This window comes from Sminthopsis crassicaudata, chromosome 4 (assembly GCF_048593235.1).
Source record: "Sminthopsis crassicaudata isolate SCR6 chromosome 4, ASM4859323v1, whole genome shotgun sequence".
NCBI classification, from domain to species: Eukaryota; Metazoa; Chordata; class Mammalia; order Dasyuromorphia; family Dasyuridae; genus Sminthopsis; species Sminthopsis crassicaudata.
The window spans coordinates 131,516,045-131,588,133 of NC_133620.1; the positions used below are offsets into that span (position 1 = coordinate 131,516,045).

The following is a 72,089-nucleotide window of genomic DNA, read 5'->3' on the forward strand; positions in this document are numbered from 1 at the left end:
TCCTCACTTTGGGGTAAGATGAAGAAAAAGGCATTTATTTAATCTACTATATAATGTATTTTCCACTGGCTATTGATTTCAGGTATCAGATATATGCTCTACACTTACAAAATCTTTCAAGAGATATAGAAAATATCACTGATGGAAACTTCTTTTCAACTACTAGGATATCAGGTAATAGTCAATAGTATGAAAATGTATAAGAAATAACAGCAAGGGACTATTGAATGTGGCAATTTATAATTTATTTACATTCACTATGCTTGGCTGTCTATATGTAGAATACTTGAAACTAAAGACACATTTATCACTCATCATTTTATCACTTAAAATAGTAATTCTTAGCATGGGATCTATAAACTTTGAAATTCTTTTGATAATTGTAATTTCAGTATAACTCTGTCCTTTGTAATCTCATGTATTTTATATTATGCATTTAAACATTCTGAATCAACATTTATAGATTTCACCAGACTGCTAAACAATAACAACAAAAAAAGCAAGCATGAATCCATGTTTAGAGAAAAAATCCTCTAGCTATAGAAAGAAATATTAAGAGGGCATTAATGTGAGTTCTTCATGAAATGGGAAGAGGCAAAATCCAAGAAACTAACTTACACTGTTAAGCATTTGTCTTAAATGTCTGACTTGCCTCAATAATGTAATTATTGGCTTAAAATGGGAAATTATTCATTTTCACTGAACCCTTTCCTCCAGAGGCAAAGGAATTTTTTTTAAAGAAAAGAATAAGGGAAAAAAGAAAATTGAGCAGCTACCTTATCTTCATCCCTCTGAGTTCAGGCCTTCACACTTTTAATCAGAATTGCAGCTGATCACATTCTTGTGTAAATATTTATTTTATATTATGAATGAACCCAAATAAATGGTTGATAAATATTTTCTATATTAATTAGGATGAATTACCAGATTATTTGGATGAATAACCACCTGGATCAGATTAGGAAACTAGTAATGCTTTTGTATTTATAAGCATGTCTCTTAACTAACCTTAAAATTTACTGAGGCTAATATCTAAATAAGATATCTTGTTTCCTTCAGGGATAATTTTGCTTTCCTTCTAGTTCACCTTACTTCTAACTATTCCTTACCTGTATATATGGCAAGAAAATGATATATCACCATATATCCAAATAAAATCTGATGGGCTACAATGGGATAGAGTACATCAATACTGTCGTGAGAATCTTGAAATACTGACCAAGATAATCTTATATATAACATATATATAATGACAAAGCAGTGATAGTGTACCCCCTTAAAGGCTCCCTAGAGATATCTTTGCCCCAATATTATAGGAGCTATTTCCCCAATAGTGATTTTAACTTCTGTATTAGCTATAGTTTACATTAAACTACTGGAGGAATATAATGTAATTAAAGTTTACATTAAACTACTTAACAAGCATACTACCAACAAGAATATTTTAAATACAAAACCAATCTGATAATTTATCTTTAATTTATTATGATTTGTGACTTATCATTTACTGTGATTGGTTTCCAATGCATTTCAACACCATTTTTGCTTGACAAAATGTATCTTTATATGTTTTACACTATTATATATGTATGTGTGTGTATGTAGGTATATACATATCTCTTCTATGAAGTGGCTAGAAACTAGACTCAGGGACTAGAAGACATGGACTCAAATTCTATCATATATGTATGTATGTGTGTATATATATGTATACATGTATACATTTTATATATATAAGAGCTGTGTAACTCTTGTTTAACCTCAAGGTACCTCTGTTATTGTTATTGCATTTGTTTGGTTATATCCAACTCTTTGTGTCTCCATTTCTCTTTGCCAGAGAAAGGAAAAACCCTGGTACAGAGGTCCCAGGAAAAATTTCTAAGAGTGGAAAGTCCCTAGCTCCTCAAGTAGTTCGCCCAAGAAATCTCCTTCCCTCTTCCCATCAATGATTCCATCCTTCTTACCAGATTCTGACTTGGAACACTAAAGGTCAAGAATAGAAGAAAATATAATATGGGAATATAATGTGGGAAGGAGGAAGGGGAAAAGGATGCCCTACCCTTTCTCTGGAAATGTTTGTAGATTAATATAGATCCAATTTCTAATGCTAAGCATTTTTTTCCTTCCTAACTATTTTGTGTTTACACTTCAGCTTTTCTCTGAGGGTAAACAGGTCAATACTCCCATACATACTCACTCTATATTTCATTCTTCCTTCATCAAACTCTATGATCGCTTATATATAAAGACAAGGCAATGATACTGTAGCCCTGAAAGGCTCCCTATATCTTATTCCAATATTATAGGAGTTATTTCCCCAGTAGTCACTTTAATCCCTGGATTAGCTACAATTTACATTAAACTACCTCAGGAATGTAATGTAGTTACAATTTACATTAAACTACTTACCAAGCAGGCAACCAACAGGAGAAAGGAGACAGATGAATACTTGAAATATAAGGTAAATATATAATAAGAAATTCATAAGAGGCTGTTGTAATTAAGAAAATAGAAAAATCATTTCTTCCAGGAGAAATTAGGAAAAACTTCTTGGAAGAGATAGCATTCAAGCTGAGTCTTAAAGGTAGTTGTGAATTACACTGAACTTCTATGAGGTTTTAGTGTGTGTGGAGGGGAAAAGTGGAATCATACCAGGCAAATGAGTGACCATGAAGAAAAGCAGAGAAGTAGATATGGTTAAGGGCAGTAGAACTAACATGGGATCCAGTTTGATGGAAGGGATATATTATTTGACCCTGAACAAGGACCACTTTTTGTGCTTTAAACCAGTGGTTCTCAAAGTGTAGTCTAGAGACCCTTTCAGAGAGTCTGCCAATTCAAAATCAGTTTTTATTTCCAATATGATAAATATCTATAAATGTAACCCACATAAACAAAAAAACTCTTTGGACAGATCCTCAATAATTATTAATAGTATAAAGATACAAAGAACAAAAATTTGAGACTATAACTAAGACTATAAGTTATAAAAAATAAAGTTCCTTACCCAGGAATTCCCCATACTAGTTAAATCAAAGAACCATTGTCTATCCTATGACTGCCTTCAGGATTTGAAACATCCCACCATCTCATGGAATTTAGCACAGAAGTCCCAGAACATGACACTGCTAAAACAATCCCATTGGTCAGTTCCTCTGTGATGCTGCCCTGTGTATCAGAAGGTCTCTCTGCTGCTGGCATCCTTTTCATTCATCTCTAAATAAGAAATAAACCACTCAACATAAGATTTTTTTTCTTGCAAAGAAAGGGAAACTGAAAATTTCACTCAGCAAAGGAATTAATGATCTCATTTATGGTTCAGATTTGAATCTGGACAGCAAAATGAAAAAGAAATCTTTTCTCTTCAGTGATTCCCGTTATTATTGACTATAAGTCAAATGGACATTGGAGGACTCAGGTCTGAAATGACTTAAATCAGGATAATTCTAGTGGGTAACTAGATCAGGATAGCTCGTAACCAACATTGAAGAAATTAGTTGAGTAGTTCCATATTGGTGGTTTCAATATGTTTTCATAGGCATTCTGCTACAAACCACACATACAGATTAACCTTAAAGCAGTGAAAAGCCAACAGAGTGGGCCTTTAAAACAACTGGATGGGTCTTCCAAGGATGGCTCATTCTTCAAGTTCATCATCAACAGAAAAGAATCTTTTCACAATAACTCAACTGGGGAAGTTTGATATTTTTATCTCTGTTTTACAGATGAGGAATCTAAGATTGGTTAATGACTTGTCCATAGTCATGCAACTACTTAGTATCAGAGGAAAGATTTGAACCCAGATATCTCCTAAATTCAATCACTCTTCCCATTGAACCATACTGTTTAAAATAAATTTAACATTTGTTTCATAGTCTTCCTCTCTACCCTATTTCTTGCCACCATTCTCTGTGGTTTTAGTATTTAACATCATTTATCAATTCCTCAGCTTTCTTCATTTCAACTTACTTTACAGACCTCACTACCTCTCAGAACCCTACCTCCAAATCCAGAACTTTGAAATTTCTCTCTTAGACAACAATCTAGGTTTGAGATTAGTAGAGCAAGAGAACTGATAATATTAAGTCCCCTTTTTAAGTCAGACCAAGGTGAAGGACAGTGTTCAAGTTTAGGTAAGATAAAAATTGTTATGTGCTTAGCAAAGTACCCAACACATAGTAAACATTATAAAAATGATACTGAAAATAATAAGGGGATACATTTTAGAAAAGATTTAGGAAAATCTAGATCAAGCAAGATGGTAAAGGGCCTTGAATTTATGCTATGTAAAAAAAAAAGTTTGAATGAATTAAGGTTGTTGAGCCTTGATAAAAGGTCTATAGGGGTAACATAGAATAAGATGATTGAACAAAAGTAACTCTCTTATTGGCACATAGTTGTTTATATGTTTTCTTTCCCGAATAGAAAGTGAGGTCCTTGACAGAAGAAATTATTTTTACCTCTCTTGATATCCCCAGAATTTAGCACATTGTCTGATTTACAGTAAGTACTTAGCAAATGCTTGTGGAATTGGTGACTTTACAACAACCCTGTGAAGTCAGTAGAACAGATAGAATTATTTCCATTTTATAGAGAACATGTATTCAAATAAATTTTATATTATCCAAAATCCCATACAAGCAGAAAATCACTGAGCCAGGACTCAAACCTAAGTTCAATGTTTTTTCTTTCAACATAGTGACATTATAGAATAATGTAGAGGCTGTGAATATATATGAATTCTTCAAAAAAATTGATGATAAAGACAAGGGGAGATGATAGTCATTCTAGCAGCTAATAGAGTAGAAAAAACATAATAAAATAATATAATTTAATGGCCTTGTAAATAGAGAAGTAATCAAAGAAGAGAAATTATTATGTGTGGAAGAGAAAATAATTCATCAGAAAAATATATTAGAGAAAGGAATAAAGAACATACTTATCCTCAGTAAAGAAGGAGTGGAGAGTAGATGAAAAATTCAGGGAAAAAATGAGGTGAAAGGAAGAGAAACTATGGGACCTTGAGTTGGGTGGGCTTAATCTTTGTGTTAAAATGAGAAGTAAGGTCATATCTTAAGAATGAGGTGGGTAGGAGTGGAGGAGGGCTGGGAGGTTGAAGGGAATGGGAAAAGCATGTAACAGCTGCAGTAGGGGATGGGGTAGAATACCATCAAAAAAGAAGCAGAATATTTTCATCAGCCTTAAGGGCATTTTGAGGTTAAGTAGCATGAATCTGCAATAGATTCGATAAGCAAGGTTTTTAGAATTTTTCCAGCAATTACTTCATAGCCCAAGCGTGGGAGCAGAGAGCATGGATGGTAGAAGTTAAAAATCTCATAACAGAATTGATCTATTTTGCTTTACTATATCTTTCAATAATTAGGATGTAACCTCCTTGAGGATAAGGATTGTTTTATTCTTTGTAATGACGTAGTGGATTGAGTGCTGTAAGGTGGAGTCAAAAAGAACTGGTTTCAGATGTTTACCAGCTTTATGACCTTGCTTCATCTCCCTGCACAATAGTTTTCTTGCCTATAACATGAAGGAATTGACATCGATGTTCTCCGAGATACTTTCTGACTTTATCTGTAAAGCTATGGGCGTTGGATTTGAAGTCAGAGCCATGGATTAAATTCCTGCCTTTGATGTTGTCTATCATGGGACCCTGAACAAGTCACTTAAAATCTGGGACTTGAATTTATCTGTATAATAAAGGGGTAAGATTAGATGGCCTCTTCCTAAGCTCTGGAATTTTGAACTTATGGTTCTCTGCTATAAAATTATAGAGAACAGAAAAAAAGAGAGCAATTCAATTAGAGATCTAAATTATAATAGAAAATAATATTGAAAAATAGATCAATGGAGAGCGATTTGGAATTATGCCCAAAGGGCTATCAAACTGTGCAGACCCTTTGATCCAGCAGTATGCTTACTGGGCCTGTATCCCAAAGAGATCATAAAAAAATAAGGGAAAAGAAGCTATGTTTGCAAAAATGTTTGTAGCAGCTCCTTTTGTAGTGACAAGAAACTGGAAACTGAGTGGATGCCCATCAGTTGGAAAATGAATAAGTAATGACATATCAATGTTATTGAATATTATTGTTCTATAAGAAATGATTAGCAGGATGATTTCAGAGAAGCCTGGAGAGACTTATGTGAACTTATGGTAATTGAAGTGAGTGGAACCAGGAGATCATTATACACAGCAACAGCAAAGTTATATGATGATCAATTCTAACAGACGTGGCTTTTTTTCAACTGCAAAGTGATTTAGACCAGTTTCAATGGTCTTGTGATGAAGAGAGCCATCTGAACCCAGAGAAAGGATTGTGGGGATTGAGTATGGATCAAAACATAGTATTTTCACTTTTTATTGTTAACTTGCATTTTGTTTTCTTTCTCGTTTTTTTTCTTTTTGATCTGATTTTTCTTGTGTAGCATGATACTTGTGGGAATATGTATAGAGGAATTGCACACATTTAGCATATATTGGATTACATGCTGTCTAGTGGAGGAGTGGGGGGAAGAGAGGAAAAAGAAATTTGGAACACAAGAATTTACAAGGGTTAATGTTGAAAATTATTTACTCAGCTGTTTTGAAAATAAAAAGCTTTAATAAAAAAATAAATACCTTAGAACATGAAAAAAGAAAAAAGAAAAACACATCAATGGAATCCCCAAAAGATTAAAAATAAAAAATCAAATGAAAAGAACCTACATGTAAGAAACAATTATAGCAGGTCTTTTTGTAGCATCGAAGAATTGGACATTGAAGGGGTGCCAACCATTTGGGGAATGGCTGAACAAGTTGTGGTATCTAATTATAATAGAATATTACTGTGCTATAAGAAAGCAGAGCAGAATAGTCTCAGAAAAATCTGAAAAGACTTGCATGACCTGATGCAAAATAAACTAAACAGAACCAAGAGAACATTTTATACAGGAACAGAAATATTGTGTAATAATCAATTATAAATGGCTTTGCTATTCTCAGCAATGCTGTTATCAAAGACAATCCCAAAAGATTTATGATGAAAAATGCTGTTTACCTCCAGAAAAAAAAAACTGATGGAGGCTGAATGAAAATCAAAGTAAACTTTATTTTTCTTGAAGTATTCTTTTTTTTTCACAACATGACTAATATGGAAAAATATTTTCTCTGACTACATATATCTAATTGCTAGCCTTCTCAATGCAGGGGAGAGAGAGGGAGGAAGAGAGAGATTTTAGAACTTAAAAATCTTTTAAATGAATGTTGAAAATTGTTTTTACATGTAACTGGGAAAAATGAAATATTAACTAATTTTTTAAAAAGAAAAATAGATCAATGCACTGATCAATTGATGTCAGGTGATTGACAGGAAAGTATATCTTCTTCCTCTTGAAAGAAAGGTAGTATAACATAGATGTGGTTATGGATAATGTGTTTGTTTTATTTAGCATAGTAATTACAAAATGATAGTCATATTAAAGGAAGGATTTTGTGTGTGGTTCAGGAATTTTTCAATTATGTCCAACTATTTATGATTTCATTTGGAGTTTTCTTGGCAAACATACTGGAGTGATTTGCCATTTCCTTCTCCAACTGATTTGACAGATGAGGAAATGGAGGCAAACAAGGTTAAGTGACTTGCCCAGGATTACACATAAGTAATTACTTAACACTAAAAAAAAACCACTAATAAGTGTTAATAATATTAATAATAATAAATGAATAAGGCTTTGAATTCAGGAAGATGAGTTTTCTTGACTACAAATTGGCATTTTATTCATTAAACCACCTAGCTGTCCTAGAAAGCATTAAGAAAATGGTAGTATTTATAACATTATTATGTTACAACTATGATATATCATCAACTTAATACATATTATATTATAAATAGCAACACTTATATGAATTTAAAAATCAATCACCAGGCATTTATCTAAAAAGCATAGTTTATTAAAAAATGAAGCTTTTTAAAAATTGGTAACTTTTGTTTCTATATCATATTCTTCTCATATCAATCTTTTCTTGTTTAAAAAAAATAAGAAAGAGAAAAGAAAAGAAAAAAATTCAGCAAAATAAATCAGTGTGCTGTCTGTATATGATATCATATGGAACATTCCATGGCTACACTCTCTCCTATCTCTCCAATGAATGGAAGTGTATTTTCTCATCTCTTCTCTGGAACCAAAGTTGGTCATTACAATTATAGTCTTTAGTTTTGCTTTATTTTTTGGCATTTAATGTACGTATATATGTATGTAGATAGGTATATATACACTCAAATCATTTGTGTGTGTGTGTGTGTGTGTGTGTGTGTGTGTGTGTGGGTTTAGTGCTTCAGTGGTTCTCTGCTTACTTTGCTCCTATCAGTTTAAATACAGCTTTGCCCAAAAAACACGTTAGCATTCTACTCTGCAGTCTGGCTGAAATTCTGGTGCCACTCAGAATTAGACAATATTTCTGTGTCTGAAAGTGGGAAGAGTATAAAGGAAATGGTCACCTCCCTAGCTCTGCACTTTATGGCTCTGTGAATGAAGATTAAAACTGATCTTCTAGGAAAATATTTGTTTTTTGGGATGTACATATTGTCCCCTGATATGGTTCTATTGGCTAAAATTCCCAAATCTTTTTCTTATAAATTTTCTATAAATCAAATTTCTATAAATGTCTAGTCATACCTTCTTCAAACTGGACTTGTGCAATAATTTTTAAGCCTAATAGTAGTACTTTACATTTATGCTTATTTTCACCTTTAATTCTAATCAATCAAGTTGTAAAAAATTCTATGATCCAGCTTTCCCTCCCAGCTTTGTGCCATCAACCAATTGAATAAGCTTGTCATATATGCCTTCATAGAAGTTATCTCATAAAAAATAGTGAAAAAATGCCAAACATCCAAGAGAACAAATAGACTCTTTGTTGGATATTTATATAGATCCCAAAGATACTCCACTAGAAACATCCTTTCAGAAAATTATTATTCTTTGGGTTTGCTCATTGAATTAATTCAAACTATAGGTGATTGTTCTATCATCTAACCCATATCTTTCCAATTACAAAGAAATATTTTCAAACACCTTCCTAAAATCAAGATATGTTGTGCTCATGTTTTACTGATCTAATTGTTAAGAAACTCTTTAAGGGTATTAGGCCACTTGCACAGTGGATAGAGCACTGACCTTGGAGTCAGGAGTACCTGAATTCAAATATGGCCATAGACAATTGACATTTACTAATGGTATGGCCCTGGATAAATTATTTAATCCTGACTGACTCAACAACAACAATAATAGCAACAAAAACAAAACAGAAAAGCTAAATCCTGCTTTTTGTGGTGGCAAAGAATTGAGGGAATGCCCATCAATTGAGGGAATGGTTAACAAATTGTGGTACATGATTGTAACAGAATATTATTGTGCTGTAAAATGATGAGCAGGCATATTTCAGAAAAACCTGGAAAGATTTATAAGAACTGATGCTGAATGAAGTAAGCAGAACCAGGAGAGCATGTACACAGTTAACAGTAACATTTTTATGATCAACTATGATTAACTTAGCTCTTCTCAGCAAGACAGTTCCAAAAGACTCATGATGGAAAATGCTGTCAACATCCAGAAAAGAACTGATGGAGTCTAAATACAGGTCAAAGCATACAATTTTCACTTTTTAATTTTTTTTTGGTTTTGTAGTTTTTTTTTAATTCTGTTTCTTCTTTCAAAACCTGATTAATGTCAAATCATGTTTCACATTATTGCATATGTATAATCTATATCAGATTGCTTGCTGTTTTGGGGAGGAGGTTGAGAGGGAGGGAGAGAAGAAAAAAATGTGAAACTCAAAATCTTTCAAAAAACGAATGTTGAAAAATTTTATATGTAATTGGAAAAATAAAATACTCTTAAATATAAAAAGGAATCTTTCTTAAAAAAAGAAAAATGAGTTTAACTTGACCAAAGTTGTTTGTGACAAAGTTATCACTTGCTCTGTGATCACAGTTCCCTTTTTTTATTCTGAACTTAAGAAATGAAGCACGCATTTCTACAACATAGTAAAATAGAAAAGAAATATACCTTTTACTTTCTTTTTAAAAGTTTTATTGGTATGTTTTGCTTTTACATTACAAATATTTACAGACTACTCCCACTTTATGAGATGATTCATAATAAAATAAAGCAGGCAAGTAAACTATACAGTAAGAAAACAATGACCTCAACTGAAAGTGTACATAACATTCTTCATTTGTAGCACTCTTTGCCCAACCTTTCTATTTCAATTATTTTTTAAAGTGAACAGAAATCATTTTCTCCCCCATTCTATTGTAAAGAGAGACAGGGAAACCAAATTCTCTGTAACAAATTTGCATAGTCAAAGAAAACAAATATATGCATATAAAAGGAATATATTTTTTTCAACAGTTCATGGTACATTTACAAAGATTCACCATTTATTAGGACAAAACTTTTACAGTTATAAGCACAAAAGCAAAAATATTAAACTTGCCCTTTTCAGATCACAATGCAATAAAATTAAGTATAACAAAAAATTATACTTAATAAGGTACCACAGAAACATAAAGTAAAAATTAATAAGAGTAAATAACCTAATGTTAAAGAATGAGTAGGTTAAAGAACAAATCACAGAAACAATCAATAATTTCAGTAAACAGAATGACAATAATGAGTTTCCCTTTGTAAATGCTCACAAAGCTTTCCTTTAATAATGTTTTGGATCTTTGCCATGAGTCAAAATAAAACAAACTGGTTTATGGTTGAAAGAATCCATTTTGCTATTTTACAGTTTTTGTTTTGCATTTAATTTTATTGTGTGGGTTAAAAAGCTGATTTTTAAATATGAAACAGACCTCTGCACTTAGAGATCTATGTAAACTCAAAAACTGGTACTGCTTAACTGATATAAGGGAAAACACTTCTGGGGAGATTTTAGTAAGTAATTAGGTCACCTTAGCAAACAAACCACAGTGTTTTATACAAATGGGACTGATGAGCTCCATATTGCAACAGCATAGATGATTCAAAAGCTGGGCATTTCATTGTCTTAGAGACTATATGCTTTTTTGGATATACCAACCCCTTCATGAATAGAACCTATATATCAAACCATATTTAACTCATCCCAGGAAGCTTTGAAAGTAGGTCCTTTGAAATAAAAAATAGAAAGGCCCCAAACTTCTTGGGCCTATGAAACATCAGTTCATATCTTCTCACCTGGGGATACCCAAATAGGGCTATTGTTGACAACATATTTGTTGGCTAAGAACCATCTGGCAGAATGATCCCATCTATAGAGTCTGTTTTGACTCTTAAGACTTTGCCACCATAATTCAGATGCCTTCCTACTCTGAATCTTCCCTGACCTTCTAGAGCCTTTTCACACTGGAACATCCCACCCCCAAGTCAACTTAGTGTTTTCTCATATTGGAAGTTATTTCTGGTGCTTCTAGTTTGGTGATGGTCCCAGGCTTTATTCTACTCCCCTATGCTTCTCCAAACTTCACTACCATCCCCTGCACCACAGGTATCTTCTCTCTCCACACCCCTTTTTAGTTTCTTTTATATATTATCTTCCTACATTAGAATGTAAGTATCTTGAGGGTAGACTTTATGCTTGTATTTATATCCCATCCTTAAACTCTTAGCCCAGTGTCTGAAACACAGTAAACTTTTAATAAGTGTTTATTGGCTATAGGACCTAGCAAATGCATTATTAATTTTGAAAATCCTACCTTTTGTTACCTTAGAAGAGAAAGTAGAAGTGGGGCATTTGGGAAGAATGTACAAAAAAAAAAAACTGGATTAAATTTCTGGCACTTATTATGCAGATGAAACAATAGGCGACCTACTCTCTTTGGCAACTTGAAAATAACATTAAGGATTCTGTTGTCGACCCGCATAGACAGACAGATTATTTGTTTCCTTTTCTAACACTGACATACTTCTCTTGAATTTAGATGCATTTGCCACTATCCCTAAACATTCATTGCTAACATGGGCAAAAATATACAGGATGTGTAGGAGCAGAATGAATGCATTAAAGCAACACAGAGACAGTAAGGTCTTTATAAAAATATTTAGGTCAAGGGTAATGTATTTTATGGGGATAAGACAAGAATACCAGCCTAAGGTCCCAAACATCCATTTTTCATTAGCAAAATAATGAACCTCAAAAACCAAAATTGGAGATTCTTACCTGCCAATGCAATGTAAATTAGCATCATGGTTGCATGTGAGAGAAACACAGAGAGATCTTAAGAAATGGTTTTGGGATTGAGTTAAAGCTTTGTCCCTAAATCACATATTAACATTTTGCCCTGTAGTAAGGTCAAAAAATATAATTTATCTTCTCATACAGAAGAACAGATGGACTGTATATTAGATATAAATATATTTGATTACTGGGCACTCAGTTTCACTGAGATACAGGGAATAGATCTGGGTTCTACAAAGGTGCTCAGATTACTCACCTGTGTTATACAGAGGATTAATTGTTTGCTGTGCTTGTATTAAGTAGCAACAAGCAAGCTACAAATATTACAACAAATACATTCAGTTCGATAGGTTTCCAAGATTCACTGAACATACATCTCCCTGGGACAAAGTGCCTGGTTGGAAGTGCTCTCACAAAGTAAAGGTCTAGATGAAAGGCTGGTCAATTTGTAAAGTAAATTAACTGTCACCCTTTGACTTTTGGTCAAAAGTTTTGCAGAGCTCTAAACAGCCTGTCAGCAAAATTTTCAAGCAGTGCTGAGAAGAACAAAGGCAATAGCACTGCCTCCAGGAATAATGCCCACTGTAGATGACATTCTAGAGCATATTGGGGAATTTAACTTATTCCAGAAACAAACCTTTTTTATTTTGTCCCTGCTTTCTGTTACCTTCACCTCTATCTATGTGGGGATTGTTTTCCTGGGCTTCACTCCGGATCACCGCTGCTTGAATCCTGGCGTTTCAGAGTTAAGCAAGCGATGTGGCTGGAGTTTGGAAGAGGAACTGAATTACACAGTGCCGGGCCTGGGCTTACCAGGAGACACTTTTATCAGCCAATGCCGGAGATTTGATGTGGACTGGAACCAAACTGCTCTCAGCTGCACAGATCCATTAGCCAATTTTACCAGCAACAAGAGCCACATCCCTCTTACCACCTGTCAGGATGGCTGGGTATATGACACTCCAGGATCCTCCATTGTTACCGAGGTAAGTCCCGGCCAATTCCTCAAGAACTTGCTAAACAAAACATATGAACTGTCTGTTGGATATAAATATATTCAATTCCTGGTCAGTCAGATCATTGAAATTCAACTAATGCATCTGGGAAATATGAATGTGCTTAGATTACTCACCTGTGTAATGAGGAATAATTGTTTGGTGTGCTTATATTAAGTAGCAACAAAGTAGTTGTGAATGATATTACCACAAACACATTCAGCCCAATTAGCTTGTTTGGGGCATTTCCAAGTCATTGAATACACATCTCCCTGGAACAAAGTGTCCAGTTGGAAGTAACTGTCACAGAGTTAAAAGCTAAATGAAAGGCTAGAAATGGGACCAAATAAATGGTGATTTGTTTTCTTAAGATGACAGCTAACAAGTCGGGGTTTTTTGTTTGTTTGTTTGTTTTGAGAGATAGTTAAGTAACTTGCCCAAGATCACATAGTTAGTCTGAGGGTAAATTTGAATTCAGATCCTCTTGACCTCAGAGCCAATGGTCGACAATTAATTTTGATGCACCTTGATGTATTTGTTTTTAGAATTCAGCACTTGGGATAGCTTTAACTGTTAGGAAATATTTTCTTGATATCTTTCTACCAGTTGTTTCTACTTCTACCCAAGAAGATCCAACAGAATGTCTCATTCTTTTTCTTTTGCATTTGCTAACCCTTCAAATATTCAAAGTTAATTTTCAAATCCCCCTAAATCTTCTTCTTTTTCTTCTCCTTTTGGCAAAGAAATTGGGGTTAAGTGACTTGTCCACAGTAACACAGTCAGTGTGGGTTAAATGTCTTGAGGTCAAATTTGAATTAAGATCCTCCTGACTCCAGGACCAGTGCTCTATCTTTATAATTGTGGAAATATGTATAGAAGAATTGTATGGGTTTAACATATATTGGACTACTTGCCAATTAAGGAAGGAGGTGGAAGAAAGGGGGGGATTGGAACACAAGTTTTGCAAGGATTAATGCTGAAAAATTATCTATACATATGTTTTGAAAATAAAAAAGATTTAATAAAAAATAACAAAAAAGAAGAAAAAAAGGAAAGTATGATGAAAGAAAGATTTTACTTTATTGCCTTTAAGCCATACCAATTCAGTTTCACAAATATTGTGTATATATTTGCCAGAAGCTCAACTCTGTATGAAATGCTCTTATTTTTTTCATATTGGAGGTGGGATTTCTTTTTCATTATCTTCTAACTCATGATATGTCTCTACAGTTTAACCTGGTATGTGCTGATGCATGGAAACTGGACCTGTTTCAATCGATTGTGAATGTTGGATTTTTCATTGGTTCTGTGGGCATCGGTTACATAGCAGACAGGTATGTCTTCAATACCATAGGATTTAAATATGCATTATGAAATCCAATCCCAAAAAAAGAATTGATGTTTCTATTCTTTTGGAGAAATTGTATTTATGATTGCATTGGTATAGAGAATTCTTTGGAAGGAAAGAATCGTCTACCAATGAGGTCAGCGCCACCTCTAAAACTCACCATCTTACATTACAAGACTTAAAAATACAATTGAATGATCTGTACCACTGAGTTGAAGTGATTTGCCCAAGGTCACACAGCCAGTGTCTGAATCGGAGGCAGAACTCGAACCCAATGTATATTGAATAAGGATAACTCTGTTTATTAACAATTCTCTTGGTTTTAGTGTGTGTGTGTGTGTGTGTGTGTGTGTGTGTGTGTGTGTGTGTGATTCTCTGGCATTTTCAAGAGCTTCACTAGGTTTTGAAGGAAGAAATAATAACAAGAGAGTAAAAGGTCATAAAAAAATTTCACAATACTAAACATTTTTATCTTTATCTGTACTCCTTGAATTTCATGTTTCCTAATATCAAATAGTCTAACTACAAAACCATGGCCAAGTAAAAACACTTCACATTTTCCTGAGTTTAATACATTTTTTTCATGGCAAAGTATAGGGGAGAGAGCTTTGATCATTGACTTAGAATACTAAGATCAAGTCCTATTTCTTTTTCTACAAGGCTATTTCAATACTGGGGAGGTCAATTAAAGTCTTAAAGTCTTTATGCAACCATAAGGTGGAATTTATAACATTTGTACTACTTTTCCTACCAGGTTGTTGTGAGATAAATATTTTATAAATTTTTAAGTGCTAGATCAATGTAAATTAGTATAAGCAAAGTTATCATGTTATCTTCCCTTAGTTGCTTTAGAGATATCTAGATATCATTTTCCTTAGGGGGCAAAAAGAGTTATATTTTAAGCATTTGGGGAGCTATTTCTTCATTGGTTTTATTCCTTTTCATCAGTCCAATAACCTCCTTAGTTTTTCCCTTCTCTCTACTCAACTTCTCACCCAGCTAGCTGGAACTTACCCTTGCCCGCTAAAGACTCCTTGGGCAAGTGTTGTCTCAGTCTGCCAGAAAGAAGTATTTCCAAGATGACCCTCTGGGCCAGACACACATCAGATGTGTGATAGAATCTAGAATAAAGAGTGGGAGGAAAACATTTTCTGTCCCCTCAAGCAAAATGAAGAATCAGGACACCATAATTTCAACATTAACTGGGAAAATATGAAAAAGTTTCCTCCTAGAAGAGGAGCAAAATGAAATGTAGGCAATGTCGTACAAGCTCTACTGGCTTTTTGAATTTAAGAGAGCAAGCTAAACTGAAGAGAACAAATTATACACTGAAGAGAGCAACTTAAGATACTATTTCCTCCTTCCAATTATGTATTATTTTGGAACTATGGGATAATGGTAATGCAAATATGCTGATAGCAGGGATAAATGTCTGCTCTATAGGTTAAACATTCTCCTCTTCCTCCTCCTTCTCCTTCTCCTCCTTCTCCTTCCCTTCCTTCTCCTCCTTCTTTTCTCCTTCTCCTCCTTCTCTTTCTTTCTCATCTTCTTCCTCTACCTCCTCCTTCTCTTTTCCTCCTCCTCCTCCTTCTCCTCCTCTTCTTCCTCCTTCTCCTCCTCTTCTTCCTCCTCTTCTCCTTCTCCTCCTCCTCTTCTCTTTCTCCTCCTTTTTCTCCTCCTCCTCCTCCCCAAAGGCTACAGTAGACAGAATTTTGTTTTATGTACACACATTTTTATATAATTATATTCTCATAGAGTGCCTGTTTTGGTTTGTATTGTTTGCTCATAAGTGTGCTTGCATTTCTAAAGCCCTAAATTTCATGTTGTCCTCAAGTTGACCTCTGATCTCCTGCACTGATTTCATCCTGCTCTGTCCCCCTCCAGAAGCATCAAAATATTTGTCTGGCTTTCCATTCCATGTTGTAAAAGGTAATCCTATAGCACAATTCTTGCTAAAGTATTAATAGGTGACAGGGCTTAATGTGTTACTTCATTCAGAGAGATTTACAATTTAACAGAGGACTGACTAAAAGGAAAACAACATGGTAGATCAGAGAGGGAGATAATTTTAGCAAAGAGCATTCATATCATGTCATAATGGCCATTGCCTATACGCCCATTCCATCTCTGTTCACTTGGATGTTTAAAGAAGATAATGAATAATGTATGATTTTTCATATTAGGGGATAATAGAAGACAAGTTTGGAAATTAACTTCTACATCATTAGGAACCCATTAACAATTCTAGATCCAGAGTCCAACAATCAGTGTCTTGGCTTCCAAGAGTCTATTCACCAATTAATCACTTGCTGGCTAACAGAATTGGCCAGTCTCACAATTACCCCCACTTCCCACCCTCCACTTCTTTATCTGCAAAACGGAAGAGAGTGTTTTACTATCAGCATGATATGTGTGTGTTTGCTCCCCAATTTAGTTAATAGACTACTTACTTGGAGGCCCTCAGAGGTTTGATGTGATGTAAATGAGATAACAATTCTCATAGTCCATGAATTATATAGGACAGTCTGTATGTTCATGAGCTCCAAGCCCCAAAAAACTGTTTAATTACATACACAATTTTAGTGAGCATTTTTGATGGAATTTTCTCTCTCCCTTTCTCATGTGACTTATTATGCTGTTCAACTCATCATTCTTTTATTGTTTATTTATAATTGGGGCTCAGTACCCAGGGTCACACAGCTAGAAAGTGTTGAGTGTCTGAGATGAGATTTGAACTCAGGTCCTCCTGACTTCAGGGCTGGTGTTCTCTACACTGTACCATTTAGCTGCCCCATCTCATCATTCTTTTAAATAGGAGCTCTTAATCTGGGATAAGGAGATCCAGGAGTTTATATAGGGAAAGAAAAGCATCTTTATTTTTCTATCCCCTAACTGAAATTTAGCATTTCCTTTCATTTTAAATTTAAGCAACAAACTACAATAGTTAATACTACTGTATGACAGTGATTTCACTGGTTTAGGGATGTCCTGGGTAAGGAAATTCTCCTTACCGATGTGGTTAGCATCTTTTCTACAACTTCTAGTCTCCTAGAGAACTGACAAATTAAGAAATTGAGCCAAGATCACTCAGGTGATATGTGTCCAGGATGGGACTTGAAGATAGGTCTTTCTGCCTTTGAATCCAGTATTCTAACCAATAGACTTCATCTCTGCATTTTCCTTCACCCCATTTCCAGCACAGTACTTTACACACTTTATGTGTAATGCTTTAATAAGCATTAGTCAGATTCAACTAAATGGATTCTTCCCCTAACAGTTTGGGGAATTCTATTTTCTTGTAAACGTCCTAACAATTTTTTTTCTGTTCTCATCCTATTCCCCCATTTTTCCTGTTTTTGTGAAATTTGATCTAAAACATTAACATTTCAGTTTTTCATCTTCTTTATATCACATTGATACCATTTTCTGACTTAACCAGGTCATACAGTATTACCAATATAAAGGAACCTGATTTTTATATGGCAAAATTCCATGGAAACTCTTGTAGGGAAGCTTTCTGGTCTTTCATCCACTGATTTCTCTAAAAGAATAGGATTATAGAGCAGCATAAAGCTGAAAGAGACCTCATATTTAGTCCAATACATGATCCAATCCCCTCATTTTACGGATGAGAATAGTGAAGCCCAAAAATATTAAGTAATTTGCTTTAGATCACAACCATTTTTTTGCATCCACCTAATGCAAAAAATAAAAAATAAAAATGGAAAGGTAAGGAACATATTCCTGAATCATTAATTTTTTTTGCTTCAAGTTAATCTACGTGTATTATCAAGGCAAGATTAGAAGACGAAAGATCCAGTTAGATTCAATTGATCTGACCCACCTGTGAATGAAATATTCAGCATGTGTTTCTCAAACTTCTCAAGGGAAGAAATGCTTTCATTTTTGTCTTTATATTCTCTGGATTTGGCACAATATCTTCCTGAGTCTGTGACTTATGGAATGAAAGTCCTAATCACAAATAGTAGGAAAAGAAATTGACCAATAGTAGGAATAGAAACTGCTATTTAAATGAAAAGGGACAGCTAGGTGGTGTAGTGGATAGAATGGATAGATCCATCTTTCTGAGTCTAAATCCAGCCTCAGACATTAACTAGCTGTGTGATCCTGGGAAAATCTGTTCGCCTCAGTTTCCTCATCTGTAAAATGAGATGGAGAAGAAAATGGCAAACCACGTCAGGATCTCTGCCAAGAAAACCCCAAAAGGGGTCATAAAGAGTTGGAAACAATTGAAAAATGATTACACAACAAATTTAAATTAAAAGTCTTCTGTATAGTTTCCATTTGTATAATGGGTGGTCTTTTCAAAGTTTCAGTTTGCAAAGGAACAATCCTAGACATATGATGTTAATAAGCAACACTAATTAGCCCAATCCAGAACTTTTTTTAATGGAGTTGCCTGTAAGTCCAATCTGTTTTCCTGTTCAGTTCTGTAATTCCATTCCCTAAATCTTTGACCCGAAGCTGAGCAGGGATTAAACCAGGACTCTGGGTTCTGATATTACCTGGCACATATAAGAGAATTTTTTGGCTTCAGATTGTTATAAAGGAGTTGTAATCTGTGTCTGTAAAGGGAAGTATATTATGAAAAGTGGATCATATCTATTGCATAGAGTTGGCTTGAGATTCCTAATATCAATATGGCCCATATTATATAATTTAGTGGCTTCCTGAGCAAATACAGGGCTATAGCAAGACAAAGAACGGAAAATTTATGAAAATTGAAGAGTTTATCTTGGGGAGAATCATTCAAAGGTCACAATGAGACAAGAAAACTTCCCCTAGCCCTACATTCCATATTTTGGAGAGTTTTTATGTTCACCAATACCAGGCATTAAGTCAGAAAGAATACAGAAGGAGGCTTTGCCATCTGATACTCAAAACCAGAACTATGAATTCATCTCTGTATGAAACTCCCAGTTAAGAAACTCTTTTCACCAGAACAGTGATGGCTTTGCAAATTTTATTTTTAGAACTTCAACTAGAGACACTAAACAAGTACATGTCAGAGGCCAGACTTGAAATTAAGGCTTCTTGTCTCTAAAATTACCTCTCTACCTACTGCACTACACTGCCTTTTTCATAATCACAAAGAGTTCCTATCTTTCTCTACCACTATGAAGACAAAGCCAGTCTCCCTTTACACACACACATACAAACACATAAACATATATACACATACATACATTATATGCATTGTGTGTTTGTATATTTATCTATCTATAGATGTATCTATCTTCTTAAAGGGAAAGCTAAGTAGTGCAGATAAAGTAATGGGCTTGGAGTCAAAACAACTTTCTTTTTTTCAGGAAGATACATATTTATGAGTTCAAATCCAGTCTTAGCTATTTACTAGCTGTGTGAACTTGGACAAGTCATCAAACCCTGTTTGCCTCAGTTCTTCATCTGTAAAATGAGTTGGAGAAGTAAATCCAAACTAGTATCTTTGCCAAGAAAATCCCAAATAGGATCACGAAGAGTCAAACATGATTGAAAAATGACTTGACAGCAACTGTTGTCCATATTAAAAACACTCAGGATTTAGGGACCCATAGAATAATTTTCCCTAAAAGCCTCGCATCCCTCTTGGTGAGAGTTTTGATTTCAGGTTAAATTCTCAGAACTGGATTTTAGAATTAGAATTAATTTTGCTGTACACACTGTCCCACAAGGAGTCAGGGCTAAGGCAGACAATCTAAACTAACTAGCTCATGTAAGTAAAGAGCTTTATGAACTCTAAAGCACTATTTAAATATAAGTTATTACTGAAGGAAAAAAATATAATACAAAAAATTACTACTAAATAGTGGAATAGCTAAAGATTTGTAATCTACAGATCCTTCAGAATAAAATACAAATCTTCATTTTACGGAATAATTTAGATATGTCTTCTTTGCAATAGCAGGATAAATCAGATAACGCTCTCTCAATGTCTTGATCAGTTCTGCAGTAGTTGGGTTTTTTTTAATCAACAATATAAACATTTTAAATATACAAAGATTAAGACAATTATATATGAAACCATGAACTACTAAATGCAGTTTTAAATAGAAACATAATGTTAAATTTTTCAAGATCATAACAAAATTGTTCTGTGGCTTCTTCTTACCTTTCCAATTTCCCTACATCTTATTGTGATCTTTGCTGTTCCTCACACATAACACTTCATCCCCAGGTTCTAGACACTTTTACTAGCTCTCCCCATACATGGAACTTTCTTCCTTCTCATCTCTGCTTCCTACTTTCCTTGACTTCCTTTAAGTATCAACCAAAGTTTGCCCTCTGCAAGAAGCCTTTCTCTATTCTTTTTAATCTTACTGCTTTTCCTCTGAGATAATTTCCAATTTGTCATATATATGTATATCTTGTTTGTACAAAATTATTTATATGTTATCACTGTCCTACCTTCCCATTAGATTATGAGTTCCTTAAAAACCAAGAATTTTTTTTTCTTTCTTAGGATCCCTAATGCTTAGTACGGTGCCTAGCTCATGGTAGATGCTTACTAAATGTTTATGGCTTGACTCAACTGTCCCTTTCTGAGCTTCAGATACACATACAAAGATAAGTTAGAATAATCTTTGATCTCAAGAATCCTACTTATGAGCCACTAAAAGAGAGAAGAGCTAATTCTCAGAATATCAAAGTTCCCAGGTTAAGGGAACTGACTTTATGATGTAAAAAGTTCTAAGATGTAGAATAAAATTTATAAACTGTTTTCTCCTTGGAAGAAACATACCACACTATGTTAAGAAACAGCTTCAGGAGAGACTCAAGCATTTGTAATGCATTGAAATCTCCATTTTTCCTGAACACCCAAGAATAGAGTTTTGGGCTTAGGGTCCAAAAGAGGGGTTTAAACTCCCTCTCTCTGGAATCACAAACAAGTTATTTATTCTTTATCTCTATTTTCCAAATCTACAAAATGGGTACAACAGCTATGTAATATCTCTATCTTATAGAGTTGTACCAGGATATCAGTGACATAATGAATGCCAGCCCTTTGCAAAGAAGAAAAGTGTTCAATAAATATTTTTTTGTTTTGTTTTGTTTTGTTTTGTTTTACTAGTGGGTTCAAAAAAGATGGTCTCAGATAACCAGGTATCACTTGGTCAATTCTTGCCGTAATTTACCTTGAGTGCCATAACTCTAATAGCCCAATAGAATGAATATACCAATAGAATAATTCATTTGATAATCTGAAAGAATCAAGAACTGATTACCATAGATCTGAGAAAGTACAGAAACACTGAATCTACATTGGAAAGAGCATTAGACTTCAACTAGTAATTCACCTAATCTGAGCAAGAATTCCCCTGCAAATTCCCAGAAAAGTAATCATAAAGTCTTTATTTGAAGGCTTTCAGGGATGAGGAATTCATTGTCTCTCGTGCCACTTTGCTTTTGAATACTTTTAATGTTAGGAAGTTCTTTTTCTGTGGAGCTGAAATCCTACTTTCTCTCCTTCTACTACATTCATTTATTAAGAAAGGGAGAAAACAACTGTGGAAAAGTATAGGAGAAAAGTGATACTAAAAACATCACCAGACTCTTGTGCATTGATTTCTTTTCTTCCAAAAAGACTTTCTGTGGGCTTGGCAGAGATTATTTGGATGAATTAGATTTCTGGAAATTTCATTTTATTCTCAAATATTCCTTGGTATGTAGTAAAAAATGTCTCTGCAAAAAGAACAAAAAAATCAAAACTGAATGCTGGGAAATTGTAATGACCAAGCTTTGCCCCCAAAGAAGAAATATGAAAATATTCCTCCCCCCTACATTTTGCATTGCTGGGGGCCTATGTGTGTGAAACAATACAAATAATGTCTGATATTTTTGATGTTGGTTAGTTTTTCTGAAATCCTCCCCTCTTTTTTACTCCTTGTTATAAGCAGAGGTGTGCTGAAGCTTGCTCAAACCAAGGTGATTATCAAATTTTAATTGTACATATTTACAACTTGGAAATTGGCAAAGCTACCTTCTGGATTTCGTTTATTATTTTATTGATTATTTAGATTTAAGAAAGCATTGGATAGACTTATGATTAAAAGTGCCATCGGCATTCAGAGAAAAAACTATGGAGACTGAATGTGGATCAAAGCATAGTATTTTCATCTTTGTTGTTATTATTTGTTTGCTTATTTTTTTTCTTTTTTGTGTTTTTTCATTTTTGATGTGATTTTTCTTGCTCAGCATGACAAATATGGAAATACATGTTTTACCTGTATTGGATTGCTTGCTGTCTTGGGAAGGGGAAAAGATTGGAGAAAGAAAAATTTGGAACACAAGGTTTTACAAACATGAATGCTGAAAACTATATTTGCACGTATTTGGAAAAATAAGTTGATATTAAAATCTTTTAAAATAGAAAATAAGAAAGCATTGAAGAAAATATAAATTAACTTTTAAAATGTGACAAATGAAATTCTGCCCCTACACCCACCCATAAAACCTGTTGTTAAATATTTACCAGCACACGTCTGAGCATACATTTTTTAGGGATAAGGAAGAAAGGACAGTGATAAATGTATGTAATTGAAAAAATAAAAGGTATCAATAATGTATTTAAAAAATGAAAATTACTTCTTAAAGAGGAAAAAAGACTTTATGTAGCACTACTCAATTTGGGGAGAGAACTTGGGTCATTAGATTAATAATCTGGATTGTTCATCTTTTGTTTTCAAAAAAACATTAGTGACTTCAGGAGGGTAATGTCTAATAAGTGAGGCAGAGCTGTGCAAAGTCATCAGTCTCACTCTTTCTTCCAGTCATCAAAGTCCAATGGCAAGGCAAAGGTCAAGATGACTGGCCATGGCCCAGGATACAGTGGATGACTTTGACTTTTCTAAATTAAGGCCTTTTTTATTATTTATGGAAAAAATATTGAATGATATTCACTCAGGAAGTCCCCTACTTCTTTGTCATAATTAACTAGTACCATATCTTTTGAGTCTTCAAATTTTTTATGATTAACCTAATTCTGCCTTCTCAATGTGTGTGTTTCTTGCCAGGTTTGGTCGTAAGCTGAGCCTATTAATTACAATCCTTATAACTGCTGTTTCCGGAGTACTCATGGCCCTTTCTCCAAGCTACACCTGGATGTTAATCTTCCGATTTATCCAAGGACTGGTCAGCAAGTCTGGGTGGTTAATAGCCTACATCCTAAGTAAGAATGCATGTGATTACAGTTGTGGGAGTAGAAAAAACATGGCCTTCAAAAATAAAACTTGAAGGGTAGGAGAGAGTGTTGGAAGAATCTAAAATAAAGAATGGATGCAACTTAACTGATCACAAAGGGAAAAATATCTCTATAATTTCTAAATGCTTAGTTTTTTCCTACATGGAAGAAAAATTATTTCTTCCAAGCCCTCCCTCCCAACCTCTGCAATCTTTCTGCAAAGACAAGTTCCTAACACACTGAGGAGATAAATGAGAGAAAAGATCATCACTCCTTAAGCTTATCTTGATAAACATCCGTTTTATTATTAAAACCTTTTGGAATTTTTGTATTTGGTTTCCCAGAGTGTTACATTTGTGAAGAATTTAGCCTACTGTGCCCATTCAAAGAGAAAATAATAAGAAAACAGGAACCCCTGGCTGCTTTTCAACTCTGAATAAGAAGGCTATATTTGTAAATCTCCAGATTTATTTGGCAGTAACTTAAATGGAGAATTTGCCTTGTTCACTGGGAGGCAGGTTCAAGTCCCATCTCTGACAAATATTGACTTTGTGACCACCTGGACAACTCATTTAACCTCTAAGTGTTCCAGGCAACTTTCTTAAGACTATAAGTTTTTGAGAAGGTGCCAATATACATTACCAGACAGAGTTTCTTACTGGGTACTCCTTATACCAATGAAATGACAGGTACAGTCCCTATCACTATGTTTATTTCTTCATATAAAATAATTTCTGATAAACTCGATTATTCCTCAAATTACAAATAGGAAAACGGAGAACAACAGAATCTAAGGCTACATAACCAGCTACTTAGAGTGGAGTAGAAATAATAATTTATTTCTTGTTGTTCAGTCATTTAATCATTTCCAATTCATCAAGGCCCCATAGACCAGAGCAAGCCAGTTCTATAATCCACTATTTTACTCTGCTCTAAAAACCTGGATCATATTAACTCTCTAGTCAGAGCAGGAAAAGCTTAAATGTTTGAATCCCAAAAGCAGCAGCATTTTGATTCTTCCAGGAAAATCATCAACAACAAAAGACATTGTCCCAACCTAAGTATTATGTGTTTTTAGAAACAAAGCCAGCCAATTTATGAGAATTTACTAATAATATTAAATTAGAGATTAAACAAATTTATTTTAACAATAATTCTTTTGAATTCCCCTCAAGATTTCATCTTCTTTAGCTACACTAAAAGAGTTCCTGCATGGAACAAATTGAAGCTGGATTTGGGATATTACCTACATAATCTTATATTACAACACAGAAGGATGAAGTTGGTTAATCTTCCAATAATGGCATAGAAAGTGTGTGTATGTATGTGTGTATATACACCCCTGGTCATACTAATGATGAACATTGCGCTGAGGAAATCTTTCCAACTGAAAGCAAGGTAGTTTGGTTTTATATATCATCCTTAATATTAAGGAGCAAGTAGAATAAAGTTAAATTTAAAGTTGCTAAGTATAGTTTCAAAAGAGTAAATCCCTCTGCCTTCAATCCATCACTTTTTAAAAATGCACTTACCATGAATGTTGGGAGATGGGGAACTCTCCTTGAAGGAGAATTGCCACCATCATCCCCACCCTGTCATTTATTTTTAAAGTTTCCCTATCTAATGGCTCATTCTCTATTGCTTATAAACATTCTCATGCCTCACCTATCTTGAAAAAAACCTCACTTGATTCTTCCATCTTTGTTACCATCCTTTATTTTTTATGCTTTTTGTGACTAAACTCCTTGAAAAGAGTGTGCAAGATAGATGCATTCACTTTCTCTCCTCTGACTCTCTTCTTAACTCATTATACTTCTGACTTTATCATTCCACCAAACTTCTCTCTTCAAAGTAACCAATGATCTCTTTATTGCCAGATCCAATTACCTTTTTTCAGTCTTCATTCTTTTCCACTTCTCTGCAGTTCTGGACACTTAAAGACCTTGATACTATCTTCTCTCTTGGTTTTAGCAGCACCTCTCCCTCCTGGTTCTCCTCCTATCTATTTGATTGCTCCTTCCTAGTATTCTTTGCTGGTTTCTTCTCCAGATCACAGATTCTAGCTATAGATATCTCTCAGGCTTCTGTCTTGGATCCTCTTCCCTTCTCCCTCTACTCTACTTCATTTGGCGATCTAATCAGCTCTCGTAGATTTAAGTATCATCTCTATGTTGATGATTCTCAGATCCACCAATCCTGCCCAACCTCTCTGCTAAACAGACATCTTAAACTCAACATGTGCAAAACAGAACTCATTATTTTTTTCACCAAACCCTCAATCCTACCTCCCCTTCCCTTTTGAAATTGAAGGCAACATCATCCTCCTAACCCCTTAGGCTTGCAAACTAGATGTCTTATTAATTTTTCACTATATCTCAAAGGCTCCTTGTCTATTGCCAAGACCTGTCAATTTTTCCTTCTCTCCTCCAGCACTGCCACCACTCTGATGTAGGTCCTCATCACTGCAAATCTGAATTATTGTGATGGCTGGATCTGCCTGCTTCAAGTCTGCTCCCACTTCAATTTAGCCTCCATTCAGCCTCCAAAATTATTTTCCTAAAAAACATGTTCTACTATCTCACCCTCACTCAGTAAATCCCAGTGACTAATTATTGGCTCCAGGATCAAATATAAAATGCTCCATTTGGCATTCAAAATCCTTCATAATCTAACCCTTTCCTACTTACCAGTCTTTTTTGCAACTTACTCATATTTTTCAATTGAGGATACAGGCTTCCTGGCTGTTCCATGAACAAAATATGTCATCTCTGGTTCCAGTAATATTCCCCCTCATCAATTCTGCCTACCCACCTCCCTGACTTCCTATAAGTCCCAACTAAAATCCCATTTTCTCGCCCAGTTCCTTAAACTGTGGGGCATAACCCCATATGAGATTTTATAACTGACTGTGAGAGTCATGAAATTATGATCTATTATTAGTAATTATTTGATTTGTATACCCATTTTATGTTCCTATATGCCCGAGGTCACATAAAAATTTCTTGAGCAAAGAAGTCATAACTGGAAAAAGTTTAAGAAGTACTGCTCTATAAGAAAATTTTCTTAATCTCTTAATTCCTTTCCTTTCAATTATTTCCTACTTACTGTATATTTGTACATATATTTTTGCTCTTTGCCTCCCCCATTAGATTGTGAGCTCCTTTGCCTCTTTTTATATTCTCAGAATTTAGTACAGTGCCCAGCACACAGTAAGTGCTTAATAAATGTTTATTGACTAACTGACTAGGATTCCCTACCATAATAGAAGCTTATGGAGATGATAATATTAGTCACAAAAAAATTAAAACTTTATTTGAAGGTAATTAGAAGTAATTTACAAAAACTTTAATAGTGCAATTTAATTTGGTCTGCAGATGGTTGTAACTTAAAATGTGTTAGAATGATAAATCTCCGAATTAAAATTAGATTAAAAAAAAAGTTTCTGTGGCTTACAGAATATCTACCCAGAATGTTAATTTCAGTTTGTTTTTAGTTTTAAAACCACTATGCTTTATTCCACATGTAGTATGGGATAGTGGATGGAGAGCTAGCCTCTAATCCAAAAAGGACTGGGTTTGAGAATTAATACTATCACATTCTGATCATGTGACTGTGGGTATGTCATCTTCTGTCAATGCTAATTGACTGTCTAAACTTAGATGTTGTAGAAAGGGTACTGACCTAATCTGGTAGGAGTTTCCTTACCTAGGAAGTTCCCTATATCAATGAAATCGCAGATCTTAGTTCTTTCCCTATAGAAATGTAGATCTAAACCCCATGGATTTAAAATTTCTAAGCTCTGTGTATTTTTGAAGAAAAAAAAGAGGAATGGGGTAAGGGAGATGTGCCAGATATAATCATGATAAAAGAAATGTTCCATCAATTTAAAAGAACTGCTTTCAAGTACTTGTTTATATATAAATTATGTATATGCTATTTTTTTTTACCAGATCTGTCATTTTATTCAGGTGTAAGGATTTCCCAGTGAGAAAACTTCCTCTACCAATGAAGAAGGTTAATTTATGGGTTTGTCTTCTTAGCAATATACTGACCTTAGATTATTCCAAAAGATTCATGATAGAAAATGCTATCTACATCCAGAAAAAGAACCATGGAGTCTGAATGCAGATTGAAGCATATTATTTTCATTTTTTTTCTTTCTTGTGATTTTTCCCTTTTGTTTTGATTCTTCTTTCACAACATGTCTAATGTGGAAATAGAATTGTACTTGTGTAACCTATATCAGATTGCTTGCCATCTTGGGGAGAGGAGAGAAGTAAGAAAGAAAGACATTTCTAATTTATGAGAAAATTAAAAACCTAAAACAAAACAAAAAAAATTTATGGGCTTATAGAAATGCCTAAAGCAGTGATGTCAAATAATAAGAGCAAAAGAGCCTTGGGAACACAATGTAATTCAGAAATATTTAACAAAATGAATCAGAATGCAATAAAACATAATGTTAATATAGATTTTCTAAGTCAATATATGGCAGCAGAGTGGCCCCTAATTCAATTGGGGTTTGATACCACTGGTCTAGGGCTTCAGGGCCCAGGGTCCCAGAGTCAGTTAAGTATCAGTTAGAGTGAACCCAAATGTTTTGGACTACAAAGTCATCTCTATCTACTACACAACACTGCTTTTAATGTTCATTTTAAACTTATCTATTTAGGCACAACTTTACAGGGTTTTTTAGCCCAGTTTAAGATACTAAATATATTTTAAAGTAAGAAAATTAAATTTCTTTACAAAATTTCTTTTCTACAGATCAAACTTTTTACTAATTCTGACTTGTCTTAGAACCAGCTCATGAGAATTAGTGAAATGGTACAGTATTGAGTGAACAGGACTGATGAAGCTGGGCAGGAGTGTTCTGGTTATATGGGGATGGACAAGTATTGTAGTGGGATTCCCAGCTCGTGTCTATCCCCCATCATTTCTGTCATATTAGGAAAAACCTAAATTCCAAAGAACTTTAAAGATGCAAGTCTCAAAAATGGTCCCATAAAGCTCTTAAAAAGGGAAAAATGTAAGGAGTGTTTTTGGAGTTCTAGTGGCTTCATTATTTAAAGGCATTAATAACTGTCTCAAATCACCCTGGAAACAAGCTATTTGCTTTCATTTTCTAGTCACTGAATTTGTTGGCCTGAAGTACCGGAGGACTGTGGGAATTTGTTTCCAAATGACTTTCACCATCGGCCTCCTGATTCTGGCAGGAGTTGCCTATGCTCTGCCTTTCTGGAGATGGCTGCAGCTTACAGTTTCCCTGCCCTACTTCTGCTTTTTGCTCTACTATTGGTAAGACTCTCCAGGAATGGAAAGGCCATTTTCACATTTTTCTCTTATCCTATCTGGTCCTGAGTTCTTGACAGGAATTATAAGATTGCATTCTAATCCTGGACTGTAAGAAGCCCCATTCCATGCTAGATGACAATGAGCATACTGTTGGCCAATCATTTCCCTTGGGATTATATGTTCTTTCACATAGTAATTAATGAGTTAGGTGTCTTAAGGCCCACATAGACATGGTGGTTACTTTTGGGGGGGCTGAAAATGGCTTTTAGCAGTCCTCTAACCACTCAATTATCTCCAATATCTTTACCTTCCCCTCCATTATCTAAAGCAAGGGTTCTCAAACTAAGGCCCACGGGCCGGATGCAGCCGCTGAGGATGTTTATGCGGCCCAGCAGGTTATGGCAAATGGGCTGAGGGGCGGAGACAGAGTGTGAGGTTGTGTTTTTACTCTAGTCCGGCCCTCCAACAGTCTGAGGGACAGTGAACTGGTCCCCTATTTAAAAAGTTTGAGGACCACTGATCTAAAGTAAGGATTCTTAATCTGGTGTACACAGACCCCCTACCCCAAGGGGTCCCTGGATAGATTCCAGAGTATTCATAAATATAGATGAGAAAACAATACATTTTTATTTCCTTTATTCATGAAGGCATGCTCAAGGGTTATCTCTTGAGAATTTCTTAGTCTCCAGGAGCATCAGATATTTCTGCTCATCCATAATAAATAAGAAAATGAGATGGTAAGATCATCAGTCTAGCTCAGATGTGAATGTGTGTGTGTGTGTGTGTGTGTGTGTGTGTGTGTGTGTGTGTGTGTGTAGGGATTTAAAGAAGTTTCTTGGTCCCAAGACAGGTCTTGATTTTCATAACAGTTTCCTCATACATAGTTGCCTAACTTAAATTTGATTTTTTCCATAACCATGGGACTCTGTGTATAAAAGAGGGCTCTTGATCATAGCATTCTTCTTAAAGAAAAATTAAGCTGGCCTAAGGAGACATAAACACATGAGTTTCCATCTCACTACTGATACATACTTGGCTCTTGATAATTCACTTAAGCTCTCATTTCAAATTGCCCCTAAACACACTTAGAAAGAGACCATCTATAGTACCTCTCCTGAGGCACTATAAATTGCCAATACTTATGGATCTGCATTGATAGAAGTATGTGTGTTCAGGTACCCACTCACCAGGGAGCTTTCTGATGAAATCATAGTTCCAGACAGTAACTATTTCTATTAAAAGTGATAGGACATTTCACTAAATTTTCTCCACCCACATTTCACAGAAGATACCAAACAACTAGAATTTTGGTGTTAGCACTAGAATTTTTGAAATTTTCCATTTGACATTGTTCAGAGCTGTTTCCACTATAGCATAGTTTCACTTCAAGTAGCCTCGTATTTCCTTTTGAAAATATCTCCTCTCATACTTAGCTTTCTTTATTGCTGCCAACTCTATTCTTGCCACACCAATGGGTATCTGTACCCTTTGGATATCTTTCTCTTTCATACACCCTGCTGAATAAGTGAATCTGTCCCCACCCCCAGACTTAGACGTCACCTCAAATTGCCCCTAAACACACTCAGAAAGAAACCATCTATTCCATTTTACTCTCATTTTATTTTTAGATAAGGAAATTCAAGCCCAGGAACTTTAAATGAATTGACCAAGATCAGATAGTAGTACTTGCTCAATTGTGTCTAACTCTTCATGATTCCATTTAGAGCTTTCATGGCAAAGACTGGAATGAATTGCCATTTCCTTCTCTAGCTTGCCTGGAGTCAAACAGCTAGTAAGTATCTGAGGCTGGATTCCCAGTTCCCTATCTAATATACCACCCAGATGTATACATTGGAGTAGGCATTAGAGATAACATAATGCCAGTTTTACCCTCTGGTTTCTTTCCTTTTTTAAAAAAAATTAATTATGTTAAACAAATACAAAATAAGAAAAGAAAGAATTGGCATGTACACAAGAAAACATAAGAGAATTCAAAATAAAGTAATAAATTTCTATTTCAAGAAAAGCTATATACTAAATACAATCCATTGTTTTCATAGCTGTCCAGCTTTTCTTTGCTTCCTTGAAGGTTTTCTTTTTCCTCTGTTATACACTTTTTACTTTATTTTTCCTCCTCCTTCCCCCATTCTCCCAAAGAAGGCTACAATTAGGTGTGGATATAAATTTGTAATACTGTTCTCTCTCCCTAATTCTCCTGGAAGACAATGTGAGATTAGGAATTTCTTATTAAGATGTCAACGTCAAAAGCTATAGAAGAACTCTCTTAGGGTTGGGGTGATGACTGGTAAAGCACAGATACATCAAAGAATTGGAAGTTGTGATAATGATAAAGAAAAGGTTTAAAAGTTGTAGAGTACAGGGAGAGATAAAATGATAGAAGATTGCAATTCTCATAGAGCAGGCTCAACGCTCTTTACCATCCTGGTTGCCTTCTCTGTATACTCTACAGCTTATCAGTATCTTTAAATCATGGTGCCTTAAACTCAGCGCAATGATCCAAGTATGGTCCCTCTCACCACAGCTCAAGATTCCATTAGCTTTTCTGGCTGCCATATCACCTCACTCATATTAAGTTTTCAGTCCATCAAAACTCCCCAGATCTTTTGAAAAACAACAGTTGTATGACTTCTGGCTTATATTTATGGGGTGGATTTTTTTTATCCAAAAGCAAAACTTTAAATTTGCCCCATTGAAGTTTTTGAGTCAGCCCAATGCTTATCAAAATCCATTTGGATCCTGTCTCTGTCATCTAGTGTGTCCCTCCCAGCTTTATGGAAGGCACATATGTGCCTTTACCCAAATGACTGATAGAAAATTAAATAGCACAGGATTAATAACAAGTTCCTGGAGGTAATCCTCTGGAGAACCCTTGTCACATTGACACTAAACCATTAACAGCCACTCTTTGAGTTTAATCATTTAGTCAGTTCTGAATCCATCTTCAAAAATTCTGTTCAATATTAAGCACCACGTGCAAGCCAGGTACCAGGCATAGAACAAAATGATGGGAATAGAAATAAGAAAAAGACAGTTCCTGCCCTCAAGGAGCTTTCCCTCAATGAGGGAACTCTGTATAGAAAATGAAGCTGAAAAGGAATTGGGAGTTTCCAGGAGGTACCTAACAGGGGAATATGGTATTTCTGGAGTCCAAACCAAACAAAACCAATCATAGTAAATGAAGAGTTACCTGGAAAGTTTGAGCCCTCTATAAAGGCAGGCTTTGGGAGGGTTTTATTGTTCTGCCCTTCAGCCCTCAAATCAAGGGTAGAGGCTATGGAGGGATCTGAGATGTTGAGTATCAAAAATTGAGTTAATCTACTTGGTTATGAGAGTTCGGTGGTGATCAGTTTAGCCTAGAGGAGACTTGATGTTACTGAAATCCTTACCAAGCAGAGGTGGAACATAGTCTGCAAGTGCATTACTTTGCAATTCTTTTCTCTATTATCTCCACAATAATAGTATAAGATACCTTATCAAAACTTTCCAAATCTAATAATTTTAAATTATTAAATTTAAACATTAAATTATAGTCAAAGAATTCCCCACAATCTAGTAGCTTTGTAAGAATTCTGTCAAAAAAAAAAAGAAAAGAAAGAAAAAGAAATGCTGTTAGATCACTCTTAGACAAAGCTATGCTGGCTGACTCTCTAATTATTATTTCCCTCTGTAGATAATTCATCATCTCTTTAATGTTCCTTTCAAGAATTTTCCCAGGAGCTGAAATCGAGTTCACTGGATTATAATTTGCACAATCTGTTCTCTTTACTTTTTTTGAAAATCCAGATAACATTTGCCCTATTCTAATTCTATGATAGCTGCCCCGTATTCCAGGAGATTCTAAATTCATTAAGGAAAATGTTTTGGGAATCAGTAGAAGACAAAGAGCCACTAGGATTTGGATTCAGTGATAAATTTATACAATGTGAACCTCTAAGGAAGAAAGGATGAAATCTGGAAGTGGCAAGGAAGAGAAATGAGTCTCAAGAAGACGTAGGGATTTAAATAATGGCCAAGGTCACATAGACTTTAGAAGTCCAAATGGAAAGGTTGTTAATTAGTACTTACTTTTTGAAGAGGCTATCTTGGCTTGTTTGATGAAGACTTAAGAACTCTGAACTATGTCATAACTACCCATGATTTCAGAGTTCGGGTGATGAAGCATGTTACCCACCTCCTGACACAGAGGTGATGGACTCAATGTACAGATTGAGATTTATATATTTTTAAATGTAGCTAATGAGATAAATTTGTTTGGCTTAACTATAAATATTTGTCACAGGAGATTTTTTTTCAGTTGTTTAGCATGTCAACCATTTTTATAAGCCATGCCATCCACAAATTGGATAAACATGAAATACATTTGATAAGCATTTTGTTACAAATAACATTTTAAGGGATCGTGTATTTGTTTGAATGGTTAATTTTGATTGGTAGATATCAATCCCTTTACAATTTAGTATTTGGATTTGAAAATTTCGTTGATTCATTAATTTAATCTGGAGTTTAACCTCAGAACTATTTGGTTTCTTAAACATTTCTTTCATTTTTAATGGAGAATGAGAAATGAGGTAGAGAATCCCCTTCGATAAGGAGAGAACAGAAGGAATCACAATGAGGCAGGACAATTTTGAATGTTACATATTGAATCTATACTTAAAAAGAAAAGAAAAAGAAAAGCAAACTCTATATAATGGAGATTTACAGCTTCATGTACAATTCTCTTCTATTCTATAACACATATAAAAATATTCATTTTACTTAGTGTTTGTTGAATACAGAATTTTTTAGGTAGAGGAAAAAAAAGAAAAAACATTTTTACTTCCCCAGTTGGAACCCCAGTTGGCCCAAGTTTGGAAACCCATAGGGTTGAAAATAATCTTATCTGGTCAGTTTCCAAGTTCCGTCAATTCTATCTCCATGATATTTTCTTGCATCTCTCTTCCCTTGTCTGTACTTACATTCCCAAGATCCTCATCTAGGACTTCATCAATTTGCATTCAGATTATTGTAATGCTTTCCTAATCCACCTCTCTGCTTTCAGTCTCTCCCTTCTATAACCCGTTTTCTATTTTCTGACCAAAAAAAAATTTTTTAAGAAATTCTTCTTTAGGTGCAGGTTTTTCCATGAGATGCTCCTCTTCAAAAACATTCAATGGCTCCCTGTTGCCTCTAGGTTAAAATATAAATCCCTCAGACTTTCGATTTTAAGACTACCATCAATCTACTTTTCCAGATAAGTCTCATATCATATACACCTTTCCCCCAACCCTGACACACACACATACATATGCTTTCCCACTTTTTAAACTCTGCATTTCAGTCAAGACAGACACCTAATTGATTATCAATTGCCTGCTTTTGTGCATTCTCATAAGTCATCCTCTCCACTTGGAATCCATTCCTTTTTCAACTATACTTTTCCCAGAATCCTCACTTAGCTTCAAAGCTCTGTTTAGAGGTCATCTCTTCTGCCAGGAAGAATGATGATCCAAGTTATATTGTTTAATTTATTGAATAATAATTCTGATTATATTAATTATTTTGTTTTCTACCTAATGATTCATTTCTTTTATACTCTCTTGCAGGTGTCTTCCAGAATCTCCAAGATGGTTGATTTCTCAAAATAAAAATGCAAAGGCCATGAAAATTATTAAGCATATTGCAAGAAAAAATCAGAAATCTCTGCCAACCTCTCTTCAGGTAGTTTCTGTATCTTACCTAGAGAAAAGTGGGAAAAGAGATGGGAGGAAATAGTTATCATATGTGCTCATAGCAGTTACAAGCCAGGAGGTATGGAATCATAAAAGTCATTATTCAATCCTCTTATTGTATAGATGGAGCAATAGAGGAGATGTATCCTGCAGCCAAGGTCCCTCAGCACATTAATTAATCCCCAGATGGTTCCAGAGGACAAAGTGAGGCAGGTGATTTTGCACAGCCCTCCCTCACTTAAAATCATCTCACTTGCATATCATGACACCATTTCCCTGAAGTCATGGTCCTCTTTCAAAATGAAGGTCAAGCAAGATGCTAAACATTAGGGGAACACCACACACACACACCAAAAGACAAAAACAGAACCTATTATCCAGGCACTTTTATCTCTGGTGTTTTGTCCAGTGTCTGGCATATAGTAGGTGCTTAATAAACGCTTACTAAGTGATCTACATACTAAGAGCAGAAACTTATGTACATACAAATGTACACATGGTGTTAAAGGAAAGTAATGTCAGAGGTTGCTAGATGGCACAATAGATAGAGCCCCTGGAGTCAGCAGACCTGAGTTCAAATTTGAACTTAAATACTTACTAGCTGTTTGACCATGGGCAAGTCACTTAACCCTAAAAAAAAAATCATGTCAGAAGGAAGGCACTGAAAACAAGAGGAGCCAGTAAACGCTACCCTGACCTCAGTCCCCAAAGAAAGGATGATTTGAATTGAGTTTTAAAGGAAAGCAGGGAAACTAAGAGGTAAAGGTGAAGGAGGAACATTGTTGGCATGGAAATTTAGGACTACAGAAGCAATCTGGAGATTGAAGGAAAAGCAAAATGACGTTTTTATATCAGAAAGTTCCTGGAGTAAAAGGAAAGCATATAAAGATAGGAAGAGTTGTGAAATGTTATGAATGCCAAACACAGGATTTTTTTATAAGATCATGGAGATAATAGAGAGCTACTGGAGTTTATTGAGAGAGGAATGAGAAGAAATATAGTCATAGCTACACAATAGGGAAATAATTATGATAATATTTACATCTAATACGTCATTATGTTATAATATTATTATAAGTAGAGCATATGATATAATAGTGAATTTATGTAGTGCTTTATGCTTTGCAAGTGCTTTACAAATATTTTCTTACTTTATTTCCACAAAAACTGGAGAAGTAGGTGCTTTTACTATCCCATTTTAAATATAAGAAAAATTGAGGCAAATGGAGATTAAGTGACTATGGGTTTGAGACGGGATTCAACCTAAATCTTACTAACTCTAGGACTAGTACTCTGTCCACCACAACACCTTCCTGCCATCTGAAAATCATTTTGTCAACTGAATAGTCAGTAGAGTTCATTAGAGGCAGATTCGAGAGACTTAAGATAGAGGGAATAATTTAAAATCTGTTGTCAAGGACAGAGGTGATGAAAAGCTCTTCTTACTAAATGGGAAACTCTGGGCTAGTTACTTAACTTGTCTGCCTCAGTTTCCTCGATGGTAAAATGGTGATAATAATAGCGCCTACTTCCCAGGATTATTGTGAGGATCAGATGAGATAATATTTACAAAGTACTTAGCATGGTGTATATATTCTGCATTTCTTGGCCCACTTAAACAGAATTACACAAAGGATCTGTGATTCGATTGGTTTGAGGAACTCTCCCCCCCCCCCATCACAAGCCATTTGTAAGTTAGTAGAAAAGTCTTAAGGAATGACTGAGGCACAAAGAAACTGGCTTTAGTGACTCGCTGTGAGTCACATAATCAGTACATGTGAGAGGCAGAATTCAATCCTTGCTCTTTCTGACTCCAAACCCAGAGTTTATTGCATCTTTTAAATGGAATATACTGAAGAACCAGTGTTATTAATAATAATATTTATGTGGGGTTTTATAAGGTTTACAAAGCTCTTTACAAATATTATTTCAATCTATTCTCACAACCACCCAGGGAAATAGGTGCTATTTATTTTTACAAATGAGGAAACTAAGCCAAGAAAAGATTGGTGCATTCCTAGATCCACACAATCATTCTCTCAGAAGCTGGATTTGAACTCATGTCCATTGCTCGATCTATTTAGCTGCCATATATGTTTATGAATTTAAGGGATTCATCAAGAACATCAATTTTTGTTAAGAATACGAGGAAAAGATGTTTAAATAAATAAGAATAATAATAAAAGAATACAGAAATACACTCATAGCCAATAGAGATAGAGTGGTCTATTCTGCTCCCAAATCAAATGGTTTCATCCTGCCCAGTCTTGCCTCATCAGATATAAGGCTGTTGTCAGCCAATTCACCTATTACAATCAACCCTCCTACCCTCCATCCACCATCACAGCATTATGGATTAGAAGAGAAAGAAACCTTGGAGGTTCTTCCCAATATGTGCCCAAGTGTGAAGCATCTGAGGCCAGATTTGAATTCAGGTCCCTGATCCACTGGGTCACCTAGCTGTCCCCTTCCAGCATTTTATAAAGGAAGAACACGGAAGCCTATTTCCAAGATCTCTCAGACTATGACATAGCTGAAATTGGACCCAAGGCCTCTGACTTCAGAAGCATTGTTTTTTCATTCATTCTTTCACTCTAAGCCCTTTCTCCCCATCTACCTCTAGGCTTTTCAATCATTTCAGTCTTATCCGACATGCCATGATTCCATCTGGATTTTCTTGACAAAGACACTGAAAATGATTTGCCATTTCTTTCTCCAGTTTATTTTACAGATAAGGAACCAAGGCAAATTGGGTTAAATAACTTGCCCAGAGTCACATAGCTAGTAAGTATCTGAGTCTGAATTTTAACTCATGATTCCCTGACTCTGGGCCCAACACTCAGTCCTAGATACCTCAACTAGTCTGCTGTGGGTTTGGAACAAAACCAAACCAATCAAAGATTATTTTATTCTAAGATAAAAATAAATAGTCTTTGTATGAAAAACCAAATAGCACTTCTTAGCAGCACTCAAGCTTTAGAGCACAGGTTTGTGGCAACAAACAAACAAACAAAACAAACAAAAAAAGTGGCCTTTTTGGCTGATCTCTGGGTTCTTGGTTACTAGCATGACCAACAATGTGATTTCATGGCAAAAGTTAATTTGGAATCATAGGATCATAAGCATTAAGTTTGAATCTTACTTCAGGTTCTTTTTAACTATGTCACTGTGGTTAAGTCATTTGAACTCTCTGGTCCTCAGTTTATAGATATAGAGATAATAATATTCATTCTATTTCCCCCTAAAGAGTCATAAGAAAAGTATTGGGGAAACTTAAAGCTTTATGAGGAGTTGTAATTCCTATTTATGTGATTTCCAGAGAGGTGTGGTAATACATTCCAATCCACTAAATACTCACAAACAAAAACCAAAAAACTGCCTCTGCTAGTCTAATGAGACAATATGCAAACAATTATGTACAAACAGTGCAAGTAGATAAGGCAGTGGACAAAGGTTGAGTTTAGAATCAGGAAGATTCATCTTATCTGAGTTTGAATCCCATATCAGATATACTAGGACCCTATTTGCCTCAGTTTCCTCATCTGGAAAATGACCTGGAGAAGGAAATGGCAAACTACCCCAGTATCTTTGCCAAAAAAAAAAATAATAATAATAAAAAAAAAAAAAACAAGCAAAAACAAATGGGATCATGAAGAATTGGACACAACTAAAAACAAGTGTAACAACAACAAAAGAGAAATTTTTCTATCCGTATTCCTCATTTTTTTCACTAAGGTCATAATGCAATTTTTTCATGTTATTTAGGAACACTAACATCATGCACTAACCATTATGTCATCTTCACATATTCTTTTTATTCTCAGAGCCTTAAACCTGATGAAGAAGCCAGTGAAAAGATGAATCCTTCTTTTCTTGACTTGGTCAGAACACCTCAGATAAGGAAGCATACTTTGATCTTGATGTACAACTGGTAAGAAGTACCAGGAGGCATTAGTCTCATGATTTCAATTTTTGCTGGGTGAGGAAGGGGAGAAAGGGCAGGGGAAGTGGAGCTTGCATTCATGCAGGGAATTCCTGGTATGAGGATGGCTGTAGTGATAATTATCTTTCATTCTAGAAGAGGACCAATTGAATTGAAATTCCGTTCACTGATGAACTTTAGCCATTCATCTAGAACTTATCAACTTATAGAGTTTCTTAGTGGTCTGAGAATTTAAATGACCAGTTATGTGGCTAGTAGCTATCAAAAAGAGGACTTTAACCCATATATTCCTGAGTTCAAGACCAGACCTTCCCTGCCCCTTGTATTTCATTATTCATGGAAATACAGCAAAAAAAAAAAAATCTATCTGGATGAATCCCGATTTTCCACACCAACCAATTCAAAGATTAATAAATGGCTTTAAATGCAACTGTGCATTTCATTTATATTACCTTATTACATCTGATTATGACCAGATAATATTGAAGTTATTTGCATGCCCAAAGCACAAACCAAATAATGATTATTTGCACATTGTTTCCCCCTTTAGAATGCATGCTCATTGAAGGTCAGACTGTTTTTTGCTTTACTTTATATTCCTAGCTTTTAGAAGGTGTCTGGGACAAAAAAATAAAAAATAAAAACAACAACAAAAAAACAAGAAACCTAACAATAGAAAGAAGTGCAAAGATTTTTTTAAAAATAGTTTACCCTAATTTCTCCTATTTGTGCAAATACACTTTAGATACAAATAATTACAAACAGATATTATGTTTTAAAAAAAAATTTTCATTCTACAATTTCTGTTTTCTTTCCCTTATGGATAAAAAAAAAGTGCATCAATTGCTACAGCTTGGTCCTTAGAAGTATTTTTAAAATTGTATTATGCTTATTAATCAAATGATTGATTGATGACAGGGTCAGGTTGTCCAGAAGGGAATAGGTAGCAAGGAAAAAGGCATTGTGAGACTAAAAACAAAAGATATATATATAATCATGGGTAATCAAGTGGTTTCCAATATTTTAAAATTAAAGACAATTTTTATTAGTTCATTAATATACTGTAAGGCAACAGTTCTTAAAGTGTGGTCCAGAGAATTCTGGTGGTCTCTGAAACCCTTTCAGAGTCTGCAAATTCAAAAATTAGTTTTCATAATATAATTTACATAAGGAAAAACTCTTTGGACAAATCTGCAACAATTGTTAATAATATAAAGATACTGGGAACAAAAGTTTGAGAACCACTGCTGTAAAGAGCAACATAGAATTCCCTGGAAACAAAGAAAGCCCAAGGAAATTTATTTATTTGCAAGTCAGTTGAGATTAAGTGACAGCAAATGTCTGAGTCTGCATTTGAACTCAGGTCCTCCTGATTCCAGATCTGGTGCTCTATCCACTGCAATATCTAGGTGCCCCAGGAAATTAAAAAAAAAACAACAAACAAAAAAAAACACTGACAGAATAAGATGAACAACAACTGGTCCCTCTCTCTGGCCATTTGTCTCATCACACTTACCCTTTGATTAATTTACTCACTTAAATTTAATTAATTCTCAAAATTCACCAATAAAACCAAAGGTCATGAGAATTTAGTTTTAATTTTTTTTTCTGGGACGTTGATAACAGAAGAATTCTAAATTATTTCTTCCTTCCATTTCTAACAATTATGACAGTTTCACATTTTACACAATAGATAACTAAACTATTTTTAAAGTATAATTAGTAATATTGTGATAAACTAGACCAAAAAGATGGGTTTATGTTAATCTGTGGTTAATAGGATGCATATTATTAATAGAAGGAAATTACAAACATAGGCCACAATCATTGCGAGTTTACTAAAAATCATATTGATAGAATTAGAAATTAATTGGTAGAATTAGAAGAATTTTCTGGTTGATCATAGTCACAGAACCAGAGAATGCTAGGCTCAAAGGGACCATGGAGGTCATATAGTCCAGCTGTGCACAAGAAGGAGATTGAGGAGAAGCCAGGAAGAGAGAAAAGGCAGAAAGTTGTGAGTGTGTGTGTGTGTGTGTGTGTGTGTGTGTGTGTGTGTGTGTGTGTGTGTGAAGGGACAATTTCTCAGCCTCTTAGCAACCTGAAATGGACTTTTCTGTGTCTTGTGACACTCCTGTTGGTTTTCAGGATAGTCACATGAGAGATAATTCATGTTTAATCTGCCTTTGAAGAAGGAAAAACTTGTGGGGATGGGTAAAGCACTCTACAAACTTTAAGCATATATAGTTTTTAAGCACATGCAGTTATGCCTTCTATGTCACAACTTTCCTGATTGCAGTTGCAATTTATCACAGGTCAGCATAAGAAATTAAATGGACTTCTGGGGAGCTTTGTGGAAGTGGTGGATGACATGCAAAGGCCAGCAGAGGACATAGAGCCCATTACCAAATATTTCATCCAAATTTTATAATAGCAAGCTATAAACAGCCCATAAAAGAAAAAGAAAAAATTCCAATTTTTTTTCTCTGGTATGAAAGGAGGGTCAAAAAAATTTTACACAGATTTTCCAGATCACAGAGGCACTGTGTCCCTATCCCACTATGATGTAGAAGGAATGACAGTATTATAAACTTTTCAGCGGTGGGATAGCAGTTCTAGATCTGTGATTTTACTGGTAAAGGGAATTTCCCTCTCCTAAATGCACATCAACAACTCTTTTGTAGGCATACAATTGTTATTATTATCTAATAATTCCCAATGATAAAATTATAGAGAGGAATCAATAATAAAGTGATAGATGAAAGTGACATGATCAGCTCAACTTTTAGAGTAACTCTTTTTTATTTTTGTTGTCTTTTTTGTTTTTTGGATCATTTTGTGATTCACTGAAAAATCCAAAAACTACATAGAGGAAAGCAAAAAGTCACATATTTACTTTTTTATTGAAGCTTTTTATTTTCAAAACATATGCAAGGATAATTTTTCAACATTGACCCTTGCAAAACCTTGTGTTCTAATTTTTCACTTCCCTTCCCCCCACCCCCTACCCTAGGTGACAAGTAATCCAATATAATCACACATTTACTTAACAAAGTGGCTAGGGAGGGAGCTTCAGCCATTGACTGAAATGAAATACAGGGGCTTTCTCCAATTTTCACAGATGACTGAGTAGTGCCTCAATTAAGAATGAACTTTGTGCTATATATTTTAATGGCCAACAGGAACTCTTAAACTGATAATCTGGAATTTTAAGAAAGAATACATAGTTACATAGGCACATTTCATTAGAGTGTATATCCAGGGAATTTTTTAAAGGTGAATTTTAATAGAATATTCAATCATAAAAGGTTTTTAATTTTTTTTGTTCATTGAACTAAAGAAGTATAAAATTAATTTCTTTTTCAAATTTAAAATGTTCCTTTAAAATACAAATTTACATTTGTTGGACATATCAGGGTATTCTTGGTCATCTCTAGCACCCCCACGTATCCAGGAAGAGTAGGCTTGTCTTTATTTGATTCTATGGATCCTCTCCCTTGACCCTACCCCAGCAGCTAGGTGGCACAGTGGATAGAGAGCATGACCCAGATAAAACCACCCCAATTTCCCCACATTGGATGCCTCACTCCCTCCAGGACCCCCAGAAGACTGCCCTGTGTCCATCATCCTCCCTGATCACCCAAGCACCATGTGAGTATCTCCCCTTCAATAAAGCTTGCTTGCAGTACTTTTTTTTCTTTATTTTCTCATGCATGAGAGGTTTGTCTGATATTCCTCCTTTACGGGTAGCAGTTCTCTCAGAAGTATGAATTGTAGTCCAAGGCTGTGAACAGCAATTCAGGAACCACAGCTAATTTCCAAGTCTGTTACTTTGGGAATTGAAAGAGCAAGGACCGAATCATTGACTAATCATTTTTCACTTGTGTCTGACTTGTGATGACCCTATTTGAGGTTTTCTTGGCAAAGATACTAGACTGGTTTGCCATTTACTTCTCCAGCTCATTTTACAGATAAGGAAACTGAGTCAATCAGTCACTAGTATCTGAAGCCAAATTTGAATTCATGAATTCAGGAGTCTTCCTGACTCCAATCCTGGAGTTCTGCCCACTGTACTAACTAGCCATCTGAGTGCTAAATAAAGAACCTCTAAACATCAGGACCCCTTCCTTATCCCAACACGGGGCAATGACTAAGGGCTCTGCCCCAGATCTCACGTCCCCTCCTGACAACAACCTAGGTAACATAAAGGAAATTGCCCTTTCTCCGTTCAAGACTTCACTATTCCAAATCTCCCCAAGTCTGCTTTAAGACAATAGACCATTGGTTAAGACCTCTGTTAAAATAGGAAATGAGAAAGTTTTGTCTTTGAGTCCCAGCTTTACTACTTCTTAGCTATGGGTGAATAGCTTCAGTTCCCTGGGTCTTCCTTACGTATTGAAGGAGTCATACTACATGATCCCCAAAGTGTTTTCCAATTGTGTTCCTTTAATTCTAAGATCATTTGAGGCATTGAGCCTAGAAAACAACTTTGCAAAAAAAAATTTGTTAGTTTTGCTACTTCTCTGATTCATTTTACAGATATGCAAACTGAGGCAAATGGGATTAAGTAATTTACCCAGGCACTAAGTGTCTGAGACCAGATTTGAACTCAGGAAAATAAGTCTTCCTCACAGCCTCGTGCTTTATCCACTGTGCCACCTAACTGCCCAAAATTATTGTTATTACTACAAAATTTATTACCCTCAAATACAAAAGACACCTGTTTTAAGCACTTATCGTGGGATTGGGGGAAAGATAAAACTAGACTTTCCTTCTCTACTATATATATTTTTTTCCAGTGAAAAAGAATGGTATTAATTTCAATTAAACATTTTTCTGTACAAGAGGTGTGTGTCATTAAGTAAAGAATTTTTTCTTTGTTTTTCCTAGACCATCAGGAAATAATGAAGAGATAATCTTCAGTTAATTTATCAAAAAGAGTTTTTAACCTATTTCTGATTCTTTCCTTTGCTAAGGTTCACAAGTTCTGTGCTTTATCAGGGCCTCATCATGCACATGGGACTTGCCGGTGGGAATATCTATTTGGATTTCTTCTATTCGGCTCTGGTTGAGTTCCCAGCTGCTTTCATCATTATCGTCAGCATTGATCGCATTGGTCGGCGCTACCCTTGGGCTGCAGCAAATATAGTGGCTGGGGCAGCCTGCCTCGTCTCAGCTTTTCTTCCTAATGGTGAATTTGAGAGACACTTTTTAGTTTGCCAAGAAGGCCATTATGTTCAGTTCTTTGAAATCTGACACAATGCAGATGTTGTAAACATTGGGGAAAAAAACTAGCATTTATTAGTAATAAGCATGATGATGATGATGACAATGAAGAAAATAATGAAAAATATTAGAATGAAGTAATAATAATAACAACATTGGTATATATAGTATAAATTAAGAATTAGACTTGTTCAGTTGTTTTTCAGTCATGTCTGATTCTTTGTGACCCCATCTGGCATTTCCTTGGCAAAGATACTGGAGTTGTTTGCTATTTCCTTCTCCAGCTTAATAATGGATCCCAACCTTCATGGAACTTAAGTGTGAATTTCCAATTAATCTGATAACCTTATAGGATGGTAGCTTTTTTTAGGAATTTTTAAAAGCATTTCCCTATCTAGGGGACTTACTGACACTTCCTCAGATGAGGAAACAGAAGCAAAATGGGTAAAGTGACTTGCCCTGGTACACAGCTAGCAGGTGTCTGAGACCAGATTGAACTCATGATGATGAATCTTCCTGATTCCAAGCCCAGTGCTCCACCAACTATACCATAGCATCCTTTTCAGGATAAGAACATAAACCCTAGATTGCTATAATCAGCAGGAGCAAGCAATGTTAAGAGATTAAGGAGGTACAAAAAGTTAAAGCAGTGTAGATTTAGAATTGAAAAGGTCCTTAGAGGTCTTCTCATTCACTCCCTCATTTTACAGTTAAATAATCTGAAACTCACAATAATTGAGTTGTTTGATCAAGATCACATAGGTAGTAAATGATAGACCCCTAACTCAAATTCAAGACTTCTGATGGTAAATTCGATCTTCTTTATATATTTCCTCAAAGAAGATAAATTTGCTGAGAAACTATAGAATTAATCATTCTCTTACCCTTTTGTAGCTTACAGTTTGTAATGATCACATGCAAAGTAGAATACCAAAGGACTGAGTTTAAGAAAATGAAAGGTGGGGGCAGCTGGATGGTGACATGGATAGATCACCCAACAGGAAGTCAGGAGGACTTGAGTCCAAATCCAGTCTCCCACACTTAATAGCTGTGTGACTCTGGGTGAGTCACTTAACCCCAATTGACTCACACATAAAAAAAAAATGGAAGAAAGAAAAAAGAAAAGAAAATGAAAGGCCATTTGAACAATATGGAAGTTTATTGGGCAGCCACTACCTGCCCAAAATTTTTCTAAATGTGTGTATGAATCATACAAAGGTGTGGCTCTCCCCATAGTTTGCCTTCTTCCCAAGAGTCTGAGTCAGTTCATTCTAGGGACAGCTTTTGGGGCCAAGAATCAGTTGAGACAAAACAATTTATTGCTGAGCCATCAAAGGGTCAGTAAGTCCTCTAGATAAGGAAGTGCTTTTAGAAGTTCCTAAGAAGAAAAAAAAAAAAAAAAAAAAAAAAAGAAGTTCCTAAGAAAAGCTACCATGATATAAGGTTACTAGGTTAACAGGAATTCATATATTGACTAGATTGTAAAAGTTGGAATCTGGATTAATAGAACTTCGTTATCTACTCTGGAACCAGCATTGCTTTAGTTCTCTATACATAGAAAGGTGTTTATTAATATTTGTTGATTTGGATTAAATTAGAACAAAATGGAATTGAGAATTTTCTGAAAGCCTGTTATTTAGAAAAGTTAACATTATTCCAAACCTGATTCCAGAAATATAGACAATCTGGTCATTAAATGCCATCTATAAGATTATATGGTATCCTGACGGTAAGCTTAAATATTTTTCTCATTCCAATCCATATTTTGAAATTTTTTCCTCTAGATCTAATGTGGTTAAAAGTTACAGTTGCATGCCTGGGCAGAATGGGGATTACGATGGCCTATGAAATGGTTTGCCTGGTCAATGCTGAATTATATCCCACATTTATCAGGTAAGTGAAATTTGTTCAGCATGAAGAATGTAATTGAAATGACCAGAAATGTTTGCTAATTGATGCAATGGCCACCACAGAAAAACAGCACAGCCCTTGTGTTTGAGCGAGGTCATAAGGAGCAAAGTGTCCTAAGATCAACACTTGTACAACTTACAAATGCAAATTGCAGATAAAATACAAAGAATATGGAAGGAAAATCAAGAATATTTGGGATAAGACTTCAAAATCCTCAGGAATGTCAAATTACAAAAGGGAAGATCAGCTTGAAGAGCTAATGAACTGAAAAGTCCTATAGATCAGAGACCTCTCAGAATTAAGGTTGCTTAAGCATTTGAGCCTTCATTGAAAAAGAAAATTGCATTGTTTTTCCCTTGAAATTCTGAGTAAAAATTATCATATGAGATGACAGAGTAAACCAATCATTTTTTTTCTTAAGCTTTGAAAAAAATTTTATCAGTTGCCTAAAGTGAAAAAGAAAAATCTGAGTTGTTTTCAGATGTAGTTCGAGGATTTTGAGCTACCATATTTTACACTATTAAACATTTCTATTTTTAGGAATCTTGGCGTAATGGTCTGCTCTTCAATGTGTGATATCGGTGGAATTGTGACACCGTTCCTTGTCTACAGGTTGACTGATATCTGGCATGAACTCCCCCTAGTGGTTTTTGGTAAGACTTAAATCTTGTTCTTTGCAGAATGGGGGGAAAAAATTGTCCAAAATGTATTTTCTAAATACCTTGTTTATTCCAGCAGAGAATAAAGACTATACAATTATCTCCTAATAGTAAAGAAATGGGGAAAATAAGAATGATATTTACAAATGACCTCGAAATTTTATTTTTGTCAATAGCTTCGTCTTCTTTCCTTACCAATCATTTCATCAAAACTGCTAAAAGGCAAATTGTCTTCCTCCTTACCCTCTAAAATCCAGCAAAAGGGGCTCAGTTACTGTTCCTTATACATTGTGTTCTATCTCCTACCTCTGAACTTTTGGACTAACTGTTCACCATGTTTAAAATACTAAAACCTTCAATTTTTTTTGCCTTTTGGAAATCCTACTGTCTTTATTGCTAATAATGCAAAATGAACATAATGTAATTTGAGAGAAACAAGAACAAAATGGGAAAGTGTAAAAAAAAAAAGGATATTATAATTAAAAGAACCTAGTACAGAATTTGGAATTAGTATAGATTTGAAGACTAAATATTATGACAGAGACACAGTCTTTTCTATCATTCTTCTATGTTGCCCCTTAAATTATTCCTGGCTTATAACCATTTAGAATAGTGCTATTGTCTGATTCCTCTGGATCTTCATGCAGATCATGTCCACTTATTAGAGGGATTCCCAAGGATCTATTCTGGATCCTCTTTCTCTTCTCTCTCCATACTGTGTCATATGGGGATCTCATCAACCTCTTCAATTATCATCTCAAAGCAGATCGTTTTCGGATTTAATTTTTTCCATACTCCACGCTCTCTCCTGATTTCCAGTCTCACATCACAATTACCTATTAGATATTTTGAACTGAACATCACGTAGACATCTTAATACCAACATGTCTAAAACAGAACTTATTTTCTTTCCCCCTCAAAAACTGTCCCTTCTTCATTACTGCCTTATTATTGTTAAGGGAGTCATCAATCTTCCAGTCATTCAAGTTTGCAAACTGAGTGTCATCCTTGACCCCTCACTTTTCCATACTAGTGAATCAACATTTATTTCAACGATTGCTATTAACCAGACATTGTAATAAGTGCTGATATGCAATATGAAAAAGTAATTGCAAATATGAAAAAAAATCAGTCTCTATCGTTAAGTAACTGGGAGAAGACAATACCCAAAAGAAAATTAGGAAATTGAAGGGGGAGGTACCCAGCTTGGGGATACAACAGAAAATTCCAAAAGAGTGAAAGTGGGTGGGAAATGAAGAAATGACTGACTTGGCCAATTTCCTTAACTGGAGCCTTGGGGTAAAGCTCTCCACTTTGTCCAATAGAGGGGTCCCAAGGCAAAGGACACTGATGACTTGTGAACCATCACCATAATATAGGCCCCATCACCTTCCATATAGACTATTATAATAGTCTTTTGGTTGATTTTCTTGTCTCAAGTCTCTCCCTACTCTAGTCCATCCTTCACTCAGTTGCCAAAATGATCTACCTAAAGCAAAGGCTTGAGCTTATAGCCTGCTTTCCCCTGCCCATTTCAGTCAACTCCATTGGCTTTCTATTAGCTCCAGAATCAAATATAATGTCTTTGCCTAGCTTTTAAATCTCTCCACCACCTGACCCATTTCTACCTTTCCAATCTTCTTCTATTACATTGTTTATTTTTTTCTGTTCCTTGTACAAACCATTCCATTTCCTAATTTTCTTCTCATTGGCTCTCCCTGATGTCTGAATGCCCTTTGTCCTTTACTCTACCTCCTGGCTTTATTTAAGCCTCAGCTAAAATCTCACCTTTTAAAAAGGCTTCTAGTCCCTCTCAAGGTTAGTGCTATTCCTTTGAGATTATCTCCAATTCCCCTGTATGTGTCTTGTATGTATATAGTTATTTATATGTTGTCTTCTTCCATTAGAACATGAGCTCCATAAAATCACAGACTGTTTTACCCTTAATATCCTCAGCTTTTAACACAGTACTGGACTGTGTTTGTTTGATACATCTTGCTGACTTGTTTACTTGATAATTCATCATTTTTGCCACCAGTGATTTACTAACATCAAAAATTCTCAATAATATGGACTGACTGACTGGTTAAGGATGACCTTTAATTCAGTTTTCAAAAGTTTCTTTTTCCTGTAAGGAATTTTTATTGTGCATAGTTTTAGTATCAGTATCATATTTATGAAGGAAAATAGAGTAACTAGTGGTTGTAAAAGAATCTGTAAATAGTGTGGGACAATGGTTTAAAAAAACCAAGTTAGCTCTAATTATAGAACACCACATTCTTTAGTCCTTAATGGGTCTGCACATGTGTAGCTTGAATTCTGACTGTGTATGTTTAACTTGTAGCTGTGATTGGCTTAATCGCTGGAGTATTAGTAGTGATGCTACCTGAGACCAAAGGGATGGCCTTACCTGAAACCATTGAAGAAGTTGAAAATATGCAGAGGTAATGTGCCAAGGCTCCTAAAGGAAACGGGAAACCCGAATCCAACATTGTTAGCAAGTTTTGCAATGGAATGTGCCTCAGACATTTCTATTGTTTGTATTTGGTCCAAATGTGCCAGGTTAACTCCAAGAATGTGAGGCTTTTTCCAGTTTTTAGCTCTTTAAGCCATTTTAAACAGTTTTTTTTTTTAAAAAAGCATAGAACAATCTAAAGCCTGAACTAGAAGAAAAATATTACAAAATCTGAGTTGGGCTTTAAAAGTCACCAACTTTGACCTCCCATTCAATTTAGGAATTCCTGAAGGTTTGTAAGTCAACTAGTCTCTGCTTAAACATTTCCATAGTTTTCATAGAAGTTTTCATAGCTGAGTTCTCAAAAGAAAAAATTAGGCATCTAGGTCTCAATAGATAGATATTATTTTGAGTTTGAATTTTTTTTTAATTCCAAGGAAGTTTCCTTCCCCCCTTGACCAATTTTTCTTATTCATATTAATTTTCTGTATTTCTCTTTTTAAATTTAATTTTGTTTCTGGTTCATTTGCTATCCAGTGCATAGATATTATTAATAAAAAAAAATGTGAGCCCAAACCATGGGGGGCCAGCAATGACCTGAACCAGTCCCTGAAATCTAAATCAACCAATTAAAAAAAATTTAATAGGGAGTAAACTATGCCAAAAGATAGTTATTTCTTATCCAGTGCCAAAAACTGTACTTAATATAATGGCTCACTCTCACTGAAGTGGATGATGATGATGAAACTAATTCTACATAAATTGACAAAGAAATTTTCTAGGATTTAAAAAAGAATCAGCACAATTGGGGGAAGTGGGAGAATCTAAACCTTTGATTTCATCAATGTGGGGTTCTCCCAATGGGGAGACTACTTCCACCTATGCAGATAATTAGTTTATTTGTAATTTATAGTCTTAGAAAGTCACCTAGGAGAATTAGCTAGTGTGTGTCAGAGACGATTTGAACCCTGGAATTCCTGACTTTGGGACCAGTCATGCTAACTCAAGCACAAAAGGCTTCATAGGAGGCAGCATGATGCAGTAGGAAACATATTAGATAGAAAGCCAGAGGATGTGGCTTCAAATTATAGCTTTGACACTTATTATCTGAATGACCTAAGCTAAATTAGGCTCTGTATTTCATTATGCTTAGAATGAGAGATCCAAACTGGATAATCTCTAAAATATCATTCTAATCTTAGAAATCTAACCAAGTCATAAGGTTTTTCTTATCTCTCTTGGTGAGAATTTCAGTCAACTGATTAATTCTTTCTAACACATGATCTGTGAATGATGAATATTTTTAAAGAATCTTTTGTCTATTAGGATGCACACGCCAGTCAAGCAGACTACTATGATGCACAGATATTAACCAAGTTCATTTTAATGGCTCCTATTTAAATTATATATAATAACTTTTCCTAAGAAATAATACTGAAGTTTTTGTTTTACTACATGGAATTTCTGCTTCAAAATGAGAACTCAATTATCACATGACCATAAATAAAGACATACCTAAAAGAAATTGCCAAAATAGAAACACACAGAAATTAGCAGGCCCTGTTGCAGGTTTTTAAATGCTTATTTGAATCGAATTACTCCCTTTTCGGATTAGAGGGCGTCTCCTTGGGACACTTTTATTTGGGTTTCACTTGAAGAACTAGTGACAGTAGAACATATCTGTGACCTCAATCTAATCTAAAGGGAAGTTTATAAACTCTCATCTATTTTCCTTAGTATGAAAGGGCTGGGTAAGGAGGCTTTGGGTTAATTCTGTAATCTAGATTAGAAAGGAATAGCAAGTGTCCTGTGTTTATTATTCATCAATTTCTTTGAATTTCTCTTTTGAGAATAGCAGTTCAGAATCCATTGTGGAATTCAATCTAACTGTACTCTTATTTTGGATCATTCTCCCTTTTCATTCATTCCTTTGATCTCTAATCTCCACATTATTTCTTTCTTCCCACTCGACTTTGTTTTGTCTCCACAGACAAAGAAAAAGTAAAGAGAAAATCATTTACCTCCAAGTCCAGAAACCAGAAGTTACACATAACTAAGAAGAAAGGAAATCACTCCCAATTATGACCTGCCTTTAAGACCCAAAACCTGGAAACAGAATTATTCACCCAACAAAACTCCATACAATCTTGCTTCCTTTCATACCTCCTAATCTTAGATTTATAGCTTAATAGAACTTGTAATGTTTTTGGTCCTGAGGACCAAGAGCTTAGAGTCAAATCTCTCTGGCTCTCTCCAGGTCCCAGCATTTCCAGGATAATAATTATCACTTTGTATAGGAATTGTTGCATCTTTGTATTTCTTTAATTGACTCCTTTCTCCATGGTTACTTGTACCCAGGAAACAATTAAAGTTATGGGGGGAAGTGGGAAAAAAAAACACAATAGTTTGTAAAAAAAAAAAAAAAAAGAGAGAGAGAGAGAGAGAGAGAGAGAGAGAGAGAGAGAGAGAGAATATGTTTTTCTGTTTGAAGAAAAATATCAAAATCAATGTCTGATTATCCACAATGGCTGAAAATATTTTTGACTGAGCCCTTCTATTACAATGAATAAGAAAATTTCCAAACACTGTACTTATGTTCTGTGGCATATTTGAATGCTGACTATGTAGTTAAGAAGAATTTAAAATAACAATATTGAGGAAGAATTAGTAATTAACTTTTGTCCTCGGACTGGATTATAATTGAGCAATACTGTACCAATGCTAACACATGCTTTCTTTAAAGATCTGGAAAGGGTCTGCAACACTTAGTCTGGACTTTCTTAGGATGACATCATTAAAGGTACACACATAGATTTTATTGGCTGCTAGAAACTGCAAAGACACATTTGTGTGTGTATGTGTGTGTGTGTGTGTGTGTTTTCTATACTTTCTTGCAAGACTAAGATGAAAATGCCATTGAGTTCAGCCAAGACTGAAAACGGTATTGATGCCATTTTGGAATAGAGAACACTGTTGTAGTAAATGTCAGAGCTGTATCTCTAAACCAGGACCTCTGGAGCCAATTCTAGTATTCTTTTTTTTCTATGTCTCAAAAAATCAAGTTGTTTGTACAAGGGATGGACAGTATAAAAGGTCAGGGCTAAATAGAGAGTTCTTGCAGAGTGTCTATTATGTCTACTACATATGCATATATATATGTACGTATATGTAACAAAACCAGTGTTAAGCACTTTTTAAAAAAATAATTGTGGGGCAGCTAAGTGGTGCAGTGGATCTCTATCCACCAGCCCTGAAGTCAGTGGACCTGAGTTCCAATTGAGCCACTTAACACTTCATAGCTGTGTGACCCTGGGCAAGTCACTTAACCCCAATTGCCTCAGCAAAAATAATAATAAAAATCATATTTTATCCTCACCAAACCCTTTAAGGTAGAAACTATTATTATCCATTTTCTTCATCTTTAAATTGATGGAGATGAACTTCATGGGCTCTCAATAGCTTTTCAGTTTGAATTCTCTGAACTTATGATCTCATAACTGAGATAGTAAAAAACGAAAGCAAAAACTGGACATAGTAGTCTGTCTCCATCTGAATTTCTGAAAGGGGAAGAGGAAAATAAAGCTGAATTTGCTTTCCATGCAATGATCGCCCACTAGACTAATTAAAAGAAGCCAGAAACCTTTCAAAAGCTGGCTTAAAGACACTGAGCATTCTGGAAGTTCAGCAACATCCTGGATATTGTTATTTACTCACTGATGTATGTTTGATCTTTTGCAAGTATGCTTGACAAAGAGTGGTTCCCTTGTGACTAGAATCTGGGATTAACAAAAACCAAGGCCTAAAACAGATTAATCCAATCCAAACACTCAACCACTTGTGGAATATATATGCTGGAAAAGGCAAAGGAGGATACCCCCTTAATTCTATTCATTCAGCCAAACACAGTGAGATGCTATCAGACCTAGGTGCATAAATAAATAAAGTAAATGTAGGCTCTTTATTAAGAAATAGGCAGAAAATCTACTTAACAGTCATTTACTCCTCTCAGGTCTAATGATATTTGTCATCTACATCATTTTGACATCATTTGACCATTCTAAGAGCAGCTTGGTATAGTGAATAAAGTAGTGGGCTTGAAGTCAGGAAGACCAGGAGAACCAGGCTCCCACTTCAAGATCTTAGGGAACAATCCCATTTCTTACTCTAGTCTAAAGTAGCATAGAGTAGAGGATTAAATGAAGCATAAATGTGAATAAGATATAGAAGAGGCTATCCTATTCCCAGAGAGAAAAGAAGATGCTAACCAAGCTTAGAGAGTGATTACAGTAAATTAAGAAGTCAGCATTCATATTTCCCCATTATATTTGCAACAGGGATATTTATTAGCTAAGTGGGCTCTTTTTTTATGGTGGGCTCTCTCTTTAAGGGCAAATCCTCCCATCCACCCCTTCACTAGTCTTTCATTGCCTCAACTGGCGCTGCTACAATTGCTCCCATAGTCAATATGGCCCAAAATGTATGAGGAGAAGGGAGAAGATGAGGAAGAGAGACACTAGTTACCATTTGAGATCTCACAAAGTCTCTACTAAAAGAAAAAAGATATAAAGAGAACAGAGCACCAACCCACCTAGAGGCTTGCCTACAAGACCATGAATTCATGGGACAAAATTACTAGAGGTAAGGGCATACCACCCACCAGGTTCCATAGCAATGAAAGCTATTCTTACATCTTAAAGAGCAACAAGAAGAAAAAAGACCTGAAGAGTAGTAATTGTATTTTTTAGTCTATCCATAAAGTTTGGCAGTCAAATAAAGATGTCATCATGGCTGATAGGAGAAAGCAATCCAAGCCTATCTACATCTGCCCTGAAGGCATGTCTTGTTCTTCCTCCAGCCTATTAGGCAATCATTTCTCTGATAACTTAGAAGGAGTTAAGAAATTTACTAGCATTCATAGATGATAGATTTAGAGCAGAAGGGAGTCTCAGGGACCACTGAGTACAAATCCTTCGTTTTAGAAATGAAGAAACTGAGGCACGAAGATGGCTTGCTCAAAATCACCTAGAGAGTAAATCTGAGGCATTAAAACTCAAGCTTCTTGCTTCCAAGTCCAGTGCCCTATTTACTGAACCCCTTCTAATGGTGCACTGAATCTGGGTTCAGATTCCAGCTCTATTAATAATGTAATAATGCATAGATACAATTCTTTGTAGATCTATATGACTCCTTCTGTCTCCAGTCATATGTTCTGGTCTATCTTTTAAAAAGTCTCCTTCAACAGGACATTTTGCTGGCACTCCAGGAGACTTCCTCCTATCTCTTTCTGGTTTTGACCAGGAATGCACAAGCCCTGAGCAAAAATAAAAATAGGAAAAGAAATTTGTTCATTTATATAGTGATTTAAAGTTTGTAAAGTATTATATATACATGCTATCCACCTTCAACCCCCACAACAACCTTGTGAGGTAGGTGCTATTATTTTCTCCATTTTATAAATGATAAAACTTAGTCTGGGAGAAGTTAAATAATCTGTCCAGGGTTCTCTAAGCTAATAAGGATGTAAGGTAAGATTTGAATTCACTCCATCTTTCCATGTTCCTACACTTTAGTCCCGATATACTACAATAAATGATAATCATCTTCTCACACAACATTCTGTCTCCCAACTGCATGCATTTCCCCTGGCTGCCCCTATGCCTGGAATTCTCTCCCTTCTCATCTGTGTCCGTCCACTAGTCTCTCTGGATTCATTTAAGTTCTAGCTGAAATTCCACCTTCTAGAAGAAGTCTTTCATAGTCCTCCTTAATCTTAATGCCTTCCTTCTGAGATCATTTGCAATTGCTTATATATCTTGCCTCTCCCATCACACCATGACCTCCTTGAGAACAAAAATGATTTTCCCTTTTTTTGTATTCCCTACATTTAGTACACTACCTGACACATAGTAGGTGCTTCATAAATACTTTTTGACTGATTCCTGACTCCAAATCCAGCCACTGTAAGATTTATTTGTTCTTTCACTTTCTTCCTTATTCTCTCTTTCTTTCCCTCCCTCTGTCTGTCTCTGTCTCTGTACATATACATGTTTTCTTTCTCTCTCTCTTCATTTTTAAAATGGAGATAATAATAGCTCTACATACCAGAGTTGTTATGAGAATCAAATGAGATAATATTTATTAAATGCTTTGCATATCCTAAAGTGCTATGCAGATACTATAAAACAGAAAAACAAAGCAATACAAAAGATAAATTGTAATTGATTATGTAGTAAATTATATTCTTTGGTAGTCTTTTGTTTTCTTTTCAAAGGAAGGCTGAAAATTAAGACAACTCTGAGATACCACTATATACTTCTCAGATTAGCTAAGATGACAGGAAAAGATAATGATGAATGTTGGAGGAGATGTGAGAAAACTGGGACACTAACACATTGTGGGTGGAGCTGTGAACTGATCCAACCATTCTGGAAAGCAATTTGGAACTATGCCTATAGGGTTATCAAACTATGTATACCCTTTGATCCAGCAGTGTCTATAATCACAAAGAGTCATTTTTTAAAAAAGGAAAAAAGACCCAAGTGTGCAAAAACTTTTGTAGCAGCCCTTTTTGTAGTTGCAAGAAACTGGAAATTGAGTTGATGTCCATCAGTTGGAAAATGAACAAATAAGTTATAGTTTATGGAATGTTATTGTTTTATAAGAAACGATCAGCAGGAGGATTTCAGAGAGGCCTGGAGAGACTTATATGAACTGATGCTGAGTGAAGTGAATAGAACCAGAGAATATTGTACACAGTAACAGCAAGATTATTCAACAATCAATTCTGATGGACATGGCTCTTTTCAATAGTGAGGTGATTCAGGCCAGTTCCAATGGTCTTGTGATGAAGAGAGCCATCAGCATCTAGAGAGAGACTGTGGATCACACATAATATTTTCACTTTTTTGTTGTTTCTTTGCATTTTGTTTTCTTCCTCAATTTTTTTTTCTTTTTGATCTGATTTTTCTAGTGCGACATGATAAATGTAGAAATATGTATAGAAAAATTGCACATGTTTAACATATATTAGATTACTTGACATCTATAGATGGGGTGAGGAGAAAGAAAGGGAGAAAGAATATAGAACACAATGTTTTGCAATGGTGAATGTTGAAAATTATCTATGTTTTGAAATATGTTTTGGAAACAAAAAGCTTTAATTAAGAAAAAAGAAGACTGAATTTTCTAAACTTAACAAGGTACATATAGTTAGCATCAAGCTTGTCCATCTTGCTTAGAATAAGCATTGTTGCTATTTAATTTATTTATAGAATTGTAGAGTCTGTATTATTTTGTATCTATTTTCCCCATTCTAAATAATGTTACTTAATTCTTCCCATATTACTTTGAATTCTTATTTTTCATTCACTGTTGGGCAATGATAGCCTATCATATTCAAAACACACAATTTATTCAGTTATTTTCCAGTCACTGGGCATATAATTCATAGTCAATTTTTTATTATGATAAATAACACTCTTTTGAATATTTTGATACAAATAAGCTTTTTTATTTATGAGTAAGGTACACTATCTTTGTTTGATTTGTGATTACTTTTGATTCAATTGATTCAATCACAACCAAGTATAAAAAGAACCTGTATACCTCCTTGAATCAAAGTTATTGTGTAGAAGAGTTGGAAAGAGATATTCCAGAACCAGATGGAAACAATAAGGGTGTAGAAGTAAAGAATGTATAGAGCATATTGGAACTCTAGCACACCTCTGAGAACTAAATGTAGGACTGAAATGTAACAGAGAAAAGAGATATAAAGAGAGGTAATATTTTGCAGGAATCTTAGAACAAAAGACCCAAACAAATGGAAAAAACAGCACCTTTCCCAACTTCCTACCTGTCACCTGTTTATACACAGACATAATAATATAATCTGTTGTTTTCCTGCCCAAAGATTTCCAATAAATTGAATTTTGCCTCAGTCACAGAGACCAAGGATTAACTAGTTTTTTCAGTTGTGTCTGACTCTTTGAGACCCTATTTGAGGTTTTCTTAGCAAAGATACTAGAATGGTCTTCTGTTCTTCTCTGATTTAACAGGTGAGGAAACCAAGGCAAAAGGGTTAAGTGACTTGTCCAGAGTCACAAAGCTAGTAAGAGTCTGAAGACAGGGAGAGGGTTTACCTTACTCCAGGACTGGGACAGAGCTATCCAAAGATTATCAAAAGATTAAATATAAATATAAAGTTAGACAGAAAGTTCAACTTCTGCTTAATGTTAAGAATTTTCTTAAGTTGGGACTCAAAACACTTGTGACTAAACTCATAACTTTTCATTTAAAATAAACTACCTAAAGCCAAATAAAGAGGGAATTATGTAGACCTTATGATGTCATTATAGCACCCAAGGATTAAATAAAATAATTAGCATAGCAGAGTGTTATACTGCCAATAACCTACAGATAAAAATATACTCAGAGAAGAGTCACTGAGTAGAATTTTTTAGACCAAACCAATCTAGAAAACAATTTGCAATTAGGCGAGAAAAGTTAAATAATCTTTGATCCAGTACTGAGCATACTCAGCTCAATAACAGAAAGTTGCTACACATGACAAAATTTTTATAGCAGTAATCTTTGGGGTAATACAGTGGTTAGAGTGTCAGGCTTGGAATCAAGAAGCCCTGAGTTAAAATCTGGTCTTAGACTCTTATGAGCTATATGATCCTGGGCAAGTCACTTAATTCTGTTTGCCTCAATTTTCTCATCTGTAAAATGAGCTGGATAAGGACATGGCAAACTATTCCAGTATATTTGCCTAGAAAACCCCAAAGGAGATCACAAAGTTAGACATGACTGAAAAACTAGTGAACAAAAACAAGGATAGCTATAATAATGAAATCTTGGCATTCTCTCTAAAAAATAAAACTAGAAGACAAAAGAAAGTTATAGCTAAATGAAAGGATGCATTGCAGACTCTCTTTGGGGATATAACTAATAAAGCTGATAGAGTTGGCTGTATGGTACACCAAAGATCAACAAGATATGTCATTTTAAGGAATATTTTATCCTTTCATATTGCACTGTTTAGGATAAAATTTTACAAGGCCACCATGAAAGTAATTGTGGTTTATACAACAAGATCTGCTATAGAATATGCTTTTAAAAATCTTCAAAAGACTCTATAAGACACTTCAAATTAAATCAATATACACTTTTATAATGAGAAGAAGATAATTAGGGACATCAGATCTATTGAATGAATAAGTTTTTAAGGTTTTTGTCCCTTGAAAAATTTGGTTACTTAGAGAGGGTATAAACTCTTTAGAGTTTCAGATCCTTTGTGGCTCAATTGTAAAAGTTATGAAACAGGATGTGATCTATTCAGAAGCTATTAAGGAGATGAAATGGAGTGTGTATAATTCATTGCTCATTTAGGTCTGAAGAAACCAAAAGACATTACAACGCCAGAGGTGCAAATCTACATATATTTCCTACATATGGGACTCTCCATTTTTAAAATCTCTATGTGTGTCCATTCTACTGATTTCAGGTAGATCGGGGAAAAACATGGAGATGTCTTGCTATTTTAGTAATATTGAGCTATTGTGCCTTCTGTCTAATCAGATTAAAAAGAAATGTACTTTGGTGCTTATAAGGTATAATTTTAGGAACACAAAACTTTAGAATACATTAAAATAGAGCATTGACTTTGCTGGAAGACCTGATCTACAAGTGCATGTTGGGAGTACAGAGAAGAAGAGGAGATCACCAAGAAGAACTGTTTTCATAGTTAATTGACTTCAATACAATGGTAAGTATATGGAAGAACAGTGAAAAATATGTTGGAAAACATGGTTTGGGGGTAAGAGCTAATTCAATTCAACAATTCAAGAAACTTAATTAAGTACCTACTATGTTAAAGACCTCATCTTTAAAAGGCCATTGTCTTGCATCTCCTGTCTTCCTGATCTCTATGTTGCCAAGGATCCAGATGATTCTGAAGGAGAAAGTGAGGCTGGTTATTTTGTACTTAAATCCAATTCATTTGCATGTCATGGAATCATCTCCCTGATATCGTGATCTACTTCAAGAATGAAGAAAAAAACAATGACCTACTATATATTCAAGGCTCTGTGTTGGATGCTAAGAATATAAAAATGAAACAGCTACGGCCTCAAAAAAGATTAAATTCACAGTAGAATGAGAGATGTGGGTGACTTGTACATAATACTGAAATATCATAATAAAGTTTGAGATTTTTTCTCATCTCTGGTACTGCTGATTTTTAAAGATTCCTTAAGAAATTGATCTCTCAAAGCTCTCTGAATATTACCTCTACTATTCACCTTCCCTTCACTTATCTGTCTTTTTCATGAATGCTATTACTACTTTAATCAATCAATCAATAAGCTTTATTAATGCCTGCTCTGTACACCATGCCAGGCTTGGGATATAAATATAAAAATGAAAGATCTTACTTTGAAATTCAAAACTGAAAAATTCTCCTAAAACTCTTTGGTGGTTACAGGACAGAAAGATATTGCCTCATTATCTTGTAGATAGCAAAATTTGAATTTTATTCATCACTAGAAATAGAGATAGCTTTGTTTACAGATAACATGTGTTGATTAAAACAAGACTTAGAACATTGCCAAGCCTACCAAAGATCCTGAATTGCTCAAAAGTTTTATATTTTGATATAGTTTTTCAATCAATAAGTATTATCAAGTTCTTAATTGATGCCAAATAGTTTGCTAAGCACTAGAAAGACAAAAAATAAAAACAAAAACAAACAAACAAAAAAAACATTGTTTCTGCCTTCAAAGAGGTCACATTCTAATGGAAGAAAACAGCATGGAAACTACAATTTACATACAACATATATACAGTGTAAATAGAAAATAACCTCAGAGAGAAAGCACCTTGGTCACTTGCACTTGGTTTTAGGGGAGAGGGTACCTATAACAATCTTTGTCAATTTTAAAGGAAGCTATAAAAAAGGAGATAAGGAAAGAGATCCTTCCAGGAATAGTAAACAGCCAATGGAAAAGTATAGATTTGGGAAAAGTCCGTGTTGCTGGTTCATAGAATATATAGAGGGAAGTAAAGTGTTAAGCAGATTGGAAAATTAGGAGAGGGTTAGGTCATTAAGCATTTACCAAGTGTCAGACACTGTAAAGTACTGGGGATACAAATCTGACCTAACATAGTTACTGTTCTGGAACTCAGGGCAAATCATTTAAAATATGTTTGCCTCATTTTTCTTGTTTGTAAAAAGAAGTATAATAATAGCATTTACCCCCCTTCCCCAGGATTATAAAAATCAAATGAGATACTATTTAGAAGTATTTAGCAAAGTGTAAGTTTGCTACATAAATAGTAGCTATTATTATTTAAAAATCCTTTTGTCATGAAGAGATATTCTCAATTTTACAGTCAGCATAATTAATTTTGGGATGGAGACCATTTTTTTCTTTTTTTATTTTATTTCTTTTGCCTGTTTGTGGCTACCTGTAATTTCAGCCTTTCCATTTCCCCCCCCCCTCTCTCTCTCTCTCTCTCTCTCTCTCTCTCTCTCTCTCTCTCTCTCTCTCTCTCTCTCTCTGTCTCTCCTAAGAAAATTTTCATGATTTTATTGTATAATGAGGCTTTGGAACATCTGAACAAATCAGAATCTGGGCTACTTTTCCTTCATTTCTTTGAGTTGCTAGAGCAACTTGTCAGTACATTAAAAAAAGACAACCTTTTGCACAACACACTCAAATAATGATGCAACTGCTACTACCACAGAGTCTACCCACCGTGGTCTTACAAACTTGTGTATGATATTTAAAGAGTTCTGACAGGGCTGGAGAGAGGAAGTGTGAATAATATCAGGAAGAAGAGAAAGAAGGAAATGGCATGGGTGTCTTGGGAAGAAGAGGCTCAGCCAAAATTGTACCCCACCAACCTGAACATAATATTGGTGCACACTCAAGCATCATTTATGTTCTTTAATAGAAATATCTGGTGGAATATCATAATGGAGTCTTCATCAGGTGGTCTGATAAAGCTCTGTACTCTTATCTTCATTTATTTATAAGGACTTCCACTTATAGTGCTATTTTTTAAAAGTATATTTTGTTATTTGTTCTGATACCTCTGCATTTTGTCTTATAGATAGGCTATTCAATTGTTTAGAAAATTTGGAAATTCATTGAGAATTTCAACATACTCTTCCAAGTTTTCAAACCTCTTTTTCTGTTCTTTCACTGAAATGATTTCCATTTTAGAGGAAACAAAGAAAAACATACACACACATACACACACACACACACACACACACACACACACACACACACACACACACACACAGAAAGGAAAGGAGTGTCCTTCAGACATGTGGAAGACAACCTCAGGAGCAACAGTAATGATATCAGCATTAATGCTCCTCAAACCCCTGCATCTTCCTGAGATACTGGGCAGGAAGATGCTACAGGGGACCTGTGGCAAGGTAGAATACTACAATTTGTTTTGTTTCTTATGGTGGAGTCAAGTGGATAGAGCACTGGGGAAAAATAAAACAAACATGTTTGATCAAGCTATCCTTACCCACCCCATTTTTACCTTACTTCCAATGGGTGGGACCAGCACTCACTTCTAATCCTGCTCTTTCATTCTATTAAAGATTACATCTGACTGATGGAATCTTTTTTTCTCATAAATTTCTGTGATTGAGCCTGTCCTTTACATTTCCTTCTCTTCCATTGTTCATGATATAATGTTGTAGGACTACTTTAGGAGTTACACAAAAGAGAATGACTTTTCCTAGCACAAACCTATTATCCCAGTTCCCAAACGAATTGTTAGTTATGGTAAGCAGCCAAGTGGTCCAATGGGTACAATGCTAAACCTGAAATCAGGAAAACCTGAGGTAAAAATATCTGACCTCAGACACTTACTTGCAGGGTGACTTGGGGAAAGACATTTAACCTCTGTTTGCCTCAGTTTTCCTAATTATGAAACGGAGTTAATAAGAGCACTTATCTTCCAGGACTGTTGTAAGGATTGAATGAGATAATATTTGCAAAGTGCTTCACACAGTGTCTGACACATAGTAGATATTATATAAAAATTACCAATTGTTGTTCTGATGATATTTCATTATACTGTACTTGCAAAGGCAGAATTACTACAAACTTGAAACTTTTAAATCTGCTCCATCAGACCATAAGCTTATCATAGTGACCCCTCAGGTTCCATTATAGTTGTTTTTCTAGGTCATAACTCTTTAACTAGACTAAGCTCTTTGAAGTCAGAAATTTTATCATGTACATCTCTGTGTCCCACTCATTATCTCGCACATTACCTGAACATAGTAGACATTCAGGTATTTGATGAGTACATGCATATTTTAGAACAGGAGACTGATATGATGAAAATCATATTGTAGGAAAATCAATCAAACTGAGCAGGGTAGAAAGGGTAGGAAGGAGAAATTAAACTTAGGGAGACTAGTTAAGCAACTATAGCAATATTCCAGGAATGAGATAATAGAGGCCTAAAGTACAGGTTTATAATAAGAATAATGTGTTTAAACACTGCCATTTCTTCAAGAGGAAGACTAAACACACAAAAAAATGATGCTATCCACCTTTTTCCTACTTTGTTTGCCAATAATTTAACACAAGTCCCATGAGCAATTTTATATTGTGAAACTGAATGATCTCAATTATGTTTTGGAAAATAAAATCACTTAGCAAAATTGCTCTTTCCAAAGCAGATATAACTGTGATTTCCTCATTGGATGACTTAGTGTTGGCCATGTGTTTAACTTAAAATATTATTGTTTTCAAGCTAGGACAATTTGAAAAGTCTAAATTTAGCCTACCATTTTCTTAGTTGTTTTAATTTCCAAATCTGCAATATCAGTCATCTTTCTCTCCCTAAATTTTCTCCAAATAAGGGAAGAATAAATCCTACTTTAGTTTAAAAAAAACATACTTTTAATAAGAATCTATAGGGACAGCTAGGTGGTCCAGTGGATAGAGCACTAGGCCTGAAGTCAGGAGGACCTGAGTTCAAATTTGGCCTCAGATACTTAACACTTCCTAGCTGTGTGACCCTGGGAAACTCACTTAACCCCAATTGCCTCAGCAAAAACATGATTAAATAAAAATAAAATATCTATAAAAATAAAATAAAAAAATCTATGAGTGCTGTGCTGGAAAAAAACACAAAGTCTAGGTCACAGATCAAGCAAAGATAGATAAAATAGTCCCTTCTCTTGTGGAGCTTATAATCTAGTTGGGTCTTGAGATATAAACATAGATCACGTTAATACAAAATAATACAATTAATGTATTGGAGAGAGTCAAGAAAAAGGCTATGTGAGATCTGAAGGGAAAAAAAGATTATTGTGCAGTGAAAAGACAGGGAAGGCTATTAACCATAATAAGACAACACAGGAACTATGGCAATATAGTGAAACAACACAATACAGAATCAAATCAATGTAGGTCTGAATTCTTGATCTACTGCTTAGTTACCAGGTAAACCTTAACAAGTAACTTTACCTTCCTAACCCAAGATTCCAGATTTGTTGGTTTAGTCCAATACCAACTAATTTCTGGTGTCCTTTCAGTGCTGCTCAAAGTATACCTCCTGGGGAGCTTCCCTAGGAATGGAAAAACCATTTGAGTCAGGGGAGCTGGTTTCAATCCTAACTCTGTCACTTGCTCCTCCTTTGACCTTACTTTGGAGTCTCTTCTTCATCTATGTGATAAATGGGGCAGGCTTCATAACTAGCCCTCTTCCACATTTCCAATCTTCTTACATCTTAGTCTCAGCTTCATATTCTTCAATACTGGCCTTCCTGGAAGTTAATGAACAAAACACTCCATCTCTCAGTTCAAGGTATTTTCTCTGACTGCTCCCCATGCTTGAAATGTTCTCTCTCCTCTCTGTCTCCTAGCTTCCTTTAAGTCCCAGGACTTCTACTTTGTACAAGAAGCCTTTTCCGAGCCCCCTAATTCTATTGTTTCCCTTTCTTGATTATTTCCTACTTCTTGTATATAATTTGTTTTATATTTTTGTTCATGTGTTGTCTCTCACATTAGATTGTAAGATCCTTGGGGCAAGGACTGTGTTTTACTTCTCTTTGTATCCCCAGAATTTAACACGATGCCTGGAACATTGTAGCTGTTTAACAAATATTTATTAACCAATTGAATGACCAATGGTCTAGATCACTTCCAACATCCCTCCCAGCTCTAAATCCAGGATCTTAAGTCTCTCTATGACAAGGTAATATGTCTAAATACTAGATTCCACGATGCAAGTGGTGGGGGACAAGGTAGAAATGTTCCATTAGAAATGAGTGTAAACTGTTTGCATTTTTGTTTTTCTTCCCAGGTTATTTTTACCTTCTGAATCCAATTCTTCCTGTGCAATAAGAAAACTATTCGGTTCTGCACACATATATTCCATATAGGTTATACTATAACATATTTAACATGTATAAGACTGCCTGCTATATAGGGGAGAAGGTGGAGGGAGAAAAGGGAAAAGTTGGAACAGCAGGGAGTGCAAGGGATAATGTTGTAAAAAATTACCCTTGCATATGTTCTGTCAATAAAAAGTTATAATAAAAAAAAGCAATGTTCCATCAGTCTATACTGTTTTTTTTTTTTTTTTTTGGATTTAGGAGTGTTTTTATTATGGAAATTTTATGTTTATATTGGTTTTATATTTATATATATATATATATATATATATATATATATATATATATATATTTTATAATATTATCCCTTGTATTCATTTTTCCAAATTACCCCCCCTCCCTCTATTCCCTCCCCCCGACGACAGGCAATACCATACATTTTACATGTGTTACAATATAGTCTAGGTACAATACATGTGTGTGAATATCATTTTCTTGTTGCACAATAAACATTAGAATCCGAAGGTACATGCAACCTGGGCAGACAGATATTAGTGCTAACAATTTTCATTCCCCTCCCAGTGTTTCTTCTCTGGGTGTAGCTACCTCTGTCCATCATTGATCAACTGGAGGTGAGTTGGTTTTTCTTTATGTTGAAGATTTCCACTTCCATCAGAATACATCCTCATACAGTATTGTTGTTGAAGTGTACAGTGATCTTCTGGTTCTGCTCATTTCACTCAGCATCAGTTGATTTAAGTCTCTCCAGGCCTCTCTGTATTCCTCCTGCTGGTCATTTCTTACCGAGCAATAATATTCCATAACCTTCATATACCACAATTTACCCAACCATTCTCCAACTGATGGACATCCATTCATCTTCCAGTTTCTAGCTACAACAAAAAGAGCTGCCACAAACATTTTGGCACATATATGTCTCTTTCCGCTCTTTAGTATTTCTTTGGGATATAATCCCAGTAGTAGCGCTGCTGGGTCAAAGGGTATGCACAGTTTGATAACTTTTTGGGCATAATTCCAGATTGCTCTCCAGAATGGCTGGATTCTTTCACAACTCCACCAGCAATGTATTAGTGTCCCAATTTCCCCACATCCCCTCCAACATTTGTCATTATTTGTTCCTGTCATCTTAGCCAATCTGACAGGTGTGTAGTGGTATCTCAGAGTGGTCTTAATTTGCATTTCTCTGATCAGTAGTGATTTGGAACACTCTTTCATGTGAGTGGATAGTCTATACTGTTTTTTTAAAGATTTTTTCTCCCATTGTAAATCTGAATTCTAATGACCTGCTGTCCTTGGAATAAAGAAATGGTTCAAACTAGAAACTTAGAGCAAGAACAAGTACCCAGTGTTCTTCCATCTGAAGATATGTTTGTTGGCTTAGCTTGGCCAACAATCAGGAAGCACAAGGCAGGTTACCAGAGTCAAAACTTAAGTAGAAGCACCATCTAAGACAGCTCAAATTAGAGGGAGTATTTGAATATGAGGCTCAGGGAAAGAGAGGAGCCTTGGGATCACTCCCCCACATAAACACACATGATGGGACCTGAGGCCAGAATAAACCATTTCACAAAAGAAGGATAAAGTAGGCCATTGTCATCTAGCTAAAGCAGAGGCTCTTAATTCTTTTGAGGTCTTAGACTATTTGAACAATCTAGCAAAAACTTAAGAGCCCCTCCTCAGAATCTTGTTTTTAAAATCATGTGCTCTTTATTCATTACTTTGGACTTCACCTCTAGACTGCTTTGCCTTTATGCTGACAGCCTGATGCCCTGGGAACAGTATCACCAAATGAAGGATTGAAGAGACGATTCCTGAAACCTCCGTATCTTTAGAAGGTACAATGTGCAATCTATTTCCCGCTCTAACCTGTTGCATCTCTGTTACATGGCTACCTAGCTCAAAGAAAACGAACTTCTTTTCTTGTTTGTGTATCCTCATTGCTTAGCACATTAGATGACAAGTAGCAGGGACTTAATAGTGTTTTATCTACCTAAATGCATACAATATGTGGGATTATACTTTTCAACTTTTTTTTTAAGTTCACAAACCCTAGATTAAGAACCTCTGTTATATGGCTAGAGATCATGCAATATTACAGTTTTTCCTTTCACATTACTGCTTTCTCCATAACAGTTTCAATACAACATAGATCAACATAAGAAGTTAAATAGGAATTTTTGAGAAGTTTTGTGGAATCTGCAGGTGTCACACAAAGGCCAGCAAATGACACCGAAAAGGTTTATTAACTAAGAAAGGCATAAAATATGTGTATAGTATTGTAAAATATCAACCCAAATTTTACAATAAGATGCTATAAATACTCCACAAATGAAAAAGAAAAAATTCAGACTTCTTCTGTGATACAAAAGGAGGGTCAAAAATGTTTATACAGATTTTCCAGGTCATGGTCCCTAACCGCCATAATGTGGAAGAGATAACTGTACACTTTCCAACAAATTAAAAAATAAGCATCACTCGGGAGGCAACAAAGAGACTTAGGGTAGATGTGAGCCTGTCATAACATGTATTAATTAAGCAATTAATCAAAGACATGAATGATTGAAAAAGACTTGCACTATTTGCAAAATGAAATCTAGGATTAGTCAATGAGCAACTTGTGTCTTTTACTTTTACCCTTGCAATGCCAAGACAAAGAGTGGAAACTCACAACCACTTTAGGTGAACTCTTTGTGATAAACTCATGGAAGAATATGGGCAAAGTCACACATAATGTGTAAGCATAAATGGTTACAACTTATGTCATAAACTCATAGTATTTTACTTATTTACTAGAAGAAGGGATTTTATAGGATTCCTGAACAGAGGTGTCAAATTCCACTCTAAACACTATGGGTTTAATTAGATTAAAATGTAATTGAAAAATTCTTAACAAAATAAATAAAAATACAACACAACATAAACAATGTTAATTTGTGGGGTTTTAAGTCAAAGATGCCACTAACAGGGCTCCATTTGAATTTCAGCCTGACATCACTGATTTAGATCAATTTCTTATTTTGCAAATGAAAATACTGAAGCAAAAGAAGTTAAGTGATTTATCCTAGAAATAGGCTATATTTAAACCCAAAGCCACAAACACTACGGTGTTTCAAATACACTAGTTTTCTTTTCCATTGAACCACAAAATTAAGAACAAACTTTCCAAACTTTCTTTATACATGTTTCTGTTACATCTTTCCATGCCTTTCAGAATTCTTTGCATAAAGTAAAATTTATGTAATGTGAATTTACATAAAGCGAGAAGGGTCTATACTTACTTCTAAGCATGGTGCTAAGGGCTGAGGATACAAATAAAAGCAAGAAAAGTAGCCTCTACCCTCACAGAGCTTACATTTTAAAGGGGATAGAAGGTAGGGAGGAGGAATACAATATCAAAGAGCATTTGGAAGTATGGTAGTTTGTCATAGTATGGAGTAAAATCACTGGGAAGTGATATGAAGAACTGGACCCCAGGAAGATATAGTGAAAGCTCACCTTTCAGAGCCAGGTGACTCTAGGACAGTCCAAGGTTGCAATGCAAAGAGAGACTAAAAATGATCACCAAAATGTAGACAGCACCTGAGGATATGACCAGGAGGTGATGAGAGCCACAGCTAGGATTGAGCTCACAGGGAAAGGAGCTATGTCAGGTGAGGCACTACAAAGGTCCAAATAGGAATTAGAAGTCCAAACCTTTTATAAATTCAGCATTCAAAAGAGTTAAGTGAATTAAATAGCTATTTAGGAAAGAGTGGGAGAGAACTAATAAATAGAAGTATGTATAAAATTATATATATATATATGATATATGTATATATATCATATATATATATAAAATTCCCTATCCCTATATATGAATATTATATGTAAGTATATATATATATGTATGTGTATATATATATACATATATATATGTATCTTTATATATATATAAAATCTTCTTATAAAGGGAGATGAATAACTCCCTCTATCAGTACAGGTTGGTACTTTCTGAGCAACTTAATGCTATAGACACAGTGGTCCTCAAACTTTTTAAATAGGGCCAGTTCACTGTCCCTCAGACTGTTGGAGGGCGGACTATAGTGAAAACAAAAGCTCACACTCTGTCTCTGCCCCTCAGTCCATTTGCCATAACCTGGCGGGCCGCAAAAACGTCCCCAGTGGCCGCATCTGGCCCGTGGCAGGATTTTGAAAACCCCTGCATAGATAATTGCTTCTAAGGGATTAAACTACATGTCCAAGGTCACACAGATAATATGTGTCAGAGGTGAAGGCAAGCTCTCTCCCCCCAAACTGTACTGTCTCTTCCTTCTTATATATGTGTATATAAATAACATTTTCCAGCTTTCTAGCCACACTTATAAGATTTGACATTGTTAATGCAGGGCGTTGTACCCAATCAATTCAACAAATATTGTTAAGCTCTTAAAACTGTGTCAGGTGCTGATACTACACAGGAAAAAAAAAAACCCAGAAATACAATGAGGGACCTCCAGAATCTTATATCCTATACTCTAGAACCTTCCATAGAATAATGAAATAGTAACTTTTGAGTTTTTAAGGACATTTCTTCCTAACAGAGAACATGAAGGTACTCAAAGTTAAATAATGAAGTATATTGTCAAATTTAGACACCTAATTTAAGGAATACTTTTCTCACAGACAGAAAACAAGTAAAACTGTGGCATGAAAATGCTTCCACAAAAATGACTGTTTTATAAAATGGAGGTAAAAAGGGAAGATTGACTCTCCTAATGGATGCAATATCTCCTAACTTTTAAGAGAAATCTGTGAAAGGGAACTGTAATTTTTTAATTCTATGTATTATAATTTCCAGTTAAGGGACCACAAAATGATTGTTTATAACCATATTATCATCTTGATTCAATTTGTCATGTACTACTTGGGAGACTCTCCCACGAATTAATCAATTTTTTTCTAGTTCATAGATTACTCTCAATTTTGTCATTCTCTCCATCCTTTGTCTTCACATTCCTAAGTTTCACAAGCTTACTCTGATTTCTCCATAGTACTCCTGGGGACTGTGAATCTGTCCTTTCTGTAGACTTATTTTTCTACCCTTTACCCATATGTTCTTTATGTGTCCCACCTACTAAAGTCAGAATCTTCTCTCACACATCTTTTCCATTCTTCTAAGAATTGCCTCAATACAATACCATAGCATATCAGAGAAAACACTGATCTTGGAATCAGAAGAACTTCAGTTTGATTTCAACCATAGGTGTGTATTAACTGTGTAAGCCTGGGCAAGTCACTTAAAATTCTAGGACCCATTTCTTGTTTGATTTTTTTTACAAAATTAAGCCATTGTAGTCAATAACCTTTCAACCTCTAAATTTATAAATTTATAATGTCTATAAGATCTGTATTACTAGAGAATGCATTTTAACATCCTCTTTGATGTATGTTATATCTATTATTGAAAATATTTTTATATGTTTTTGAGTCTCTAATATTAAAATGACTGTGGGGTTTGTATTTTTCTTCCTTTCTCAACCACTAGATACTGTTCCCAGAAGAAATGAGCTCATTATAGTCAGCAATATGAGAATAAAGGCTTTTTGTGTTCAAGCAAATAACTACCTATAGAGGGCACTCCTTATTGGTGAAAGGCTGGGCTAGGCTATATCCAAAGTCTCTTCTAACTTGACTCTACTTTTCATTCTCAAAATTTCTTGATAATGGCTCCTTACGGAACTGGATCATTTATATGCAGAGGTAACAGAGAGGTGAACCACTTACTATGTTTCAGTAGCTCTACAAGGTTTATCTGTCCTCTCCTCCAAAAGAAATCCTTCTCTACATGATGATTGGATATTTTCTTATTTATTTATTTTTTTGTTTGTTTAGAGAGAGTATTTTATTTTTCCATATGCATGCAAAGATAGTTTTCAACATCCACCTTTGTAAAACCTTGTATACCAAATTTTTCTCCTTCCCTACCTTCTACCCCTCCCCAAATGGCAAGTAATCCAATACAAATTAAATATGAACAATTATTCTAGACATATTTTCATATTTATCATGATGCACAAGAAAAATCAAAGAAAAAGGGAAAAAAGAAAAGAAAAAAAGAAGCAAACAGTAGCAAAAAGATGAGAATACTATACTTTGATCCACATTCAATCTCTATAGTTCTTTCCCTAGATTTGGATAACACTTTCCATCTCAAGTTATCCCAAGTTAATTGGAATTGCCTTGAATCACATCATTGTTGAAAGAGTCAAGTCCATCTCAGTTGATTATTACAAAATCTTGTTGTTACTGTGTACAATATTCTCTTATTTCTGCTCACTTCACTTGAAATTTGATTAGGTATTTTCTAAAACTCATTTCACAATGGAGACAAGGCTTTTCATTCCAAAATCTGAGATGTCACAAAAGGGAAAGGTGACAACATGTCATATTTACACCAAAACCTAAATGACCACAATCAGATTCCTTCTGTAAACTTTTTTGCATCCCTAATACTATGGGAAAAGAATAGCAAACTTGTGAAGCTATCTCTCTTTTAATTTCTTTCTTTTACATCTGGCTATAGTAACATTTCCTGGAGCACTGATCTCAAAATAACAAGTTTGGGAAACATAGTTGACTTCTCTTGGAACCTAGATAAGAAGTTTCTAGTTACATATTTCCAAGATGTTCATCCATCTCAAAAAGGACCAATGTAATCATAGAATAATGTCTTCATTAGCATTGGAGTTGTATTTAAGTGAGAAAGAGTTGCACAGTCATCAGCCTCCTTCTCCCAGATTAACAGAAATCCAGTGGCAAAGCAAAAGTAAAAATAACTGGTGATGATCCAATATTCAGTGGATGACTTTGACTTCTTTGATGTCTGACCAAGCTCTGAACAAATAATTCCAGATTGAAAAACTGGAGATTAGACAAATTCCTTATCCAACTAAATTAACTTACTCTCCATATCTCTACCAATTCCACTTCTCTATTCCCTTTGCTAGTTTGGCTCTATATTTTACAAAATACACAGAGCAGCATCTGGATGTGGCTGATACCTCCTCATCTCTGCTATTTAACTCAGTTGCACCCAACATTCTCTTTAACAGGTCTGGGTTTGATTGAGGCAACACGCAATCAGTGATTAAGAAATGAGGCAGAAAACAGCCTCTTTTAACTGGTCAATGCTGGAGGAAAGGATCCTCAGGTTTCTGGCCAAAACAGAAACAATTGCTATTTATATTCACTTGAATCACTTGGTCCCAAAGACCAAGTGGGGCTTGGCCTGTTAATTGCTGGCTAATCAATTAGAACCAAAGTGATTTATGTTTAAGGCATGGTCCTTAAGACAAAAATCTAGCCCTTAAATCTAGGATATCTTGCATCTAAAGTCATCTCCACCCATCCTGATCTAGATCTGGCCACTGGACCCAGATGGTTCTGAAGCAGAAAATAAGGCTGATGACTATACCTTCCTCACTTACATCCAATTCACTTGTGTGTCATGACAGAAGGAAAAATAATAACCCATGAAAAATAATAACAACCCATGATTCTAAATCAGGGGTTCTCAAACTACAGCCCATGGGCCAAATACGGCCCACAGGATTATGGCAAATGGGCTGAGGGCGGAGACAGAGTGTGAGTTTTTGTTTTTACTATAGTCCAGCCCTCCAACAGTCTGAGGGACAGTGAACGGCTCCTCTGTTTAAAAAGTTTAAGGACCACTG

The 72,089-nt window shown here is 35.1% G+C and overlaps 1 protein-coding gene across 1 annotated transcript; it reads left to right on the forward strand.

The window, feature by feature from the left end:
- The first annotated feature begins 12,487 nt into the window (after nucleotides 1-12,487).
- Nucleotides 12,488-51,277, forward strand: LOC141565797 (solute carrier family 22 member 2-like). The gene is made up of 11 exons (XM_074309386.1): nucleotides 12,488-13,200; nucleotides 14,440-14,543; nucleotides 23,590-23,744; nucleotides 28,886-29,054; nucleotides 34,658-34,772; nucleotides 38,608-38,714; nucleotides 43,703-43,917; nucleotides 45,737-45,845; nucleotides 46,404-46,516; nucleotides 48,867-48,966; nucleotides 50,968-51,277. The coding sequence occupies exons 1-11, from the start codon at nucleotides 12,790-12,792 to the stop codon at nucleotides 51,032-51,034; spliced, it is 1,665 nt and encodes a 554-aa protein (XP_074165487.1). The 5' UTR covers nucleotides 12,488-12,789; the 3' UTR covers nucleotides 51,035-51,277.
- Nucleotides 51,278-72,089: the final 20,812 nt, after the last annotated feature.

What these genes read in the sequence shown, in the direction of transcription:
- LOC141565797 (XM_074309386.1), top strand. Translation starts at nt 12,790, where the DNA reads ATGCCCACTGTAGATGACATTCTAGAGCATATTGGGGAATTTAACTTA. An exon ending in TTATATCCCACATTTATCAG is followed by an intron (nt 45,846 to 46,403) that starts GTAAGTGAAATT and finishes TTCTATTTTTAG; the next exon opens with GAATCTTGGCGTAATGGTCT. An exon ending in ACTCCCCCTAGTGGTTTTTG is followed by an intron (nt 46,517 to 48,866) that starts GTAAGACTTAAA and finishes TTTAACTTGTAG; the next exon opens with CTGTGATTGGCTTAATCGCT.